Source organism: Mus musculus, chromosome 2, assembly GCF_000001635.26.
Source record: "Mus musculus strain C57BL/6J chromosome 2, GRCm38.p6 C57BL/6J".
NCBI lineage: Eukaryota > Metazoa > Chordata > Mammalia > Rodentia > Muridae > Mus > Mus musculus.
In genome coordinates this window covers 24,068,395-24,140,483 of record NC_000068.7, presented here as the reverse complement: position 1 = coordinate 24,140,483, position 72,089 = coordinate 24,068,395, and the positions used below count along the sequence as shown (strand labels likewise).

The window sequence follows — 72,089 nt, the reverse complement described above, 5'->3', positions numbered from 1 at the left end:
TCCATCTCTTGTATTCTGTTGCTGATCTTGCATCTATAGTTCCAGATTTCTTTCTTAGGTTTTCTATCTCCAGCGTTGCCTCACTTTGGGTTTTCTTTATTGTGTCTACTTCCCTTTTTAGTTCTTGGATGGTTTTATTCAATTCCATCACCTGTTTGGTCGTGTTTTCTTGCAATACTTTAAGGGATTTTTGTGCTTCCTCTTTAAGGTCTTCTACGTTTTTAGCAGTGTTCTCCTGTATTTCTTTAAGTGAGTTATTAAAGTCCTTCTTGATGTCCTCTACCATCATCATGAAATATGCTTTTAAATCTGGGTCTAGTTTTTTGGGTGTGTTGGGGTCCCCAGGACTGGGTAGGGTGGGAGTGCTGCGTTTTGATGATGGTGAGTGGTCTTGGTTTCTGTTAGTAAGATTCTTATGTTTGCCTTTCGCCATCTGGTAATCTCTGGAGTTAGTTGTTATAGTTGTCTCTGGTTAGATCTTGTTCCTCATGTGTTTATGTTAGCGTCTATCAGCAGACCTGGGAGACTAGCTTTCTCCTGAGTTTCAGTGTTCAGGGTACTCTCTGCAGGTAGGCTCTCCTCTTGCAGGGAATGTGCCCACATATCTGGTGTTTGAACCTGCCTCCTGGCAGAAGTTGTGATCCACTCACCAGAGTTCTTAAGATACCGTGGCGAATCTTGTGGGTAGCTGGCAGGTGTCAGCCGACTCTGTGCCCTGGCTACCCCAGTGCTGGCCAGACTGGAAGGGACTTGTACCCCGTTTTCTGCTTCCCTAATTAATGCAGTGTCAGATCCCGCGTGATTGGATTGGAGCAGACGCTGTGTTCCACTCACCAGAGGTCTTAAGATCCCGTGGCGTGTCTTGTGGGTTGCTGGTGGGTGTCAGCTGACTCTGTGTCCTAGCTGCCTCGGTGCTGGCCAGACCGGAAGGGCTTGTTGATTCTTTTGTATAGTTCTTTTTGTTTCTACTTGGGTGACTTCAGCCCAGACTTTGATTATTTCCTGCAGTTTACTCCTCTTGGTGTATTTGCATCTTTTTGTTCTAGAGCTTTTGGGATGAGCTGTAAAACTGCTAGTGTATGATCTCTCCAATGTCTTTATGGAGGCACTCGGAGCTGAGTCTTCCTCTTAGCACTGCTTGCATTGTGTCTCATAAGTTTGGATATGTTATGCTTTCATTTTCATTGAATTCTAATATGTCTTTAATTAATTAATTTATTTCCTGGCCAAGTTATCATTGAGTAGATAGTTGTTCAGCTTCCACTTCGTGTATGTGGGCTTTCTTTTGTTGTTCTTGTTATTTTGATTTTTTTTTTTTTTTTTTTGCTATTGAAGACCAGCCTTAGTCCATGGTGGTCTGATAGAATACATGGGATTAATTCAATGTTCTTATATATGTTGAGATTTGTTTTGTGTCCAAGTATTTGTTTGATTTTTGAGAAGGTACCATGAGGTACTCAGAAAAATGTATATTCTTTTATTTTAGGGTGAATGTTCTATAGATTTCTGTTACATCCATTTGGTTCATAACTTCTTTTTATTTCATTGTGTTTCTGTTTAGTTTCTCTTTCCATGATCAGTACATTTGTGAGAGTGATGTGTTGCAATCTCCTACTATCATTGTATGAGGTTCAATGTGTGGTTTGAGGCTTAGTAATGTTTCTTTTACAAATGTTGATGCCCTTGCATTTGGGGCATAGATGTTCAGAATTGAGAGTTCAACTTGGTGGATTTTTTCCTTTGATGAGTATGTAGCATCGTTTCCATCTTTTTTGATAACTTTTGGTTGAAAGTCTATTTTGTTGAATATTAGAATGGCTACTCCAGCTTGCTTATTGGGACTTTGTGCTTGGAAAAAATTTTCCCATACTTTTACTTTGAGGTAATGTCTGTCTTTGACTCTAAGGTGTGTTTCTTGTATGCAGCAAAATGCTGGATCCTGGATCCAGTCTCTTAGCCTATGTCTTTTTATTGAGGAATTGAGTCCATTGAAGTTGAGAGATATTAGGGACCAACCAATGATTGTCGGCTCCTGTTATTTTTGTTTTTAAATGTGGAATTATGTTTGTGTGTTTCTTTTCTTTTGGGTTTTTTGCTTTTTGTTGGGTGTAGTTTCCTTCCTTGTGTTGGACTTTTCCTTCTATTATCCTCTGTAGGGCTGGATTAGTAGAAATATATTATTTAAATTTTTTCTCTTGGAATACATAGGTTTCTCCATCTATGGTAATGGTAAGTTTTGCTGGGTACAGTAGCTTGGACTGACATTTGTGTTCTCTTAGGGTTTATATGACATGTGCCCAGGATCTTCTGGCTTTTAGAGTCTCTGTTGAAAAGTCTGGTGTAATTCTGATAGGCCTGCCTTTATATGTTACTTGACCTTTCCCCCTTACAGCCTTCAATATTTTTTCTTTGTTATGTGCATTTGGTGTTTTAATGATTATGTGGCAAGAGAAATTTCTTATCTGAACCCACCTGTTTGGTGTTCTATAAGCTTCTTGTATGTTTATGGGCATATCTTTCTTTAGATTAGAGAAGTTTTCTTATAATTTGTTTTCTTATAATTTTGTTGATGATGTTTTCTGTCCCTTTGAGTTGGGATCTTCACTCTCTTCTATACCTATTATTCTTAGGTTCAGTCTTAGGTAGGTTCTAGGGCTAGCCTGTGGCATATTACAGGTTATACCTTTCACATCCCACATACTGGGTAGTCATGTGACCAAAGCCTCCTAACATCTCCATGTTTAGCTGACACTTAGGTTTCTTCCTCCATGAAAATTCCAACCTGGCCTCAGAAAGTCCTTCCACCATCAGACACTGTCATTTGCCTGCGCAGAGTAGATGGTGACACTTTTTAAAAAAATAGTATAGTGTTGTCTCTTTGGTCGATGAGCTCAGGGCCCAAATCTCTGTGTGGAAGTGATTCATAAGGCTATCACCTTATGATATACAGTTGGTACTCATATCAAAACCCCTTTTTCTGTTCTGAACTTCTCTTGTCTAATTCATCACCTGGGGAAGCTCTAAAGCTTGCTAACCATGCCAAGTCTGCAGGGAAGAACTGCAACTAGGCATAGAGATAACAAGTGCCTGCTTTCAGAATTGTGCTTGGGCCCTGATGTGGATCATTCAAAAAGTCTGACCCAAGCAGCACTGGGGTTTATCTTTTTCCCAGCCACTGACCTCCATTTTCATTTCTGAGTTTTCCTCCAAAACCGACGTTCTCAATGTTGATGAAATAGATGAAGTGGAGGCCTTGTGTTGACAGGGAGAAAATCTGTTATAGCCAGTTCTGACCTCAGGATACCTTTCAGGATATCACTAGTACTGAGGAGGAAGCTAGCCTTGATCTCTGTTTGGAAATGCTCACTGCATCCAGGGAAGTCTTTGTAGGCTGGACAACTCTTTTCTGTCTATCATGCTACCAATGCAGTATTTTTCAAGTGATGGTTTGCAGTGTCAACATATGGACCATGACTGACTTTTGTGGGTCTTTTTGAAAAGCACTTAATAAAAATAAAATATTTTTAAAATACAGTGCTTCTAGTCCTAGGGCTGAAAAGCCCATGTGAAAAATCTAGACTGTTGCTTGTTTTGTGTTAAAATTTTAATTAGGAAATAGTTCTGTCCTTATTAACATATTGTCCATGGCTGCTTTAGGGATGCCATAGGGAAGGAGAAAGAGAGAGAGAGAGAGAGAGAGAGAGAGAGAAATAGACCATCTGGTCAGCAAAGTTTAAAATAATATCTGAGCATTTCTGTAGTTTGCTGACTCTCTAGAGTAGCCTAATCTTTGTCTAACAAAACCAAACCAAGTCAAACCAAACACAAACAATACAAAATAATGCATTTACATCCTTTTTTTCCCCTTAAGAAATTAGGTTTCCAAAGATCATAGAACACTCAAATCCTAATATCCAAATCAGATTCTGTGGCTCATACTTGCAATCCCAGCACTTGGAAGGCTGTGGCAAGTCAACCATGAATTAAAGAATAGCTTTGGCAATATAGTGAGTTCCAGGACAGCCTGGACTAGAAAGTATGGCCTTGTCTCATACAAACAAACAGCTTCATTAACGTCTCAGCACTAATCTAGGTCAATAGAGTGAAAGAAGTGGAGCGGGAATTGTTGTCCTGACACACAATGAAGAATATGAAATTAAATAAATGATTTATTAACAAGAATTGTCATGACACATAATGAAAAATCTGAAAATAAATGATTTATTGAGTCTCCAAGTTTGCAAAGATGTTTCTGTATGTTTCTTTTTTCAGTGCTGTGACCAAATACATAACAAGTTATTTAAAGGAGGAAAAGTTTGCTGTTGGCTCTTAATATGAGTATTCAATCCAAAATGGCAGAGACAGCAGAGTAGGATCACCTCTCACTGTGATTCCTCACCTTTTTACATTGTAAAGAGGAAGAAAACTGGTACTCAGCTGGATTTCTATGGTTTCCATCTCAGGACATTGAGTGATACTGCCCATATTTAGAGTGAGGATTTCCTCAGTTTAACCTCTCTGGAACAGTCTAACAAATGTTTCAAAAGTGTAACTCCCGGGTGATTTTAAATCTGGGTAAGTTGACAATATATATGATCCATCTGAAGTTTACTCCTTCTCGACATGATGCTCAAACATGTTATATGAAATTCTAACATTCCACTCTTGGACATAAAATCTTACATTAATTTTACAATGCAAAAGCCCATTTTAAAATACCCCTAAATCTTAAAAGTTCCAACATAGTTCAAAGGTCTAAAGTTTCTATTGACAGTCAAAACAATTCCTAACTGTGTGAAACCCTATTTAAAAACAACAACAACAACAAGAAAACAAAGCTCAGATATTTGTGTATGTTTACATGTACACACACACACACACACACACACACACACACACACACACACACGCATGCACACGTCCCCCAGCTCTCTAAACATCTTTCATTCTGCAGAAAGAATGAGGCCCCTGACTGTTCCAATAAAGCAGTATCTTTCTGCTATTCTGCTTTACTTTTCTCACAAGAGTAAAGGGAGTTTGATATATATATACAGACTGTTACCCAGTGACTTTCAGACTAGCCTGGGCTCCAGGATAAAACCTTTCATCAAAGAAGAAAAGACAAGCTGGGTGTAGTAATGCATGCCTTTAATCTCTTCACCCTAGAGGCAGACCCAGGTGGATCTATGTGAGTTGGGTGACAGCCTGTTCTGCATAGTGTATTCCAGGACAGCCAGGGCTACATTAAAGACTGTCTGAAACATACCAAAAGAGAGAAGGAAAGGAAGGAAAGAAAAGAAGAAAGGAAAGAAAAATTTTGATATTTTTAAACCAATGAGCCAATGAGCAACAACAAAACAATCAATTTGTAAATTTCTACATTTGGTTGTATCTAAAGGGGAGGCACCTTTTCTGAGGTGTTTAAAATGAAACAGAGAGGAAAAAATAAAGAAATCAGTTACTGCAGACATATAAAACCTGATTTCCAAGTCAGGGATGAATAGAGCTGGGTTCTAGAAAAAAAGTAAATTGGATTAAATGCAATGCATGCAGGAAAAATGGCTGCCAGAGGATTTAGGATTATGCCTCTAACAAAACTGCCCACTGTCCTTGTGTAGTGGCAGCAGTTAAATGTGGATCAAGAGGTCAAGGACAGCCTTGTTCCACTTTAATTCTTAAGAAGCTGACAAAGTTCCCTCATGATCAGCTCATTGATTGGAAGGCCACCAAAACAGAATTCAAGTTCATGTCTGTATATATCATATGGAGACAAGAAATTAGAAGTCAATTTTCCAAAATGAAATCAAAAGCTAAACTAAAAAAAAAAAAAAAGACAACAGTGACAAAGATAGACTCCAGGCCATTCTCATCCATTACCAAAGAGGAGGAAGAGGAAGTGGCATTCAGTGGGTGACAATCATGTTTAACAAAAGCTCTGCAACCAACCTGGTGGAAACCGCACACCCAGTGCAGCTCCCCATCATCCAAGTCTGACCCAGCCCACTAGAGCAAGGTTATCTTCTAGGAAAATCAAAGAGAGATTCCTCAAAGAAACAGTGTTGTGAGGACACCTTATATCATCTGAAGGATATGTCAGAGAAGACATTAAAAAAATAGAAGCTAATGTAAATGAGGAAAATACCCAATTTAAAAAAAAAGTGAAAAAAAATAGAAGCTGAGGCAGGAGGAATGGCTCATAGGTTAAGAGAGTTTGCTGCTTTCTTTACCAAACAACCTGAGTTTAGTTCCTAGTATGTAAGTCAGACATCACCCCGATGCCTGTGTTATACCCAGATCACAAGACCTCTAAGAGACCACCAGGAACTACAACTCTGATGCAAGCACACAAGAGTCTTCTTTTTTTAGTTCAGACCTTCCTGATGCAACAGGTTAGGAAAGTGACAACTGGGTCTAGAGGTTTAGAGTTTATAAAGGGAAAAAATTGAAAGCAGGGGCTTTCAAGTTTTGGCATTACATGATTGAGTAAATGGATACCCTGGATACCCTAATATACTTGAAGCACCAAAAATGACCTTAAATCTAACCTTATGAAGATGATGGATCCCCTTAAAGAGGAAACAAATAAATATAAAAACACAGGAAAAAAACAATCAAACAGGTGAAGGAAATGATAAAACTGTCGAAGACCTGAAAATGGAAATAGAAACAATGAAGAAAACACAAACTGAGGCAATCCTAGAGATGGAAAACCTTGGAAAGAGGATAACAGATAAAACATTACCAACAGAGTACAAGAGATAGAAGAGAGAATCTTAGGTATAGAAGATATAATAGAAAAAAAATTGATACATTGGCCAAAGGAAATGTCAAATCTAAAAAGTTTCTATCACAAAACATCTAGAAAAGTTTTGGATAATATGAAAGGACCAAACTTAACAATAGGAATAGAAGAAGGAGAAGATTCCCAACTCAAAGGCCCAGATAGTATCTTCAACATAATCAATAAAAGAAAATTTCCCTAACCCAAAGAAAGAAATGCCTATAAGGGTACAAGAAGTTTATAGAACACTAAATACATTGGACCAAAAAAAAAAAAATCCTTCAGCCACGTAATAATCAAGACATCAAAAGTACAGAACAAAGAATGAATACTAAAAGCCACAAGGAATAAAGGCCAAGGCCAAGTAACATATAAAGGCAGACCTATTAGAATTACCACAGACTTCTCAACAGAGACTTTAAAAGCCAGAAGGGAAGATGTCTTATAGTCTCCAAGAGATCAAAGATGCCAGACAAGACTACTCTACCCAGCAAATTTTTAGTTGCCATGGATGGAGAAAACAAGATATTCCAGGACAAAACCAAATTTAAAGAATATCTTTCCACAAATCCAGCCCTATAGAAAATAATAGAAGGAAACTCCAACCCAGGAGGATAACCATATCCAAGAAAACACAGGAAATGAGTAACTCCATACCAGCAAAAACAATGGAATCTCACACACACACACATACATACACACACACACACACACACACACACACACACACACACACACACACACCACTCACCAGAGAGTACCACTACCAATATCAAAATAACAGAAATTTACAATAATTGGTCATTAATATCATTAAGATCAATGGGCTTAATTCCCCAATAAAAAGACACGGGCTTGGGTGCATAAACAGGATCCATCATTCTGCTGTATACAAGAAAACACACCTCAGCAATAAAGCTAAACACTACCTTGGAGTAAAGGCTGGAACAAAGTTTTCCAAGCAAACAGACCCAAGAAGCTAGCTGGAATAGCCATTCTAATACCCAGTAAAATAGACATTCAACCAAATGTAATCAAAAGAGATACACAAGGATAGTTCATATACATTAAAGAAAAACATTCACAAATTTGTCCATTTCATCCAGGTTTTCCAGTTTTGTTGAGTATAGCCTTTTGTAGAAGGATCTGATGATATTTTAGATTTCCTCAGGATCTGTTGTTATGTTTCCCTTTTCATTTCTGATTTTGTTAATTAGGATGCTGTCCCTGTGCCCTCTAGTGAGTCTGGCTAAGGGTTTGTCTATCTTGTTGATTTTCTCAAAGAACCAGTTCCTGGTTTGAATGATTCTTTGAAAGTTCTTTTTGTTTCCGCTTGGCTGATTTTGTTCCTGAGTTTGATTATTTCCTGACTTCTACTCCTCTTGGATGAATTTGCTTTGTTTTGTTCTAGAGCTTTTAGGTGTGCTGTCAAGCTGCTAGTGTATGCTCTCTCTAGTTTCTTTTGGAGGCACTCAGAGCTATGAGTTTTCCTCTTAGGACTGCTTTCATTGTGTCCCATAAGTTTGGGTATGTTGTGTCTTCATTTTCATTAAACTCTAAAATGTCTTTAATTTCTTTCTTCATTACTTCTATGACGAAGGTATCGTTGACGAGAGTGTTATTCAGTTTCAACTTGAATGTTGGCTTTGTATTATTTATGTTGTTATTGAAGATCAGCCTTAGTCCATGGTGATCTGATAGGATGCATGGGACAATTTCAATATTTTTGTATCTTTTGAGGCCTGTTTTGTGACCAATTATATGGTCAATTTTGGAGAAGGTACCATGAGGTGCTGAGAAGAAGGTATATCCTTTTGTTTTAGGATAAAATGTTCTATAGATTGTAGCCTCCCCTCCCCCAGACTGAAACCTGCCTGCTCAGGTTCCACTGTTTACATCTGGATGGAGCTTGCCTCTCAATAGTTCTGCCACACCCTCTGCTGGAACCTGCCGCTTTTCTGTTCCGGAGCCATACACGTGGTCACCCTGCTACTGGACTCCAGGATTATTTGGCGGGAATCGGGCTCCTCCCCCTCCTTCATAGCTGAGTGTCGGAAATAAAAAATTGAGCTTTAGTCAGAATGACTGTCTTAGCTACATCGTCCTCTCGTGCCGCCTAGCCCCTCTTCTCTTCCAGGTTTCCAAGATGCCTTTCCAGACTAGAACCCAGACATGTGAGCCGCTGGTCGGACACAATAGATATCTGTTAAATCCATTTGTTTCATAACTTCTGTTAGTTTCAATGTGTCTCTGTTTAGTTTCTTTTTCCGGGATCTGTCCATTAATAAGAGTGGGGTGTTGAAGTCTCCCACTATTATTGTGTGAGGTGCAATGTGTGCTTTGAGCTTTTCTATAGTTGCTTTAATGAATGTGGATGCCCTTGCATTTGGAGCATAGATGCTCAAAATTGAGAATACTTCTTGGAAGATTTTACCTTTGATGAGTATTAAGTGCCCCTCATTGTCCTTTTTGATAACTTTGGGTTGAAAGTCGATTTTATTTGATATTAGAATGGCTACTCCAGCTTGTTTTTTCAGACTGTTTGCTTGGAAAATTGTTTTCCAGTCTTTCACTCTGAGGTAGTGTCTGTCTTTTTCCTGAGATGGGTTTCCTGTAAGAAGCAAAATGTTGGGTCCTGTTTGTGTAGCCATTCTATTAGTCTTTTTATTGGAGAATTGAGTCCATTGATATTCAGAGATATTAAGAAAAAGTAATTGTTGCTTCCTATTATTTTTGTTGTTAGAGTTGGCATTCTGTTCTTGTGGCTGTCTTCTTTTGGGTTTGTTGAAGGATTACTTTCTTGTTTTTTCTAGGGTTCAGTTTCTGTCCTTGCGTTGGTGTTTTCCCTTTATTATCCTTTGAAGTGCTGGATTCGTGGAAAGATATTGTGTGAATTTGGTTTTGTCATGGAATACTTTGGTTTCTCCATCTATGGTAATTGAGAGTTTTGCTGGATACAGTAGCATGAGCTGGCATTTGTGTTGTCTTAGGGTCTGTATAACATCTGTCCAGGATCTTCTGGCTTTCATAGTTTCTGTTGAGAAGTCTGGAGTAATTCTAATAGGCCTGCCTTTATATGTTACTTGACCTTTTCCCTTACTGCTTTTTATATTCCATCTTTATTTAGTGCATTTTTTGTTCTGATTATTATGTGTCAGGAGGAATTTCTTTTCTGGTCCAGTCTATTTGGAGTTCTGTAGGCTTCTTGTATGTTCATGGGCATCTCTTTCTTTAGGTATGGAAAGTTTTCTTCTATAATTTTGTTGAAGATATTAGCTGGCCCTTTAAGTTGAAAATCTTCACTCTCATCTACTCGTATTATCCATAGGTTTGGTCTTCTCATTGTGTCCTGGATTTCCTGAATGTTTTGAGTTAGGGTCTTTTTGCATTTTGCATTTTCTTTGAATGTTGTGTCCATGTTCCCTATGGAATCTTCTGCACCTGAGATTTTCTTTTCTATCTCTTGTATTCTGTTGCTCTATGATTCCTGATTTCTTTCCTAGGGTTTCTACCTCCAGAGTTGTCTCCCTTTGGGTTTTGTTGTTGTTGTTGTTTCTACTTCCATTTTGAGATCCTGGATTGTTTTGTTCAATTCTATCACCTGTTTGGTCGTGTCTTCCTATAATTCTCTAAGGGATTTTTGTGTTTCCTCTTTAAAGGCTTCTAGCTATTTACCTGTGTTTTCCTGTATTTCCTTCTTAAAGTCCTCCTTCATCATCATAAGTGACTTTAGATCCATGTCTTGGTTTTCTGGTATGATGGTGTATCCAGGACTTGATATGGTGGGAGAGTTTGTTTCTGATGATGCCAAGTAACCTTGGTTTCTGTTGCTTCTGTTCTTATGCTTGCCTCCTGCCATCTGATTATCTCAAGTGTTTGCTGCCCTCAATATATCTGATTGAAGCCTGTCCTTCCTATAATCCCAGTTGATTCAGGATTCCTCAGAGTCTAATTTTCTCTGTGATCCTTTGATTGTGGTCTCCTGTCTACCTGAGATTCTGGGTGCATCAGAGTTTTTGGCAGTCAAGCTTCCTCTGAGACCCTGAAATATTGGTATGATCCAGGTCCTATTATCCTGGGATCCTATTGTCCTAAGATCCTGGGCGTGTTATAGTGCCTGGAAGTGGTGTCTCCTTTGAGGACCTTGGATCTCTCTGGTCTGTTTGAAACCAAGGTATACCAGAACTAAACAAAAGGAACCCAAGCCTCTGGTTAGGAAGGGTTCTGATGTCCTTGTTCCTGCTGTCACAGGCCTGTCACAATTGGATTGGAACAGATGTTGTGTTCCACTCACCAGTGATCCTAAGATCGTGTGGAGACTCCTCTAGGGACCATGGGGGTATCTGCTGACTCCGCACCCTAGGTGACCTGGTGCTGGGGCCGACCGGAAGGGAAGCTCTCAATATTAATGGACTCAACTCACCTATAAAAAGACATAAGTGAACAGACTGGATATGCAAACAAGATCCAGCATTTTGCTTCATATAAGAAATACACCTCAATAACAAAGACAGAAACTATGCCACAGCAAAAGGAGGGAAAAAGGTCTTCCAAGAAAATGGTCCCAGGAAACAAGCAGGAGTTCCTATTCTAATATCCAATAAAATAGACTTTCAAGTATGATGAAGAAAAAAACTTCATATTTACCAAGGGGAAAATCCACCAAGAGAAAGTATCAATTCTGAACATCTATGCTCCAAATGCAAGAGCATCCAAATTCATAAAAGAAACTTTACTAAAGCTCAAAACACACATTGAACCCCACACAATAATAGTGGAAAATTTCAACACCTCACTCTCACCAATGTACAGGTCATTGGAACAGAAACTAAACAGAAACACAGTAAAACTAAGAGAGGTTATGAAACAAATGGATTTAACAGATATATACAGAACATTTCACCCTAAAACAATAAAATACACCTTCTTCTCAGTACCTCATGGTACCTTCTCCAAAATTGACCGACCACAGAATTGGTTACAAAATTACCTTCAACTGATAGGAGAAGATTGAAATAATACCATGCATCCTATCAGATTACCATGGCCTAAGCCTGGTCTTCAATAACAGCAAAAACTACAGAAAGCCCACATACATGTGGAAAATGAATAATTCTTTACTTAACTGATAACTTGTTCAGGGAAGAAATAAAGAAAGAAATTGAAGACTTTCTGGAATTTAATGAAAATATTGACACATCATACCCAAACTTATGGGGCACAATGAAAGCAGTGCTAAGAGATAAGTTCATAGCACTACATGCCTTGGTAAAGAAACTGGAGAGATCTCACACTAACAACTTAACAGCACACCTGGGAGCTCTAGAACAAAAAGAAACAAACTCACCCAAGAGGAGCAGAAGGCAGGAAATAGTGAAACTCAGGCCTGAAATCAAGCAAATAGAAACAAAGAAAACAATACAAAGAATCAGCAACATCAAAAGCTGGTTGTTTAAGAGAATCAACAAGATAGATTAACCCCTAGCCAAACTAACTAAAGAGCTCAGAGGCAGTATCTAAATTAACAAAATCAGAAATGAAAAGAGAGACATAACAACAGAAATGGAGGAAATTAAAAAAAAAAAAAAAAGATCCTACTATAAAAGCCCATATTCAACAAAACTGGAAAATCTAGATGAAATGGATGGTTTTCTAGACAGGTGCCACATACCAAAATTAAATCAGGGCAGGTAAATTATAGACACAGGCCCATATCACACAATGAAATAGAAGAAGTCATTAAAAACTTCCCAACCAAAAAAAGCCCAGGGCCAGATGGATTTAGTGCAGAATTATACCAGACCTTCAAAGAAGACCTAATAACAATTCTCCTCAAACTATTCCATAAAATAGAGAAGGAACAGTACATGATTCGTTCTACAAAGACACAATTACTCTGATACCTAAACCACACAAGCACTCAACTAAAAAAGAGAACTTCAGACCAATCTCACTTATGAATATTGATGCAAAAATACTCAATAAAATTCTTACAAATCAAATCCAAGAACATATCAAAACCATCATCCACAACAACCAAGTAGGCTTCATCCCAAGGATGCAAGGTTGGTTTAATATACAAAATTCCATTAATGTAATACACTATATAAACAAACTCAAAGAAAAAAAAATCACATGATTATTTTCTTAGATGCATAAAAAGCACTTGACAAAATCCAACACCCGAAGTTTATTAAAAGTTTTGGAGAGATCAGGAATTCAAGGCCTACACCTAAACACAATAAAAGGAATTTACTGCAAACCAACAGCCAATATCAAATTAAATGGAGACATACTTGAAGAAATCCCACTGAAATCAGAGAGAAGACAAGGATGTCCACTTTGCCAACATCTATTCAATATAGTACTCAAAGTGTTAGCTAGAACAATAAGACAACAAAAAGATCAAGGGGATACAAATTGGTAAAGAAGAAATAAAGGTATCACTATTTGCAGATGGTATGTGTTGTGACAAGGAAATGTTAGTGATCCCCCAGAACATACACAGGAGCCAATCTGATGCAACTCACAGCAGGGTCTTTATTCTATTTGAGCTAGCTTGCTCCCCACCCCCCAAATGCACCACCATCATGCAAGGATGGTTTTGGTGGTGGAGGAGCTCTGAATGACTATCGGGGTAAGGCTTTATAGTAAACAGCAAGCAGGGAATATATGTGCAAGCATCAAATTGGAAAGCTGCTGTGGCCTTTAACATAATGGGCTGGTGCTGGGAGTATATCATAAACATAACTTCTGCACCCTTCTGCATTGGTAGTTGTTAGGTAAGCAGTCAGCTTGTAACCTGGGGGTGCAGGTTTGATGGGGGAATAACCTGGAGACATTGGTCTTGTTGGGAGTGTAACCTGGAAACTCTGCTCTTGTTGGGGATTAGCCTGGTGACTAGAGTTAGGCTCAGGTTCTGTTAGGGGTGGGGAGGGTGGGGGGTGGGGGTGGAACTTGGAAACTAATGCTAGATACCAGCCTGTTAGACTACCTAAGTTTAAACTTAGGTCAAGTTCTCTGAAATGGAGTCTGAATTTAAAATCTTTGGCATCTCAATAGTATACATAAGCGACCCAAAAAATTCTACCAGAGAACTTCTCCAGCTGATAAACAACTTCAGCCAAGTGGCCAGATATATAATTAACTCAAATAAATCAGCAGCCTTCCTTTATATAAATGATAAACAGTCTGAGAAAAAAATCAGGGAAACAACTCTCTTCATAATAGCGATAAATGATATAAAATATCTTGGAGGTAACTCTAACCAAACAAGTAAAAGACCTGTACGACAATAACTTCAAGTCTCTCAAGAAAGAAATCAAAGATCTCAGAAAATGGATAGATCTCCCATACTCATGGATTGGCAGAATTAACATAGCAAAAATGGCCATCCTACCAAAGGCAATCTATAGATTCAGTGCACTCCCCATCAAAATCCCAACATAGTTCTTCAAAGAAATGGAAAGAGCAACTCTCAAATTCATCTGGAAAGGCAAAACCAACCAACCAAACAAACAAACAAATCAGAATAGTGAAAACAATTCTTAACAATGAAAGAACAGCGGAGGGAATCACCATCCCTGACCTCAGGGTTTACTACAGAGTAATAGTGATAAAAACTGCATGTTATTGGTACAGACACAGACATATTGATCAATGGAATAGAATTGAAGACCCAGAAATAAAACCACACACTTTCGGCTACTTGATCTTTCACATAGATGTCAAAAAATATACAATGGAAAAAAGAAAGCATCTTCAAGAAATGATGCTGGTCTAGTGAATCAAAGACCACCACATAAAACCAGAGACACTGAAATTTATAGAGGAGAAAGTGGGGAAAGCCTCAAAGATATGGGTACAGGGAAAAAAATTCCTAAACAGAACAGCAGTGGCTTGTGCTGTAAGTTCAAGAATTGACAAATGGGACCTCATAAAATTGCAAAGCTTCTGTAAGGCAAAAGACACTCTCAATAAGACAAAAAGGCCACCAACAGATTGGGAAAGGATCTTTACCAATCCTAAATCTGATAGGGGACTAATATCCAATATATATAAAGAACTCAAGTAGCTGGACTCCAGAAATTCAAATAACCCCATTAAAAATGGGGTACAGAGCTAAACAAAGAATTATCAACTGAGAAATACTGAGGAAGGCTGAGAAGCACCTGACAAAAATATTCAACATCCTTAATCATCAGGGAAATGCAAATCAAAACAACCTTGAAATTCAACCTCACACCAGTCAGAATGGCTAAGATCAAAAATTCATGTGACAGCAGATGTTGGTGAGGATGTGGAGCAAGAGGAACACTCCTCCATTGATTGTGGGATTGCAAGTTTGTACAGCCACTTGTACAGTCAGTCTGGTGGTTTCTTCAAAAATTGGACATAGTACTATTAGAAGATCCAGCAATACCACTCCTGGGCATATACCCAGAAGATGTTCCAACTTGTAATAAGGACACATGCTCCACTATGTTCATAGCAGCCATATTTATAATTGCCAGAAGCTGGAAAGAACCCAGATGTCCCTCAACAGAGAAATGGATACAGAAAATGCAGTACATTTACACAATGGACTACTACTCAACTATTAAAAACAATGAATTTATGAAATTCTTGGGCAAATGGATGTATCTGGAGGATATCATCCTGAGTGAGGTAACCCAATCTCAAGAGAAGTCACTAGATATGCACTCACTGATGAGTGGATATTAGCCCAGAAACTTAGAATACCCAAGATACAATTTGCAAAACACAAGAAAATCAAGAAGGAAGACCAACGTGTACTTCATTCCTCCTTAGAATAGGGAACAAAATACCCATGAAAGGAGTTACAGAGACAAAGTTTGGAGCTAAGACAAAAGGATGGACTATCCAGAGACTACCCCACCCAGGGATCCATCACATAATCAGCCACCAAACCCAGATACTATTGCATATGCCAGTAAAATTTTACTGAAGGGACCCTGATATAACTGTCTCATATGAGGCTATGACAGTGCCTGAAAAATACAGAAGTGGATGCTCACAGTCAGCTATTGGATGGATCACAGGGCCCCCAATGGAGGAGCTAGAGAAAGTACCCAAGGAGCTAAAGGGATCTGCAACACTATTGGTGGAACAACAATATGAACTAACCAGTACCCCCAGAGCTCATGTCTCTAGCTGCATATGTAGCAGAAGATGGCCTATTTGGCCATCATTGGGAAGAGAGGTCCCTAGGTCTTACAAACTTTATATGCCCCAGTATAGGGAAATGCCAGGGCCAAGAAGTGGGAGTGGGTGGGTAGGGGAACAGGGTGTTGGGGGGGGGGAGGGTATAGGGAACTTTCAGGATAGCATTTGAAATGTAAATAAAGAAAATAATAAAATAAGATAATATAAAAAAATGAAATGGTGCTGGTCTAACTGGCTGTCTGTATGTAGAAGAATGAAAATAGACCTATATTTGTCAACTTGTACAAAGCTCAAGTTTAAGTGGATCAAGTATCTCAACATAAAACCAGATACGTTGAATATAATAGAAGAGAAACTGGGATAGAGCCTTCAACTCCTTGGCACAGGGGGAAATTTTCTAAACAGAACTCTATTGGCTCATGCTCTAAGATCAAGAATTGATAAGTGGGATCTCATGATACTGCAAAGCTTTTATAAAACAAAGACATAGTTGATACGACAAATTGGCAAAGTACACATTGTGAAGAAAAATCTTCACTAACCCCCAATCTGATAGAGGGCTAATATCCAAAATATATAAAGAACTCAAGAAGTGGCTTCTGGGCGGCGCCATCTTCAGCTCCAGACAGCCGGCCACCTTCCTGGTGGGAGCACGGGGGTCTGCCCGGCCTGAGAGGTTTGTGGCACAGGCGCCGGCGGGAGCCTTCTTGGCTCCGGGACTCCGCGGAGGGCAGGCTGCACGGGTGACCGTGTGGAATACAGAGTGCCAGCCGTTTCTGGGACGGGCGAGAGTCGCAGAGCTTCTGGGCGGCGCCATCTTCAGCTCCAGATAGCCGGCCACCTTCCTGGTGAGAGCACGGGGGTCTGCCAGGCCTGAGAGGTTTGTGGCACAGGCGCCGGCGGGAGCCTTCTTGGCTCCGGGACTCCGCGGAGGGCAGGCTGCACGGGTGACCGTGTGGAATACAGAGTGCCAGCCGTTTCTGGGACGGGCGAGAGTCGCAGAGCTTCTGGGCGGCGCCATCTTCAGCTCCAGACAACCAGCCACCTTCCCGGCAAGAGCCACAGAGCTTCTGAGGCAGCGCCATCCTCAGCTCCAGACGGCCGGCCTCCTTCCTGACAAGAGCCACAGAGCTTCTCAGGCGGCGACATCTTCGACTCCAGACAACTGGCCACCTTCCTGGCCAAAGCAACACAGCTTCTGGGAAAGATCCTGTTTTGGGCCTTCACCTTCAGCCAGGAGGAGGTCCAAACACCAGATAACTGTACACCTTCCCTGAAAGAGGAGAGCTTGCCTACAGAGACTGCTCTGACCACTGAAACTCAGAGAAGAGAGCTTGTCTCCCACGCCTGCTGATAGAGGGTAACAAAATCAACAGAGGAACAATCTCTTAACAAAGACAACTATAACAACTAACTCCAGAGATTGCCAGATGGCGAAAGGTAAACGTAGGAATCCTACTAACAGAAGCCAGGACCACTCACCATCATCAGAACCCAGAACGCCCACTTCGCCCAATCCAGGACACCCTAACACACCTGAAAAGGTAGACCTGGATTTAAAAGCATATCTCATGATGATGGTAGAGGACATAAAGAAGGAATTCAATAACTCACTTAAAGAAATACAGGAGAACACTGCTAAAGAGTTACAAGTCCTTAAAGAAAAACAGGAAAACACTGCTAAAGAGTTACAAGTCCTTAAAGAAAAACAGGAAAACACAACCAAACAGGTAGAAGTCCTTATAGAAAAACAGGAAAACACATCCAAACAGGTGATGGAAATGAACAAAACCATACTAGACCTAAAAAGGGAAGTAGACACAATAAAGAAAACCCAAAGTGAGGCGACGCTGGAGATAGAAACCCTAGGAAAGAAATCTGGAACCATAGATGCCAGCATCAGCAACAGAATACAAGAGATGGAAGAGAGAATCTCAGGTGCAGAAGACTCCATAGAGAACATCGGCACAACAATCAAAGAAAATGGAAAATGCAAAAAGATCCTAACTCAAAACATCCAGGAAATCCAGGACACAATGAGAAGACCAAACCTACGGATAATAGGAGTGGATGAGAATGAAGATTTTCAACTCAAAGGACCAGCAAACATCTTCAACAAAATTATTGAAGAAAACTTCCCAAATCTAAAGAAAGAGATGCCCATGAACATACAAGAAGCCTACAGAACTCCAAATAGACTGGACCAGAAAAGAAATTCCTCCCGACACATAATAATCAGAACACCAAATGCACTAAATAAAGATAGAATACTAAAAGCAGTAAGGGAAAAAGGTCAAGTAACATATAAAGGCAAGCCTATCAGAATTACACCAGATTTTTCACCAGAGACTATGAAAGCCAGAAGAGCCTGGACAGATGTTATACAGACACTAAGAGAACACAAATGCCAGCCCAGGCTACTATACCCAGCCAAACTCTCAATTACCATAGATGGAGAAACCAAAGTATTCCACGACAAAACTAAATTCACCCATTATCTCTCCACGAATCCAGCCCTTCAAAGGATAATAACAGAAAAAAACCAATACAAGGACGGGAACCACGCCCTAGAAAAAACAAGAAGATAATCCCTCAACAAACCTAAAAGAAGACAGCCACAAGAACAGAATGCCAACTTTAACAACAAAAATAACAGGAAGCAACAATTACCTTTCCTTAATATCTCTTAATATCAATGGACTCAATTCCCCAATAAAAAGACATAGACTAACAGACTGGCTACACAAACAGGACCCAACATTCTGCTGCTTACAGGAAACCCATCTCAGGGAAAAAGACAGACACTACCTCAGAATGAAAGGCTGGAAAACAATTTTCCAAGCAAATGGTCTGAAGAAACAGGCTGGAGTAGCCATTCTAATATCGGATAAAATCGACTTCCAACCCAAAGTTATCAAAAAAGACAAGGAGGGACACTTCATACTCATCAAAGGTAAAATCCTCCAAGAGGAACTCTCAATTCTGAATATCTACGCTCCAAATGCAAGGGCAGCCACATTCATTAAAGACACTTTAGTAAAGCTCAAAGCACACATTGCACCTCACACAATAATAGTGGGAGACCTCAACACACCACTTTCATCAATGGACAGATCGTGGAAACAGAAACTAAACAGGGACACAGTGAAACTAACAGAAGTTATGAAACAAATGGACCTGACAGATATCTACAGAATATTTAATCCTAAAACAAAAGGATATACCTTCTTCTCAGCACCTCACGGGACCTTCTCCAAAATTGACCATATAATTGGTCACAAAATAGGCCTCAACAGATACAAAAATATTGAAATTGTCCCATGTATCCTATCAGACCACCATGGCCTAAGACTGATCTTCAATAACAACATTAAGAATGGAAAGCCAACATTCACGTGGAAACTGAACAACACTCTTCTCAATGATACCTTGGTCAAGGAAGGAATAAAGAAAGAAATTAAAGACTTTTTAGAGTTTAATGAAAATGAAGCCACAATGTACCCAAACCTTTGGGACACAATGAAAGCATTTCTAAGAGGGAAACTCATAGCTCTGAGTACCTCCAAGAAGAAACGGGAGAGAGCACATACTAGCAGCTTGACAACACATCTAAAAGCTCTAGAAAAAAAGGAAGCAAATTCACCCAAGAGGAGTAGACGGCAGGAAATAATCAAACTCAGGGGTGAAATTAACCAAGTGGAAACAAGAAGAACTATTCAAAGAATTAACCAAACGAGGAGTTGGTTCTTTGAGAAAATCAACAAGATAGATAAGCCCTTAGCTAGACTCACTAGAGGGCAAAGGGACAAAATCCTAATCAACAAAATCAGAAATGAAAAGGGAGACATAACAACAGATCCTGAAGAAATCCAAAACACCATCAGATCCTTCTACAAAAGCTTATACTCAACAGAACTGGAAAACCTGGACGAAATGGACAAATTTCTGGACAGATACCAGGTACCAAAGTTGAATCAGGATCAAGTTGACCTTCTAAACAGTCCCATATCCCCTAAAGAAATAGAAGCAGTTATTAATAGTCTCCCAGCCCAAAAAAGCCCAGGACCAGATGGGTTTAGTGCAGAGTTCTATCAGACCTTCAAAGAAGATCTAATTCCAGTTCTGCACAAACTATTTCACAAGATAGAAGTAGAAGGTACTCTACCCAACTCATTTTATGAAGCCACTATTTCTCTGATACCTAAACCACAGAAAGATCCAACAAAGATAGAGAACTTCAGACCAATTTCTCTTATGAATATCGATGCAAAAATCCTTAATAAAATTCTCGCTAACCGAATCCAAGAACACATTAAAGAAATCATCCATCCTAACCAAGTAGGTTTTATTCCAGGGATGCAGGGATGGTTTAATATATGAAAATCCATCAATGTAATCCATTATATAAACAAACTCAAAGACAAAAACCACATGATCATCTCGTTAGATGCAGAAAAAGCATTTGACAAGATCCAACACCCATTCATGATAAAAGTTTTGGAAAGATAAGGAATTCAAGGCCCATACCTAAACATAATAAAAGCAATCTACAGCAAACCAGTAGCCAACATCAAAGTAAATGGAGAGAAGCTGGAAGCAATCCCACTAAAATCAGGGACTAGACAAGGTTGCCCACTTTCTCCCTACCTTTTCAACATAGTACTTGAAGTATTAGCCAGAGCAATTCGACAACAAAAGGAGATCAAGGGGATACAAATTGGAAAAGAGGAAGTCAAAATATCACTTTTTGCAGATGATATGATAGTATATATAAGTGACCCTAAACATTTCACCAGAGAACTCCTAAACCTGATAAACAGCTTTGGTGAAGTAGCTGGATATAAAATTAACTCAAACAAGTCAATGGCCTTTCTCTACACAAAGAATAAACAGGCTGAGAAAGAAATTAGGGAAACAACACCCTTCTCAATAGTCACAAATAATATAAAATATCTCGGCGTGACTCTAACTAAGGAAGTAAAAGATCTGTATGATAAAAACTTCAAGTCTCTGAAGAAAGAAATTAAAGAAGATCTCAGAAGATGGAAAGATCTCCCATGCTCATGGATTGGCAGGATCAACATTGTAAAAATGGCTATCTTGCCAAAAGCAATCTACAGATTCAATGCAATCCCCATCAAAATTCCAACTCAATTCTTCAACGAATTAGAAGGAGCAATTTGCAAATTCATCTGGAATAACAAAAAACCTAGGATAGCAAAAACTCTTCTCAAGGATAAAAGAACCTCTGGTGGAATCACCATGCCTGACCTAAAGCTTTACTACAGGGCAATTGTGATAAAAACTGCATGGTACTGGTATAGAGACAGACAAGTAGACCAATGGAATAGAATTGAAGACCCAGAAATGAACCCACACACCTATGGTCACTTGATCTTCGACAAGGGAGCTAAAACCATCCAGTGGAAGAAAGACAGCATTTTCAACAATTGGTGCTGGCACAACTGGTTGTTATCATGTAGAAGAATGCGAATCGATCCATACTTATCTCTTTGTACTAAGGTCAAATCTAAGTGGATCAAGGAACTTCACATAAAACCAGAGACACTGAAACTTATAGAGGAGAAAGTGGGGAAAAGCCTTGAAGATATGGGTACAGGGGAAAAATTCCTGAACAGAACAGCAATGGCTTGCTCTGTAAGATCGAGAATTGACAAATGGGACCTAATGAAACTCCAAAGTTTCTGCAAGGCAAAAGACACCGTCAATAAGACAAAAAGACCACCAACAGATTGGGAAAGGATCTTTACCTATCCTAAATCAGATAGGGGACTAATATCCAACATATATAAAGAACTCAAGAAGGTGGACTTCAGAAAATCAAATAACCCCATTAAAAAATGGGGCTCAGAACTGAACAAAGAATTCTCACCTGAGGAATACCGAATGGCAGAGAAGCACCTGAAAAAATGCTCAACATCCTTAATCATCAGGGAAATGCAAATCAAAACAACCCTGAGATTCCACCTCACACCAGTCAGAATGGCTAAGATCAAAAATTCAGGTGACAGCAGATGCTGGCGTGGATGTGGAGAAAGAGGAACACTCCTCCATTGTTGGTGGGAGTGCAGGCTTGTACAACCACTATGGAAATCAGTCTGGCGGTTCCTCAGAAAACTGAATATAGTACTACCGGAGGATCCAGCAATACCTCTCCTGGGCATATATCCAGAAGATGCCCCAACTGGTAAGAAGGACACATGCTCCACTATGTTCATAGCAGCCTTATTTATAATAGCCAGAAGCTGGAAGGAACCCAGATGCCCCTCAACAGAGGAATGGATACAGAAAATGTGGTACATCTACACAATGGAGTACTACTCAGCTATTAAAAAGAATGAATTTATGAAATTCCTAGGCAAATGGATGGACCTGGAGGGCATCATCCTGAGTGAGGTAACACATTCACAAAGGAACTCACACAATATGTACTCACTGATAAGTGGATATTAGCCCAAAACCTAAGATACCCAAGATATAAGATACAATTTCCTAAACACATGAAACTCAAGAAAAATGAAGACTGAAGTGTGAACACTATGCCCCTCCTTAGAAGTGGGAACAAAACACCCTTGGAAGGAGTTACAGAGACAAAGTTTGGAGCTGAGATAAAAGGATGGACCATGTAGACACTAGCATATCCGGGGATCCATCCCATAATCAGCTTCCAAATGCTGACACCATTGCATACACTAGCAAGATTATGCTGAAAGGACCCTGATATAGCTGTCTCTTGTCAGAGTATGCCTGGGCCTAGCAAACATAGAAGTGGATGCTCACAGTCGGCTATTGGATGGATCACATGGCCCCCAATGAAGGAGCTAGAGAAAGTACCAAAGAAGCTAAAGGGATCTGCAACCCTATAGGTGGAACAACATTATGAACTAACCAGTACCCCGGAGCTCTTGACTCTAGCTGCATATGCATCAAAAGATGGCCTAGTCGGCCATCACTGGAAAGAGAGGCCCATTGGACACGCAAACTTTATATGCCCCAGTACAGGGGAACGCCAGGGCCATAAAAGGGGAGTGAGTGGGTAGGGGAGAGGGGGTGGGTGGCTATGGGGGACTTTTGGTATAGCATTGCAAATGTAAATGAGCGAAATACCTAATAAAAAATGGAAAAAAAATAATTATACAGCAAAAAAAAAAAAAAAAAAAAAAGATATACAGATATTGTTTTCACAGAATTGGAAAGCCATCACATAAGTTTCAGGATTTTAAGGATTGTAAAGAAAACTGCTATCCCTCTTCATAGATCATACTTTATTTTAAGATAAAAATATTATTTACTATTTTAATTTTTAGACTTGTGTTTATTTGTGGTCCTGATATATTTTCTTGACTAGCTTTAGGTGGCTGATTCACAGATGCATAGTAACTAAGAATGTCTTGCTTATACAGATCTGTGTTACCAACAAGTGGGTCATTTTTGGTACAGCCAACTGATTATGTCTAACATACAGTGAGGTACCTGCTAATTGATTTTGCTAGGAGCCAAGGAATAGTGGGCTGTCTCTTCTGTTTTCCAGTATATGATGGCATCAGCCTCTGGGATCCAGACAACATGGATGCTTATGCCATAGGAAGAAGGAAGACCAAACTTGAGTTGAAAACGAGCAGTTTAGAGTGGTACTTACTGGTTTAATGAAACTAGCCTTATATTTTTAAAATATATGACATTTAGTGTTCTTTGTGACCATCTTCATTAAGATGGGAAGTTTGGGAAATCTGCATTTATGAAACATATGGTAGTGAGGATTAGAAACAAGAATGACAGTAAATTAAGATGTACAAAAGCTGTGAACTGGACACATTATTTGGCACAAATAAAGCTCTTGGTAAAACTGAAAAAAAAAAAAAAAAAAAAGAACTCAAGAAGTTAATCACCAAAAAACCCCCAAACAACCCAATCAGAAATGGGGTATAGAACTAAACTGAGATTTCACAACCGAGGAGTGTCAAATGGCTGAGAAGCACCTAAAATAGTGTTCAAAGTCCTTAGTGATCAGAGAAATGCAAATCAAAACAACCCTGACACTCTCCAAGCTGCAGGCTCCCTAGCACACCCAGGATCTTGAGATCACTGGTGAGTGGAACCCAACATCTATTAAAAAAAAACAAACAAACTCAGAGGGTCTTGTGCTAGCAGGAAAATGGACAAAGGAAACCTGCCTAACCAGTGGCTGGGGTTCTTTCTGGTCAGCACCAACCCTGAGCCATCTTGGGTGTGAACTTGGCAAGTCGTAACACACCCAGGATCTTGGGATCACTGAGACTAGTCTTTGAAGGAGAGCACATGGGAGGCGGAAGCAACAGAGCTTCTTGGACAGGGCCCCTTCGGGCCTTCATTCTCAGCCAGGAGGCAGAGTTGAGACCCAGATTCCTGGGCACCTTCCCAGCCAGAGGAGAGTTGGCCTCCAGGGAGGGCTCTGAACCCAGGACTCAGGAGGTGAATCTGAGCTCCAGACTTCTGTGTACCTTCCCTGCAAGAAGAAAGCTTGCCTGCAGAGAGTGCTTTGACCACTGGGACTCAGGAGAGAGTTGGACTCCCAGGAGTGCTGACAGAGGCTAAAGAATCACAGGAGGAACGAGACAGCTAGAACTTTAATATCAGAGATTACCAGATGGTGAAGGGCAAACATAAGAATCTTACTAACAGAAAACAAGACTACTTGGTACCATCAAAACCCAGTATGCCCAGCATGGTGAGTCCTGGATACCCCAACACACCCAAAAAGCAAGATTTGGATTTAAAATCAAATCTCATGATGCTAGTAGATGATTTTAAGAAGGGCATCAATAACTCAGTTAAAGAAATACAGGAGAACATTGCTAATCAGGTAGAGGTCCTTAAAGAAATACAGGAAAAAACTGCTAAACAGGTAGAAGTCCTTAAAGAGGAGACACAAAAATTCCATAAAGAATTACAGGAAAACACAACCAAACAGGTGAAAGAATTGAACAAAACCATCCAGGATCTAAAAATGGAAGCAGAAACAATGAAGAAAACCCAAAGGGAGACAACTCTAGAGATAGAAATCCTAGGAAAGAAATCAGGAAACATAGATGCATCAGCAACAGAATACAAGAGATGGAAGAGAGAATCTCAGGTACAGAAGATTCCATAGAGAACATGGACACAACAATCAAAGAAAATGCAAATTGCAAAAAGATCCTAACCCAAAACATCTAGGAAATCCAGGACAGAATAAGAAGATCAAATCTAAGGATTATAGGTATAGATGAAAATGAAGATTTTCAACTTAAAGGACCAGTAAATATCAAGGAAACCCACCTCAAGGAAAAAGACAGACACTACCTCAGAGTAAAAGGCTGGAAAACAATTTTCAAAGCAAATGGTCCTAAGAAACAAGCTGGAGTAGCCATTCTAATATTGAATAAAATCAACTTCCAACACAAAGTTATCAAAAAAGATAATGAGTGGTACTTCATACTCAACAAAGGTAAAATCTACCAAGATGAAATCTCAATTCTAGGATAGCAACAGTCAATAATAGTCTCCCAAGCAAAAAAAGCCCAGGAACAGATGGGTTTAGTGCAGAGTTCTATCAGACCTTCAAAGAAGACCTAATTCCAATTCTTCTCAAACTATTCCACAAAATAGAAACAGAAGATACTCTACCCAAATTCATTCTATGAAGCCCCAATTACTCTGATACCTAAACCACATAAAGACCCAACAAAGACAGAGAACTTCAGACCAATTTCCCTTATGAATATCAATGCAAAAATACTCAATAAAATTCTCGCTAACTGAATCTAAGAATACATCAAAAGGATAATCCATCATGATCAAGTAGGTTTCATCCCAGGGATGCAGGGATGGTTTAATATATGGAAATCCATCAAAGTAATCCACTATATAAACAAACTCAAAGACAAAAACCACATGATCATCTTGTTAGATCCCAAGAAAGCATTTGACAAAATCCAACACCCATTCATGATAAAAATCTTGAAAAGATCAGGAATTCAAAGCCCATACCTAAACATAATAAAAGCAATATACAGAAAACCAGTAGTTAACATCAAACTACATGGAGAGAAGCTGGAAACAATCCCACTAAAATCAGGGACTAGACAAGGCTGCCCACATTCTCTCTACCTATTCAATATAGTACTTGAAGTTCTAGTCAGAAAAATTAGACAACAAAAGGAGGTCAAGAGGATACAAATTAGAAAGGAAGAAGTCAAAATATCACTATTTGCAGATGATATGAAAGTATATATATATAAGTGACCCTAAACATTTCACCAGAGAACTCCTAAGCCTGATAAACAGCTTCAGTGAAGTAGCTGAATTTAAAATTAACTGAAACAAATCACTCGCCTTTCTCTACACAAAGGATAAACAGGCTGAGAAAGAAATTAGGGAAACAACACCCTTCACAATAGTCACAAATAATATAAAATACCTTGGCGTGACTCTAACTAAGGAAGTGAAAGATCTGTATGATAAGAATTTCAAGTCTCTGATGAAAGAAATCAAAGAAGATCTCAGAAGATGGAATGATCTCCCATGCTCATGGATTGGCAGGATCAATATAGTAAAAATGGCTATCTTGCTGAAAGCAATCTACAGATTCAATGCAATCCCCATCAAAATTCCAACTCAACTCTTCAACGAATTAGAAAGGGCATTTGCAAATTCATAAGGAATAACAAAAAAAAAAAAAAAAAAAAAAAAACTAGGATAACAAAAAAACTATTCCCAATGATAAAATAACCTCTCGTGGAAACACCATGCCTGATCTCGAGCTGTACTACAGAGCAATTGTGATAAAAAGTGCATTGTACTGGTACAGGGACAGACAGGTAGATCAATGTAATAGAATTAAAAACCCAGAAATAAACTCACACACCTATGGTCACTTGATCTTTGTCAAGGGAGCTAAAACCATCCAGTGGAAAAAAGACAGCATTTTCAACAAATGGTGTTGGTTTAACTGGCGGTTATCATATAGAAAAATGTGAATTGATTCATTCTTATCTCCTTGTACAAAGCTCAAATATAAGTGGATCAAGGAACTCCACATAAAAGCAGAGACTCTGAAACTTATAGAGGATAAAGTGGGGGGAAAGCCTCAAAGATATGGGCACAGGGGAAAAATTCCTGAACAGAACAGCAATGGCTTATGCTGTAAGATCACGAATGGTCAAATGGGACCTCATAAAATTGCAAAGCTTCTGTAAGGCAAAAGACACTGTCAATAAGACAAAGGGGCCATCAACTGATTGGGAAAGGATCTTTACCAATCCTAAATCAGATAGGGGACTAATATCCAATATATATAAAGAACTCAAGTAGCTGGACTTCAGAAAATCAAATATCCCCATTAAAAAGTGGGGTACAGAGGTAAACAAAGAATTCTCAACTGAGGAATACCGAATGGCTGAGAAGCACCTGAAAAAATATTCAACATTCTTAATCATCAGGGAAATGCAAATCAAAACAACCCTGACATTCTACTTCACATCAGTCAGAATGGCTAAGATCAAAAATTCAGGCGAGGATGTGGAGAAAGAGAAATACTCCTCCATTGTTGGTGGGATTGCAAGCTTGTACAACCACTCTGGAAATCAGTCTGGTGATTCCTCAGTAAATTGGACATAGTACTACCAGAAGATCCAGCAATTCCTCTCCTGGGCATATACCCGGAAGATGTCTTAACTTGTAATAAGGACACATGCTCCACTATGCTTATAGTAGCCTTATTTTTAATTGCCAGAAACTGGAAAGAATCTAGAGGTCCCTCAAGAGAGGAATGGATACAGAAAATGTGGTACCTTTACACAATGGGGTACTACTCAGCTATTAAAAGCAATGAATTCATGAAAGTTTTACGCAAATGGATGGATCTGGAGGATATCATCCTGAGTGAGGTAACCCAGTCACAAAAGAAACCACATAATCCTAGCACTTGGGAGGCAGAGGCAGGCAGATTTCTGAGTTCGAAGCCAGCCTGGTCTACAGAGTGGGTTCCAGGACAGCCAGGGCTATACAGAGGAACCCTGTCTGGAAAAGAAAAAAAGAACACACATGATATGCACTCACTGATAAGCGGATATTAGCCCAAAAACTTAGAATATCCAAAATACTATTTGCAAAAAATGTGAAACTCAAGCAGAAGGAAAACCAAAGTGTGGATTCTTTGCTCTTTCTTAGAATAGGGAACAAAATACCCATGGAAGGAGTTACAGAGACAAAGGTCTGAGCTGAGATGGAAGGAAGGACCATCCAGAGTCTGCCCACCTGGTTATCCATACCTTATACAACTACTAAACCCAGACACTATTGCATATGCTGGAAAGATTTTGCTGACAGCACCCTGATATAGCTGTCTCTTGTGAGGCTATGCCAGTGCCTGGAAAATACAGAAGTGGAATTCCAAGGTCATCTATTGGATGCAACACAGGGTTCCTATTGAAGGAGCTAGATAATGTACCCAAGGAACTAAAGGGGTCTGCAACCCTATAGGAGGAACAACAATATGACCTAACCAATACCCCCTGAGCTGTGTCTCTAGTTGCATATGTAGAAAAGGATGGCCTAGTCGACCGTCAATGGGAGGGGAGGCCCTTGGTCTTGTGAAGATAATATGCCCCCGTACAGGGGAATGCCAGGGCCAGGAAGCAGGAGTGGGTGGGTTAGGGAGCAGGGTAGGGAGAGTGTATAGGGAGCTTTGGGGATAGCATTTGAAATGTAAATGAAGAAAATATATAATAAAAAAAAAAGAAAAAACAAAACAAAAAACCCTGAGATTAAACCTTACACCAATCAGAATGGCTAAGATCAAATCCTCAGGTGACAACACATGCTGGAAAGGATATGAAGAAAGAGGAACACTCTTCCATTGCTGGTGGGATTGAAAAGTGGTACAACAGCTCCGGAAATTAATCTGGAGGCTCCTCAGAAAATTAGAAATAGATCTAACTGAAGACTCAGCTATACCACTCTTGGGAATATACCCAAAAGATGCCCTACCATGTCACAGGACATGTGTTCCACTCTGTTCATAGCAGCCTTATTTGTGATAGCCAGAAGCTGGAAACAACCTAGATGTCCTATGACAGAAGTATGTGGTTCATTTACACAATGGAATACGACTCAGGTATTAAGAACAAGGACATCCTGAGTTTTGCATGCAAATGGATGGAACTAGAAAATATCATCCTGAGTGAGGTAACTCAGACCCAAATGGACATACTCAAGTGAGGACACCTCAGTCCCACTTGAGAGAGGGAAGAAAGCAATTGGGGAGGGAGGGAGGAACCAGGGAGGGAAAGTGGACAGGGGGAGAGTGGTGGGAAGAGGGGAACCTGATCTGGTATTAGGTGAGGGAAAAGGCCTGAAGCCCTGAGGGCCAGAAGAAAGAATGGAAACAGGCAACCACAGGAGATAGGAGGTTGGGGGGACCCTCCATAATGCACCAGAGACCTGGGAAGTGAGAGACTCTCAGGACTCAAAGGGGGGACCTTAGATGAAATGCTGACAGTAGGGAGAGGAAACTTATAGAGCCCACCTCCAGCAGGAAGACAGGGTGTCAAATGAAGGAGGGAGTACCATCCCACAGTCACAACTCTGACCCATAATTGTTTCTTTCTGAAAGAATTATAGGGATGGAAATGGAAAGGAGCCTGAGGGAATAAAAGGTCCAGTGGCAGGCCCAGAGGAATCCAGCTCAAGTGGAAGTTCCAAGGCCACAGTTCAGAAGACCCAACAGGCACCTAAAAGAGTCAGAGGCAGATAGTTGCACCCAGCCAATGGACCGAAGCAGCTGACCGCTGTGTTGAATTAGGAAAAGACTGAAAGAAGCTGAGGAGGAGGGCAACCTTGTAGGAGGACCAGCAGTCAATTAATCTGGACCCCTGAGATCTCTCAAACACTGAACCACCAAACAGACAGCATCCACCAGCTGATATAAGGCCACCAACACACATATAGCAGAGGATTACCAGGTCTGTATTCACTTAGAGATGTTGCACCTAACCCTCAGGAGACTGGAGGCCCCAGGGAGTTTAGAGGTCAGGTATCATGGGGGCTGGGGACAGTCACATGGAGACATGGGGTAGGGAGGAGGTATGGGATGTGAAGCAGCAGGAAAGTGGACATGGAGGGAATAAAATATGGAGTGTAAAAAATATATATGTTATATATATATTTATATATATAAGTATATATATTTAACATATATATATTTAATATATATATTTAATATATATATATTTAATATATATATAATAAAGGCAATATACAGAAGCCAATAGCCAACATCAAATTAAATGGAGAGAAACTAAAAGCAAGTGTACAAGACAGGGCTGTTCACTGTCTCCCTATTTCTTCAATATTGTACTTGAAGTACTAGCTAGAGCAATAAGACAAAAAAAAAAAAAAAGAAGATAAAGGTGATACAAATTGGAAAGTAAGAAGTCAAAGTCTGCAGATGAGTTGACAGTGTATATGTGACCCCAAATATTTTACCAAAGAACTTCTATAGCTGATAAACACCTTCAGTGAAGTTTCTGGATAAAAACCACCACCAACAAAACAAACAAAAAACACCAGTTGCCATACTTTATACAAAGGGCCAACAGGCAATAAAAAGCTGAGAAAACAACTAGGAAAATAAACCTTTCACAAAAGCCACAAAATATATACAATATTTTGATGTAACTCTAACCATGTGAGTGAAAGACCTATATTACAAGAGCTTCAAGTCTTGAAGAAAGAAATTGAAGAAGATATCAGAAGTTGGAAATATCTTCCTTACTCATGGATCTGTAGAATTAACATAGTTAAAATGACCATCATGCCAAAAGCCATCTACAGATTCAATACATTTCCCGTCAAAATCACTACACAATTCTTTGCAGATCTTGAAAGAACAATTCTCAGATTCATAAGAAAAAACAAAATCCCAGGATAGCTAAAACAATACTGTATAACACAAAAGGACATCTTGAGGTATCCCTATTCCTGACTTCAAGCTATACTACAGTGCAGTAGTAATAAAAACTGTATGGTATTGGTATAGAAACAGATAGGCTGATCAATGGAATTGAATAAAAAACTCAGAAATAAACCCATACACCTACACACACTTGATTTTTGACAAAGAAGCTAAAATAGTACAGTGGAAAAAGAAAGTGTCTTCAACAGATGGTGCTGTTCTAACTGGATGTCAGCATGCAGAAGAATGCAAATAGATTCATATTTATAGCCCTACACAAAACTGAAGTCCAAGTGGATCAAGTGTACCTGCCATATTTCTCAATTTGAACACTGAAATTTGTGTATACCTCTGTATGCACAAATATGTCTGAGAAGTGACAGTTCCAAAGAGTCCCTAGTTCAAGTATCAAGATCCAGGGAAATGAGGACTTGGTAATAGAAGAAGCAGTTCAGTGAATGAGAACCAGCTCTGAGGCACCATGATGATGCTGGAGAGGAGAAGCAGACCCAGGATTATCCACATTATAATTTTATTGGGGAATTACTGATGGAAGGACTGCTGTGAGTTGAAGTAAGAACAAATGGATCCCTGTAATTTGAATTGGAAGGATGGGTATATAGGAACTGGTGGGGACAAAAGCCACTCATTCCTTGCTGGAATGTGCCTGGTTGATATCAAGCAAATATCAAAGAGCACTTTTCTGGCACCAGGGTCTGGCTATAAAGCATCACCTATCATTCTTCTGGTGTTTTATATTTATGATACTCTAAGGAGCTATGGGGATAACCAGCCAGTGTTACTCAGGGTCAATCCTGGAGCTTATGACTAAAACTGACTGCAGTTCTTGTCAAGTGGAGTGTTCCTGGGAAGACAAGAGTTCTTCACTACAAATTGGCAGTTGTTGCTGAAGGAGAGATTATTCAGCAACAGTAACTCGGACTTTGACTGTTGTTGTTTAAGTTTTTTTTTTTTTTGAGTATCTCATAGACTATATTTACACCATCACACTGCTTTCTTTCTCCTTCCAACTCTCCCCATGTCCCTACCTCTCAAATTCATGGTCCCCTTGTCTTAAAAAGTATGTCTATGTGTCCTGCTAAGTCATCTACTGTTACTTATATGTACATTTGTTTACACTGACCACATTGGATTGTGTAATGTATCAGGGCCTCATTCATGGAGAAAAATGAGTCTCCAATTTTCATCAGATGAAGAGACTGTAGCTCTTGACTGTGAGACCTTGTGAAATCTCCCTCATTCATACTGGAATGTCATCTGGAGTTGTCATCATTCAGGCCTTGTTTAGCTAGCCACATTGTGGAAATTTTGTGAGTGCAGTTGTCCTGTCATGTCTAGAGGTGACATGATTTTCCAGAAGCAGTTTAAGAGTGTTTACTATATAGCCACCAACCTCATGAATGCCAAACACAAAAAAATGGAAGAGCCCCAACCGTCTTTTTTTATTGACATTAGAAATAAACAAATCCTATGAGGTTGGAGAGATAGCTCAGCAATTAAGAGCACTGGCTGTCCTCCAGAGGTCTTGAGTTCAATTCCCAGCAACCATAGGTTGGCTCATGACCACCTATAATGGGATCTGATGCCCTCTTCTGGCATCCAATATGTAAATATACACACAGATAAAGCATTCATATACATAAAATACACACATAAATAAGTTATTTTTTCTGAAAAAGAAAAAAAAACCCAACCCTGGCTGTATGCATTATATCAGAGAAGAAAGGATAAATACAATCTTAAAAAGATATATTACAATCCATCTGAAGAATGCATATTAAAAAAGTTATTTAAGAAATAGCAGGAAGGTTTGTTGTAATGTAGGTAATGAAAAGCAGACCAGCAGAGCTTAGCAAAAGGGCCATAGGGAAGGCTCAACAGGAAAGGCACTTTTTATGCAAGCACTGTGACCCAACTGTGACCCTCAGAATCCTCATAAGAGTGAAGGAGAGACTAACTCCATATAGTTGTCCTCTGAGCTCCTTAACACATGTCTCATGATATCTTTACTCATATACACATATGATACAAATAAATATTTGTAATAAAAGTATTTGTGATACAAATAAGTTGATATGAATAAATATTTTACATTTATTTACATTTAATAAACAAATACCACCTACTAATTTATATTTAACATATGAATAAGTATTTTATATTTATTTATATTCAATTAAAATATTTTAGAAATCATGGAACAGAAATATAAAACATTATAAGAAAATAGAGCAGAGAAAAATAATGGTGAAAAATGTAAACACAGAGGACTGAAGGAACTGAAGGAACTGAAGGGGTTTGCAACCCCAGAGGAAGAACAACAATATCAACCAACCAGACCCCCCAGAACCCTCAGGGACTAAGCCATCAACAAAGGAGTACACATGACACCAGCTGCATGTGTAGCAGAGGATGGCCTTTTCAGGCATAGTTGGGAGGAGAGGTCCTTGGTCCTATGAAGGCTCGATAGATACTCTAGTATAGGGGAATCGAGGGGTGGGTGGGTGGGTGGAGGAACACCCTCATAGAAACAGGAGTGGGAGGATGTGATAGGGTGTTTCCCAGAGGGAGGAAAACTGGGAAAGGGAATAACATTTGAAATGTAAATAAAGAAAATATCCAATAATAAATAAATAAATCAACTAGTTGTATTATGCAGGTATATATATATATATATATATATATATATATATATATATATATATATATGAGAAACTGTCAAAGGTTGTTAAAATTTATTTATATTTTAATGAGTATTTTAAAATTATTTATTTATTTATTTATTTATTTATTTATTTATTTATTTTTTGGTTTTTCGAGACAGGGTTTCTCTGTGCAGCCCTGGCTGTCCTGGAACTCACTTTGTAGACCAGGCTGGCCTCGAACTCAGAAATCCACCTGCCTCTGCCTCCCAAGTGCTGGGATTAAAGGCATGCACCACCACGCCCGGCTAAAATTATTTTAATTTTAACTTAAAAAAAGAGTCTCATTCAGACACAGACAAGGACAGTGAGACATAAAGTACCAGCAGAGATGGTAGTACTAGAAGCAAAAGAGAACTTGTATCCATGTGCTGGGTCTTTCTTAGTAGAATTCCAAAGAATAAGAGAACCAAACTAATGGTTTTGAAGTATGTTTCAGGTAAAGTATTAAAGAAAATTATTTCAAAATAAAGCCTTTAATTTCCAGACAAAAGGCCACAATTTCCCAGGAAATACTAAAGTAGAATGACTAAATACATATATTCTAATGAAAGACAAAGAACCCATCTAGACAGGGACAAAAAATGGGGGGTACATAAAAAGAAAAACATTAAACAAAAATGAATTGTTTAGGAGCCTTTTCACTACAAAATCATCCACGCCAGGAGAGAGTAGAAAGATCTTTGTGTGGAAGTGAATTTACCCCCAGGAAGCTCCTTGTTCCTGTATGTAAGCCCAAAGAAGACACTCTCCAGTCTCATAATCCATCCAGAGTATCCTGTGTTCAGGGCTTCTTAGAAATTTTTAGAAATTCTGTCCCCAACCTAAGTCAGACTTCTTTTACTACTGCTTATAAAACTCAAGGAACTCAAATTGCAATTTTTAACAATAGAATATTAGAACAAAATATAATCCAAAGTCCTACTAATTTCTGCAGCAGAATGATGGTAGGAATATTAAACGTCTTTGTTTTCCATAATTAAGGCATTATATTTCTACAAAGAGAAAGTAAGCTGTACTATAATTCTGAACAGAATGGTCTATTGCTGTGTTGCATGCAGTATTTGCAGGGGCTGCTAGGTCTGACAGTTAAGTCCAATTCAAACGTTGTGTTACCCATGTTTAGAACCAAGGCTGCGGTCAAGACAAGAACATCCTCAGATTCATGATGCTCTGATTTTCAATGATTTTTTTTCCTCATAAATTCAGAAATGTCGGAGGAGGGCAGAAGGTGCAGTGGTGGTGGCTTCTTGCCTCCTAGTGGAGCTGGAACTGAGATGAATAGTACCTAGGGAAGTAATGTGCAGTATGTTGAAGATATAAAGTCACAGAGGAATCAGCAGAGACCCTGCTTCCCATGATCCTTCTCAATCTTTCAGCTATGACCTATGGAAGAGAAGAATCTTGTGGTACTATTTATAATAGCCAGAACCTGGAAAAAACCCTGATATCCCTCAACAGAGGAATATATACAGCAAATGTGGTACATTTACACAATGGAATACTACTTAGCTATTAAAAACAGTGACTTCATGAAATTCACAGGCAACTGGATGGAACTTGAAAATATCATCCTGAGTGAGGTAACTCAGTCACAAAAGAACACACATGGTATGCACTCACTGATAAGTGGATATTAGCTCAAAAGTTTGGAGTACCCAAGGTACAATTCATAGACCATATGAAGCTCAAGAAGAAGGAAGACCAAAATGTGGATGCTTCAGTGCTTCTCAGAAGGGAGAACAATATACTGGAGCAGAGACTGTCCCACCTGAGGATCCATCCCATATATAGTCACTAAACCTGGACGCTATTGTAGATGCCAGGAAGTGCTTGCTGACAGGAGCCTGATAAGGCTGTCTCCTGAGAGGCTCTTCCAGAGCCTGACAAATACAGAGGCAGATGCTCACAGCCAATCATTGGGCTAATCTCGGGGTCCCCGATGGAGGAGTTGGAGAAGGGACTGAAGGAGCTGAGGGAGTTTGCAACCCCATGGAAGGAGCAACAGTGTCAACTGGCCAGACCTCCCAGAGCTCCAAGGGACTAGACCACCAACCAAAGAGTACACATAGAGGGACTCATGGCTCCAGCCACAAATGTAGCATAGGATGGCCGTGTCGGGCATCAGTGGGAGAAGAGGCCCTTGGTCCTGTGAAGGTTGAATGCCCCAGTGTAGGGTAACACCAGGGTGGGGATGCAGGAGTGGGTGGGGAGGTGGGGGAATACACCCATAGAAGCAGGGAGAGAGGGGATGGGATAGGGTGATTCAGAGGGCAGGGGCCAGAAAAGGGAATAATATTTGAAATGTAAATAAAGGAAATAACTAATAAAAGTTATCTTAGTCTGCATTAATATGTCTCATCTTGACCATTAAGCAGTCTTCCATTAAAACTAATTAGTTTTCCAAATTGGAAAAGACATTGAATACCAAAGGTTCTGATGCTATCCAGAGAGAATATTCTTTAATCTTATAATGTACATTCAACCATAGACAGTAAGAAAAAAATCCAACCATTAAAATTGATGAATAGAAAGGTCCCTGTTTTTCTTCACTTCCCATGAATGTAAGAACAACAGCAAAACATAGATACCTGACAGGAAGGGCATTAATGTTGCTGCTGTTCCCTCTGTCCATGATATTGTGGTAGGTGGTGAAATGTGGGTGGAAGTGACTTGGGTCACTTCCTCAAGTTTTAAGGGCCAATTCATGATCCGCCCATGACTCATTTCCTTCTTCAGCAGGCGAATCTGCTGTCAGCTCAAATCTACAAGAGAGCTACCTCAGGGCAGCGCATTAGCCCATTCTGAGAGGACAGGTGTGATGGGCAAGACATATAAATTCTTGTTGACTTGGGGTTGCTTGTCACATCATAACCCAGTCTAGGCTCACTGGCAGATCACACAGTCTCCAGGCTGTGTTTATGTCCAAAGCCTGGTGACTGTTAATGGTCATGTGAAGCAATCCTCTGGAGCATGAAAGTCACTTCACAGACTGACCAGGGCAGTGGGGCAGACTGCTTTCCTCTCTCTTGGCAACTTTAATTGGCTCATAAGGACAGCCTGAATCCAGTCCACGGAGAGGGATACTGAAACCATGCTCTCCCCTGTCAGAAACAAATGCTGTGTTTACAACCACATCTGCCAGGGAAGGGAGGTATGCTGAGCTGTCCCTTTCATTCTGTACAGTAACACTCTTGCTCATGATTATTTTTTGAATTGTATAGGAGGCATTATTTTTTTTTAAACCAGAAATAAAAAAAAGAAATGAGTTCACCAAATATTTTCACCAACAGTTTCTTTTAATTCACTGGCTAGAGGGGAAGTATAACTATGGGATGTGACCACAGGATTCTTCCTCAGTTAGATACTAAGGAAGTGTGTATCTTTGTCAGAGCATCACTAGTAGACTTTTGATGGTCATTCATGCCCCCAGACTAAGCCTGAATGGCTTACAGGAGGAAGAACAAAATCTGAAAATAGATTTGTATAGGATGGCGTGGTAGCTTTTGGAGAGAAGAGAAGAAGCAGAAACAGGTTTGGGAAGAAGGTCAGGGGTCCAACAACTTTGGGGAAGGGTTGAGAGAGGAGAGGAACATGGTCACAGGAAGTTCTTCCAGGAGAAAGAAGCACTGAGGATGTTAGAGAGCTGGGATAGGAAAATGTGATTCAAATATCCCAAACACCTGCTCTGGTTTGAATATGAGATGTCTCCCACATGCCCATGTGTTGAATTTTTGGCACCCATTGAGTAGTGTTATTTTGGGGGATTCTGGGAATTTTGGAAACTGGAAACTTAGGAAATAGAGTGAACCTCTGATCCACTATGATTGTTGTCTTTAGAAGAGGACAAAGACACACGGAGGGAATGACATGTGATGTGTGGATATATGCCACCACAAACAATGAGCTACTCGAAGATAGAGAAAAGACACAGGACAGAGCCTTGAAAGGACCCACAGCTCTGCTGAACTTTTAGATGCTTCCAGAACCATAAGGCAGTACATTTCTCTTAATTGAGCCATTCAGTTTGTGATACTTAATTACTGTAACTAGGAAACTAGCACTGCACCATACACACACCTCATTACAACATACATATACTATATTAACCTCACTGCATATACATACCATATTATATGTAAATGCATCACATAAAACATATCTCCTCCCTTCTCTCTCATACACCTCCCATACCCACAACCCCCACCAAATTGTATAAATTACACACACGCATAAAACACTATATATACATACCACACCATACACAGACCATTGCTCAAATGTTCACTAAAATCAACACAGTCATGGATAGTGACACCCTATGGACTGGATTGGAGTTTGTAGAGGAGTCCAACATGAAGTCAGGTTATACCAGAGAGTGATGGCATGCAGGAGTGGGGAGACTGAGAAAGCAGCAGCAGCAGCAGCAGCAGAGAACTGAGGGACCTGAACTCAAAGTCCTTGGGGAAAGTAGCTCCACTATCTGAAGCAAATGGGATGCCATTTAAGACTATGTTTACTAAATTACCTGCTGCAGAAGCTAGAAACATCTGGAAGCTGACATCTGGCTCCCAATTTCACTGTCAGGCAGTAGTTTAAATAATGAGTAATGGGAGGTAACAGGATCCAATACCTCCTCCCAAAGAAGGCAGCCCCTCAGCCAGTCTGGCTGCCCATTGTCTCACTTTCATGATTTTCTATGCAGAGCTAATGAGTTGCCTGGTTTGTGGGTCTTTGGGATAACTGGTGGCAGCTTGATTTAATACCTGCTGACTCTGAGGAGGAAATGACCTTGGCTGGTCTCTGATGCAGGTAGATTTCTATTTCTCCTTCAGCTTAGAGCTGTCTAAGGGATGATAGCCAGAGATCCAGGAGTCCTACCTCCAGTGCTGCTTGGGTGAAAGGAAGGAATGCAGATATCGCTTTCCAGCCCTCTCCTTTCAGCCTTTCTATAAGCAAAGTAACAGCCAGAAACCATTGGAGCTGTGGATTTCTACCAGATAGGAATTATAGCAGGTGGGAATGGGGGCGTCGAGGAAAGCCTGCCTGGTTTACCACTCCTCAGGCCATTCTCCAAACAGAAGAGAGAATGTGGTCAAATACAGACAAGGTGGAACAAAGCTCAGACTCAACTGAGTGCAAGAGGCTGGCATGTGGCAGGCACCCAGAAGGGGCTTTGAGTTGATTTATGATTCCATGCTTACACATTTGTATTTTCCTTCAATCACAGTGGAGGGAAATGCATGGGGTTGTTTTTCTTTTTCTTTCATGAAACAAGGAAAACAACAGGCTTAGTAAGATGATCTGTTTTCTAGAAATATATCTGCAGCTCCCTGTGCCCTTGGGAATGGCTAGGCAAGAAACTCAAAGTTTCACACATTAATTATTTGGGAAGTTGCTTTGTTCATCTGTCTGTCTGTTTGTTTTATGTAGCCCAGACTGGCTTTCAACTCCTGATCACCCTGCCTCACCCTTCCATGTGCTGGATTACAGGTGTGTGCCACAGTGCCTAGTAGAACTGCTTTAAGTGTTTTCTATTCACAGATGGGGAGTCTGGGGCTCAGAGGGATTGAGCTTCTTGGCCAATGTAGTGTCTGTCCAAGGCTCCTAAAGCCAAAGCCTAGTCCTGATCTGCTTCCTTGAAAGAAATTCAGCTGGAGGGCTTTTCATTAGAAAGGGTTAAACAAAATAGAACAAAACAAACAAGTGAGTTTAAATTCTTCCATAAGGTTTGTTTGTAATTTTTCTGTTTTCCATCATTTTTTTTGCCAAAGTTCAAAATACGATAAATTTCTAAACAAAAATAAGGCAGACTCGCAAGAGATAAGATGCATAATAAGAATCTAAGATGGCACACACAGACTGTTGATAAAGGACCACGTAGAGAACATGGGTCTTGAGCTCTAAACAGGAACTTATAAACTGAGGCAGGGTCAGTGTGCTTACTGACTTGGGGTGTAGCTCAGTGATAGAATGTTTGCCTGCTGTGCACAAGGGGATGGACTGGGCCCACAGCACAGCACTACAGAGGATGGGGAGGGTACTCACTCCAAGCTCTGTTGTGACACTGAAGGGAGTTTAGTGAGTAAGTGAAGCACTTAGCCTAGTGTGAGGGCCCTAGCAATTAGCTCTTGCTCTATGGAACCTCAGCGATCTTTATCCCCAGCACAGAAGAACTTAAGGTTTTAGAGAAACTAATATGCCACCAAAAAACAAACAAACAAAACAAAATAAAACAACAACAACAAAAAAAAAAACCAAAACCTAAAATCACGCCCCAAACACCCCTTTTCTTTTGAAGCTTTTCATTTGAAATAATTTCAAACGGACAAAAGGCTACAAAGATCAAAGTAGAAGGAATATTTGCCTACTGAGTTTTCCCAGCATTTGCTTATCATTAGCATTGCATTCCTCTGCTTGTCACTTGAATGTAAATCACGGAAATCTCTGCCTCTGATTATTACTGATAACTCATTTGCTTGTTTGTTATGGGGTTTGGGGACAAGGTATACTGTAGCCCAGGCTGGCCTTTTAATTCACTAGGTAGCTGAGGCTGGCCTTGAATTTGATCCCTTACCTTTTGCCTAATTCTGGGATCTCAGGCATTCACCACAATGCCTAATTTATTCACACCCATCCTGTACTCATTTATGACACTATCATCTCATAAGCTCACTTTTGTATAGACTCCTAATTTGATGGAAATGTAAGGAGGAAAACTGCTAAAGGTAAAATCAATGATATGCCTTTCTAAGTACAGGAGGAAATGCCCAGCATCCCTTGTATCAGTGAAGCACAAATCTAAACTACACCAAGCTGGGTATGGTATCACAGAGTATTAAGCCCATCAGAGGCAGATGGATTGCTGTGAGTTTCAATCCAGGCTGGTCTATGTACTAATATCCAAGTCAGACAGAGATTTATGGTCTGTTCCTATTCCAAACAAATAAAGTCAGAGATAGACAAACAAAACCCCAACTATCTTGAGCTTTCTTTCACCTTATCTTAGTCAGATTGTCTGTAATTAGGAAAGCAAACAACAAATGCTACAAGAATTCAATGGTGGGATTATATACCATTGGTGAGAATGTAAATTTATCTACCTCCTATGAAAATCAATATGGAGGGTCCTTAGGAAGCTAAAAATATAATTTATATATCAGTAAATTTAAATATAATTTAGTTTTGCATTTCTGTGTTCATCCCTGAAAGAGCAGAAGCACCAAAGGATAGAGATATTTGCATATCTATATAGTATTCAGAGCAGCTAGTTTATAGTATTTGTCTGGGTGCCTATCAATGGTGAATGAAGGAGACAAACACTATAGTGTGTGTGTGTGTGTGTGTGTGTGTGTGTGTGCACGCGTGCATGTGTGTGCATGTGCACATACATGTGCACACAGGCTTAGAGTGGTCATTGGCCACAAAGAAGAACTAAATCATCTTATATATAGAACAAGAGATAACCAGGTTGAGAAAATAATAGCCTAGTTGCAAAATCTCTATTCAAATATAGAGGGTGAATTTATCCCAAAGAGCAGCATACAACCAGCACGAGATTGGGCCCATTAGCATTCCCTCACAGGGAAATGTCTAAATTAGTGAACCAATACATTTGTTGGGGTTACTTACAGAAGTATGCACAACTCAAAGACAGCTACATCTCCAGGAAGTCCCCTGGGTAACTTCCAGGCAGCTTCATTTCTGAAGAGTCCAAACTGCAGCATAGAGGACTTATGAAAAACTGTAAAAAATTGGTTTTAAGTGTTCCATTAAACCCAAAGAAAACAGTCACACAACAAAGCCAGACACAGAAAATTAGGGTGACATGTTTCCTGTCATATGTGGAGCCTAGAGAACATAGAGATGATGTGAAAGCAGAAGGAGCTATCAAGAAAAAGGAAAGCAGATGGGGCAGCAGATCCATGGGAATACTGGCAGAACTGTATAATGGAAGAATGTCGTATGCACATATGAACATGTCATAATGAAACCTAGTATTTTGTACAGTTAATATGGACTAGACAATAGCACAAAGAAATTAGAGATTAGTCTAGCTATATGAAGAGGCTACATCAAAGATCACTCCTTTTTGATGGACAAATTTAATTCCTTATAACTGTAGAGCTGAGATATTCACTTGCTTGTCAGACATTAAATGTATCCCACTCTTAGGGTCTAGAAGTTACCCAGACTTCTTGTACCATGGTCCCATCTATCTTCAAAGTCAGCAGTGACGACTCTGCCTTATGACAAGGTCATCTCCTGCTTTCAAATCCCTCCCAAAGAGTGGCCAATTCCTCCTTGGCTGCTCAGTCAGTAAGGGCAGGCTTGGATCCTTTCCCTTTCCTAACAATGGACTTGGAATTTTAATTACATCTTCAAAACCCAAGAGCATTTGGTTTTTTTTAGATAACTGGGAGATACATTTGGAGATAGGGATTTGGGGAGCCACCGAAACATTCTACCTACCATAGGAAATAGTTATAAATCTATTTTACTGGCTGGAGAGATGGCCAAGCAGTTAAGAATACTTTCTGCTTTTTCAAAGGATAGAAATTCTGTTCCTAGCACCCACACTGGGCTTCTTAGTGATTCCAACTCTACAGGACCTGATGCCTCCTTCTCTCTGGCTTCCTTAGATACCAGTTTGTACTGGCACATGCATATGCACAGGAGAAGGCTCTCTCTCTCTCTCTCCCCCCCCCCCCTCTCTCTCTCTCACACACACACACAAGATGGTGAGATATAATTAATAAAATAAAGTAAAATTTGGATCTGTTTTAGTCAGTTTGGGATGCCATAATAAAACACCACAAACTGGGCAGTTTAAACCACAGAAATTTCCTTCATAGTTCTGAAGGCTGGAGATCTAAGATCAAGGTCCCTGCAGATTTGGTCTCTCCTGTAGCAATCCTCCATCTTTCCTTTTAGGTAGCTGCCTTAATGTTGCTCTTTTTACAGCTTTTTCTTTGTATTTCTATGAAAACATCAGACATATTGGATTGGGGCTTCTACACATGATCTTCATGGGATAAGCAATAACCATAGTTACTGATCTGTGAGGCTGGTTCTGAGTGTGCAGCTCAGTAGGCTGTCTCATTTACAGACACTATGACATTACATCACACATCACTATATAAATCCCAGATTTTTCAAAAGGATCCCCCTATTTTTATTGGAATGTCTGACTCTAGTGCAGGTTATCCAAGCTCCATTCTCAGGTTCGTTTTATCCACCAAGACTGAGCAGATGAGCTGGGCACAGAGACATGATGATGAATAATTTAAATTGTTCCTTTTAAACAGTAGAATCAAGTAAGGAAGATTTAAAAATACATTTTGCAATCTCTTACATCAAAGTGTCTTCTTCTAGAACAGTTCAATACAGTTAAGCTAAGACATTTGAATTAAAGCGTTTAAGAAAGAAAAGCTTCTCTGGATATTTGGTTTTACATTAACTTCTTGAGTTGTCTGAACCCTAACTGTGGAATTTGCACAGCTGTAGGCAAATTCTCTGTAATAGGTGAAAATCTACCTGGGGTGTGAAGGTGAAGAATAATTACAGAAATATCACATCTGAATAGATGAGGGGATTCAGCGGGCAAGGGTGCTTGCCACCAAGCCTGACACTCTGGGTTTGATCCTTGTGTTTCTTCCAGAGCTGGAAGGAGAGAACCTACTCCTGAAAATTGTCTTCTGACCATAACATGAGCTCTGCACTGTGCATGTGTCCATGCACACATGCCAATGAAGATAAATCAATATTAGAAATATCACATCTAAGAATCTGGGTATGGTGATGCTCATGCATGTTGTAACCCCAGAACTTAGGAGCTGGAGGATATACAAGTTTGTGGCTAGCCTGGACTACATGAGAAGAGAAGGGGGAAGGGAAAGAGAAGGAAAAGAAGAAAAGAAAAGGAAAAGGATAAGGATAAAGGCAGAAGAGAAAAGCATTCTTTTCTCACTTGCACAATGAGAAAACCTTATCATGCTACTCTACTGGAAGCACTAGTCTCGGCCCTCCTCTTCTTCTGGGTGCCACCAGCTGTGTCTTGCCTGGCTCATCAACTCCTTCTCTGCTTCTCACCTGACTCCTCAGCTCATTCACAGCATCTGTGCAAGGCAGCAGAGCTGGTCCCGCCTCACTGCGTGCTCCCTGAGGCTGATAAAAGGTATCTGCTCCCACAGCCAGACTGGTACTAACAAAGCTTCTTCCACTTGCCTGGACGCTGATTCCTTTGCTTGTCCTCAGCTCTACATGGTGGGCTCTCTCATCATGGAGGAGGACATATACCTGGACCTCTTCCTGGATCCTTATACCATCCAGGTGAGCCTGGCAGCCACATTGCTGAGAACCAGGGCTGGTGTTGGCCTTGGGGATCTCTTTGAAATGACAAATCCACCCCAAGAGGCAGGCTATTACCCAGACCCTCCAGTTGAACTAGAGCGAGGTGACCAGGGTCGCCAATCAGACACCCTAGCCATGAAGTTAGATGACCTGGTCCTGGTGGTAAAGTGACATGCCAGCAGTTACCTCGGGTTCCAGTGCTCTTGCTTTGCTCAGTCCAGGCCAGGTATAGGACATCTGGCTTCTCAAACTAACAGTGAACAACTAAGTTTACAGATATCTGCCTGCCTCTGCCTCCTGAGTGCTGGGATTAAAGGTATAACCCAGCACTATAGAGGGTGATGCCAGCCTGGGCTACAATGAGAGCCTATCTCCAAAGCAAAACAAATATCAATTTGAAATACTTTTTAACATTTAAATCTCGGCATCTAATTTATCTGTCCTAAATTCATATAATTTTTAAGTCTTTTCTCTGATTAGAAAAAAGCCATGCAGAGTTTTTAATTAGTGTTGACTAGCCAACTAAGATTATGTTCCGATATTTACTTGCTTAGTATAAAATGTGAGTTTCCTGGGGTCATCAGGATAGCTACATAGTTAGGAGCAATTAACAATCTTGCAGACAACCTGAGTTCAGTTCCCAGCACCCATGTCTGGGAACCATGTGGCTCATGACTTTCTGTAATTTCAGGTCCAGTGAAGTCTGATGCCTCCTTCTAGATTCCTTAGGCTGCTACACTAATTGCACATATTCCCTTCACACATATACATAATGACAAAATAATAAAAATAAGTCTTTAAAAACCAAATGTGAATTTAAGACTGAAGGAACATTTCAGTCAACTGGTGCTTATGGTTAACTGATAGAGCGCAGCTGCTCTCTTTAACAGCTGAGGCAGGGGACAGCTTAGTAGGCTATAACTGAAGTAGGAAAAACATCGTATAAGTGCTTTTTCTATGTTTTAAGACCTACAAACAAAAGATTTACTTATCTTTATTTTCTGTGTATGAGTGTTTTGCCTGCATGTATGTATGTGCACCATTTGTATCCCTGATGCCCAGTAGATGAGTCCAAAAGATGATATTAGATCCCCCTGAACTGGAGTTACAGATGCTTGGGAGTAGCCATGTGGAAGCCACAAACCTGGGTCCTCTGGAAGAGCAGTCAGTGCTCTTATGCATCATCTTTCCAGCTCTAAGATACACTTTTAAGCATGCTGTAGTAGAATCTTGGTTGGTACTTTGTAGTAGGAGGCAGGGTATCAATTTAAGCAATCTTGGACCACCTTGTAGACTGAACCCATTGCCTTCCTGCCATAGTGGAATCCCACTGGTGCAAAACACCCATGTTTTGATTTCTTTTGTTTTGCAAACTGCCTAGGATGACTTTCCTCCAGCTATGTCTCAACTGTTCAGCCCAGGAGTGCCTTTAGACATGCACTCACTTCCATCTAATCCAGAGACTGTGTTTCATCCACATCTTGGTGGAGTCAAAAAGGCATCCACTGACTTTTCATCTGTGGATCTAAGCTTCTTACCAGATGAACTTACCCAAGAAAATAGAGACCAAACTGTCACTGGAAACAAGCTGGCAAGTGAGGAAAGCTGTAGGACTCGAGATCGACAAAGTCAGTTGCAGTTGCCCGATGAACATGGCAGTGAGCTGAACTTGAATAGCAACAGTTCACCAGATCCCCAGTCATGCCTGTGCTTTGATGATGCTCACTCCAACCAGCCCTCTCCAGAAACACCAAACTCCAATGCCTTACCTGTGGCATTGATAGCATCCATGATGCCAATGAACCCTGTTCCAGGATTTTCTGGAATTGTGCCTCAATTACAGTAAGTATACTTGTCTTTCAAGTGAGGGATGTGTCTAGATGCATAGTTTATATTTCAGAACATGGTAGCTAATTTCAGGATAATGGTGTAAAGCAGAGAAGTTCAGATTGCTTTATTTTTTTCGGTTATTTTTAATCTTTATTAAATTTATTAATTCACTTTATACCCCAATATCAGTTCCCCCCTCCTCCCAATACTATCTCAAGTAGATCATCTTCCCAGTCCTCCTTCCCCTTCTTCTTGGGTTATAACCAATGGTGGTCTGGTTACTTATAAAAGGAAGCACCAGTTCTTTACACATTCTTGAAAGATTGCATTGTTTCTACCAAAGCATTCAAGTTTTAACAACAGGAGTTAAGGCTGGGTAAACACAACGGAGTTTGATTTGGAAGTTTCTTTGGATTTGTGGTTTCTGTTTTGAGACATTGTTTGCTACTAGTTATAAAATTTAAGTTTTAAACCTTAACTTTAGTTATGAAATGTTATGTTAGCACACTGAGGTTTACTAGGGACCACAGTATTTTAAATTTCAAACTGAGAATTCTCCCCCTAGAAGTTGTATAAAATGTGAGTTTCCTGGGGTCATCAAGATAGCTACATAGTTAGGAGCAATTACCAATCTTGCAGACAGCCTGAGTCTATGAAACAAGTTAAAAAGTTGGTGTTAAAACTATACTTTTATGATTTTCTAACTTGACTTGTTTGTTCAGGAATGTAGTTTCCACTGCAAATCTGGCCTGTAAATTGGATCTGAGAAAAATAGCCCTGAATGCCAAAAACACAGAATATAACCCAAAGGTAAGATTCCTCCATGTCCTTTCAATCATTAATTTTTCCTTAGGTTATTTTCCTTGTACGATTTTGACGTCTCATTTCTTTATTTTCTAAAAATAAATTCTTTATTTATAAAAATAAATAAATTAAAAGTTTTGCTACTCAGAAGTTTAAGTATTTAACTTTTTAATTTTGAAGTCATTATTTTGAAGTCATTCTCCATGCTGAATAAAGCAATAATGAAGCAATCCTAAAACTGGATTTTTTTATTTAAAAAGATTTTTTACTCTGCCTGGTGGGGCACTAGCTTTCTTTAACTGCTGTGACATCTGTAGAATTTTTCTTTTTTTTTTTTTGTTTTCTTTCCTTTTTTATTGGTAATTTTATTTATTTACCTTTCAAATGTTATCTGCCTTCCTAGTTTCCCCTCTGCAAACTCCCTATCCCATCTCCCCTGCTTCTATGAGGTACCCCCACCCACCCACCCACTCCTTCCTCACTGTCCTAACATTATCCCCCATGCTGGAGAATCAAACCTCCAGAGGAATTTTATTTGTATTTTATTTTTTTATAATGTCTTGATAAATAACCAAGGCTTGGCTAGAACTTGGAATCGTCCTGCCTCTTCCCCTAGGAGCTACAGGTCTATGTAACCATGCCTGGTTAGAAATCTTGTTTTTCTAAATGCTGGCACACATAGCTGACACGTTTATGCTTTGCCATTTACAGTTTCATTTATACAAAAGGTAAACTGCTTCTAAGGTTCAAGCTTCTCTTTACTTGAAGATGATCCCATGACTCCCCACCTAAAGTTTTTCTCACTGTGTAACCAAGCCAGTCTCTAACTCATAGGAACCTCCCTGTCTGTGCCCACTGTCTACTGTTTAGTAAAATCTGTTCCTGTGTCTCACCAAGGGTAGGCACTCTGTTTTATTGCCTTGTTTGCATACAGAATTTAGATTTTTTAGCTACAGCAACATTTAATGATTTTTCAGGGCATGTACCTTGTAGAAGAAGACAAGATTTGAAGCCAAGTCCTGCACTAGGAGTATAATAATAAGCAATACCTTGCTCCTATGGAAAATAGCTCCCTGGATTCAGTGGTGGAAGACTTGAAGGGTCAAATGACAAAAGAATTGCACTAGTAGAAGAGATGGCATGCATCAAGTCTATAGATAAGCATTTGCTTTTGCTGACATCTGAGTTTAGGGCTGCTTATAAGGCAGATGCATTATAGCTTTCCCTTTTATATCTCACATCTCTGGCTCAAGTACAGATAGAAATAACTGTTCTGGGCATGGTGGTGCACACCTTATAATACCAGCACTTGGGAGGCTGAGGTAGGTATTATCTGTGAATTCAAGGTCTGTCTTTCTTCCTTCCTTTCTTTCTTTCTTTCTTTCTTTCTTTCTTTCTTTCTTTCTTTCTTTCTTTCTTTCTTGGAAACCACCTCTTTTTTTTAATTAGATATTTTCTTTATTTACATTTCAAATGCTATCCTGAAAGTTCCCTATACCCTCCCCCTGCCCTGCTCCCCTACCCACTCACTCCCACTTCTTGGCCCTAGCATTCCCCTGTACTGGGGCATATAAAGTTTGCAATACCAAGGGGCCTCTCTTCCCAGTGATGGCAGACTAGGCCATTCTTCTGCTACATATGCAGCTAGAGACACGAGCTCTGGGGGTACCAGTTAGTTCATATTGTTGTTCCACCTATAGGGTTGCAGACCCCTTCAGCTCCTTGGGTGCTTTCTCCAGCTTCTCCATTGGGGGCTCTGTGTTCCCCCTTACAGATGACTGTGAGCATCCACTTCTGTATTTGCCAGGTACTGACATAGCCTCATATGAGACAGCTATACCAGGGTCCCTTCAGCAAAATCTTGCTGGCATATGCAATAGTGTCTGGGTTTGGTGACTGATTATGGGATGGATCCCCAGGTGAAGTAGTCTCTGGATAGTCCATAGTTTAGGCTTTTCTTAAACTTGGAATCCTCCTGCCTCAGTCTCCCAAGTGCTGGAATTATAGGCATGTACCACCACATTGAACTCATATATATATTTGTTTATTCAGATGAGATCTCATGTATTTCAAACTTGCCTCAAACTTAATATGCTGCCAAGGATGACCTTGAATTTTCTTTTCCCATAGCTCCATATCCAGGGGGCTGGGATACCAAACCTGGATTATTTCTGTCTGGGCAATGAAACTCAGGGCAGCATGTGTGCTCAACAAGCACTCTGCCAATACAGCCATATCCTCGGCTCTCCATCTGTACTCTTCCTTTAGAAAAGGGATCCTGTAAGAGAAAAAGGAAGTATGTCAATGTAAATTTAACTAGTTGTAGTTTTATATCCTTACCAAGTTCTGATAACATTGGAGGTTTCTTAGTTTCTTGTCTACTAAATAAACTCAAATTAGTCTTGTTATATGTTTAAATGAGAGAAATAGAACTGGCATGGTTACTTTTAAAATGGCTGTAAAATAATCTTATAACTATAATTCTTGTTAATGTGTAGAGAACAGACCTAGACATTGTTTGTTTCTTTTTTTCCATTTAGTTTCAGTTTCCTCAAGATTTTCATATATAAAGCCCAACTCTCCAACTGGGCTAGGGGTAACTTCCAGGAGAGACTAATGCTCACATTGGCTTTGGTTTGCAGAGGTTTGCTGCAGTAATAATGAGGATCCGAGAGCCAAGGACAACAGCTCTCATCTTTAGCTCTGGGAAAGTGGTCTGTACAGGAGCCAAAAGGTATGAGGAAGAAGTTTCCACTCTTACCCTATAGGCAACTCATTATGTAAGAAAAGAAGCATAGCATTTGTGTGAAAGTTCACAGTGGGAGTAATATATTTTTCACTGCCAAACAATTAACATGTTAAAAGTTCTTAGTCTTAGAAATCTAAGCTGTATCACACCTTTATAGTCACATGTTTGGTTAAGATTCTAGGAACTTGACTATAACAACTTGCTTTTAATACAAACACATATATATTATAGATCTAACTATTACATACTCATATTCTTTATAAAATATATATGTTAAAAACAAGTTCATGCACGTTATATATAATGTTATACTATATGCATATCATTATACATGCATATATTGTATACAAAAGATATACATCTTAAGAAGGTAGAACTTTCTAAATGGGAAATTTCTTGAGCATTCACTCAGGAGGCATCTCTGAAAAGATTTCTTTCCTGGCTCTCCTGCAGAGGAAGAAGTTCCAAACTGATGATATATTTTTTTAACAAAGCTGCCAGGAGAGTTGGTGCCCTTCTGTGTCAGGTGACCAGCAAGCGCCCTTCTGAGAGGTGGTACTGATGCTCAGCTACAGGCGAACAGATGATTCACTTCCTTCTATGACCATAGCCTGCCAATGTGCTTATTTATAGCTACTTCATTTATTGAAAAAAAGTACATTGTTTACATCTATATTTCATGATCAGTGAGATTAAATACTTCTTCATAAACATGTAAAATGCTTATTATATCTTTCACCCAGTATTCTAGAGATACTTTTCCTTTGTTAACAAACTTTTATATTTTATGTATTTTATAATTTTATGTTACAAATATTTTTCCAGATTACTATTTACCATGTTTTAGAGGAGGTTTTGAAAACACAGTTGATTCATTTTTTTTTCCCTTTGCTTCATCATTTGGAATCTTGTTTGGAAAGGCATTTCCCCTTGTAGAACATGAAATAAACATTGAGTGTCAATGTTTCTCTAGTCTTTTTCATTTGGGAGAAAGAAGAGTGGAATTTTGATTCATTTTGAGCAGTGGTTCTCAACCTTTCTAATGCTGAGACCCTTTAATACAGTTCCTCATGTTGTGGTGACCCTCAAGCATAAAATTATTTCATTGCTACTTCATAGCTGTAATTTTGCTACTGTTATGAATTGCAATGTAAATATTTTTGGAGATAAAAGTTTGCTAAAGGGGTCGTTACTCACAGATTGAGATTTACTGTTCTAGAATAGGCTTTTTCTGAAGAATACTGCTGCCTGCTGGGGTAACCTGTGGCCGCTATGGCTGCCAAGAACTGGAAATATTTAAATTAATTACATAGGGTAGGTCTAGAATTTTATTTCAGTGTAAAATAATATTTTCAAACCATTATTCAATATCCAAGGGATACTTATTGAAGAGTGTGTTCTGACACCATTCTCATGATCTTTCACATTGAGTTCTTTGCAGGTGTATAGCTAAACCTCTGGGTCTTCCATTCTACTGGTCTATGAATATCTGGTCCCCCAAACCTGCATTCCTAAGTAATTATAGGACATTCATGTAAGATATATCCAGGAATGTTTATTTTAGCAGAGTTTAAAATTTAATAACTCTCTAGTAGGAGGGTATTAACTTAAGTCACAAAGTGAAATTGTATTAGCTATATACACACATTGAGCTAGAAGTAGTACCATAGTGTGTGCTTGGTTGGGGAATAGACAAAATTGTAAGTTCATTATCTAACTTTGTGAAAATGTGCTCATATCACAGACATTGTGAATATCTAGCTGAATTTGGCTTTGAAATTCAGTTGATGGTAGTGTGTTCAGGTAGAGACACTGGTTAATCTGAATCTACTTGATTCTTGAATTTTGCATAAGGAGTCATGAGTGTTTGTTCAAGAGACAGCAGCACAACTGTTCAAACTCTATAGCAATCTATTTTCTGTAATGATAAGGACAAAGGATACATGTTTGCTTAGGGCTATTTGCAGAAGGTAAAATTCAAATAATTCTTGCTACCTGTGATGAGTCTTTAGAGTTTTAAATCCATTTTCTAATGTTTATGCAACGAGTATATGTATAGACTTTGAGGTGTAGTGAAATAGAAACTTGTATGTGAAATTTACAGCAAAGTAAGCCTTCCTTTATGAAATATCTTTATTCCATGGTTAACTTGGGACATTGTTGAAGGTAGGCTCTGCCCCATGCTCCTAGAAATAAGACTCGGACTCATATTTACAAATGGCCACAAAGCTAGGCTCTACTCTGACTAAATCATGACTAAAGATGCCCATTTATTTTAACCTACATTTTGCCACATGACTAGTTACCTATGCTCAGGTACCATAGTCTGTCTCCTCACTTCCTTTAGGGTTCCTCCCTTGCCTCCTTCGCTCCTACAATTATTTCTCCTCCACATGGCTCACCTCTATTTCCTGCCTAAGCTATAGGCTATGAGCTTTTTAATTGACAGGTGAGGTATCCATACAATATACAAGATGATCTCTCTACAGGACATAGTTTTACTCAGTAGTGTCAGGAGTTAGAATTGGGTCGAGAGAAACAGGAATAATTAAAGTGAAGCACATATAACACAGTTCACATAAGAGGACAGTGAGGTACTTAGAGAATCCAACACTTCCCTTTGTCCAGGCAAGCTGAGTCACACTGGCTTTTCTTTTAGGAACTGCCAATTTACAACTTAAAGATGGAGACGCCCCACAAGGAGAGCTATGTTCCCATGATTCACTCACCAGATGTGGCCCCTGTCCAGCAGCTGCTGCTGCTCACTGCTGTTTGGGCAGTTGAACAATGTTAGATGAAAACTACAGGTTCAGTCTTAAGATTTCCATGTTCTCTGACTAGGATCTGACCATTTGAAAGATGTGGCTGTAAGTTTGGATACATTTTTCCCCCCTCATGCTGAGTATGTCTCATAGCAGTTGAGTGAGAAAGCTGAGAAAACTTGCTCAAGTTTTAAGGAATTTAAATTTGTTCTTGACAATTTGTCTGATCAAGATCGAAGTCTATCCCACTCACTTGGCACATATCTTTCTTCTGTATGTTATTTTTTTAAATGTTCTTGGTACTTATTTTTGTTCCTGTATAAATGGCTCCAGACATTTAGTCTAGGGCAGTTCTCAGGCTGTAGTGAGGACTGGAAGCACTTAGGAGGCTGTGGACAGCAGTTTGTTGGGCCCAGACAAGAGTGTCTATGTGACAGAGGGCAAACCTGGGTTATGGCTCCTCTAACAAGAGTTTAGGTCTGTGAACACACTTTGAGAAATGGTGAGTAGTTAGTTTTCCAAATAACATCTAAGACCAATAAAAGTACCCTTTAAATGAGAGATGGCCAAAGTTTTTTTGGTGGGTTAGTTGAGTTCAACTCTTATACACTGTATCAGACCTTTGATATGACATTACAGACAAAAGTATGGGAGGGAGGTCCCTCTCCTGGAACTTCTCTTACTTGTATTTTATTTTTGTAATTCTGGGGATCAAACCCAGAGCCTTGTACACATTAGGCAAGCAAAGTCATGGAGCCATAGCCCAGCTTACAGACTCATAGTTTCACTGGAAGTTGAGCGTAGGCTACAAGTGTAACACAAATAGAGGAGACAGGATGTCTAAGATGCCATTGGTCAAGCAGGTGTGGTGATGTGTGCCAGTAGTTTCTAGCATGAAAGACGGAAGCAGGAAACTTGTTACGAGTTACGCACTAGTGGCTGCAGAGCCAGACCATCTCAGAAACAACAAAAATGCCTTTCTTTAATGATGCTTGCATTTCCTCAGTGAAGAGGAGTCTCGGCTGGCAGCGAGAAAGTATGCTCGTGTGGTGCAGAAGCTCGGGTTCCCTGTCAGATTCTTCAATTTTAAAATTCAGAACATGGTTGGAAGCTGTGATGTGAAATTTCCCATCAGGCTGGAGATTTTGGCACTAACCCATCGGCAGTTCAGTAGGTATGATGGTATCAAGCTTAATCTTGTACTTACTGAGCTAAAGCAGTTAGAAAATTTAGATAAAAAAATAAGATAGCTTTCAGAGAAAATGAGCATTTACCAAAAAAAAAAAAAAAAAAAAAAAAAAAATAGAGGCTGAAGGCAGAGCGTCTGAATGGATCAAGATGCTGTGCCCAACTTCCCAAAAGTTACTGGGAAGCCAGTGTCTTGAAATAGTGATTTTCATGGAAAAGCTGCATAGTGATCACTTAAACAACTTTAGCCCACGTCTCTGATTGGGCAGCTCCACCAGGGGAGGGTCGGCTTGCAGTCCCACAAAGTTCATACCCAACTCTGGTGCTTCTTGGCTGGAGCTTTCTGTGTTCAGGTGCACTAATTTATAAAATAAGCCAAAGTGGCTTTGGAGATGGTGGTGGGAGAACTGAAGGGCTGAGGCTGTTAGATGGAGGGTAGGGAGAGAAGTGGGGAGGGGGAGAGAGGGAGAGAGAGAGAGAGAAAGAGAGAGAGAGAGAGAGAGAGAGAGAGTGAGTGTGTGTGTGTGTGTGTGTGTGTGTGTGTGTGTGTGTTAGAGAGGAGGAAAGACAGCTATGGCATAGCCTCTGAGTGTGATCATATCTAGTTGTGTTTATTTGAGAGGAGCATCTTTGTGTATGTATTTATTTAAATAATGCTGTATTTACAGTATTCCTGTCCTAAGGGAGCCTTGTAAACTCCTGGCTTCTTTAATCCTAATCTCCACAGCCAGAGTGGCTCCCTGTCCTCAGCTCAGCCCTCAGAGAGGGCAGCTCAGGCTTCAGGGGTCACAGTACCTCTTGAATACACACTGGGGCCAAACTCCTAACCTATTGTAGGATAGCAGATGCTTTTCCATTTTCTTGATTACTTCAGGCTCATTCCATCCTTCTCCCTCCTTTGGGAGTGAAAAGTGAGTCTGGTCAACTATGTGGGTAAGGACAGTGGGAGGGGTCTTTGATAGCTTTCCTTGTAGACCGAACCCCAACAGAAGTTTAAAGTATCTGGACTTTTCTTAACTGTCAAACTATAGTTCATTCCTAGATCTAGCTTGGACAATTCCTTCTCCTTCCTCCTAATTATTTTCATTTCCTCTTCCATACAACTTGCTTATTGAGTAACTATGCTATCTCTTATTATTATTACTTTTTTATTTTTCAAAAGTCTGAGCTTTGTGAATAGCTTTGTCCCTTCCTTACACAATATACATTGCCTCTAGGTGTGTTTTCTTCTTCAACCCAGGGATAATTTATAAACTTAGTACATACTCAATTTTTTATACTTCATTTTAAAATATGCAAACACTGCCATTTTATTGTTGAGAATCTTGAGCCACAGGTCTCCAGCTCCCTTCTTAGAACACACGAATGAGCTCCATCTCAACTCAAAGCATGGCTGAGGTAGACTCCTGGTTCTCCTTTCAGGCCACTTGGGGCTTGACATGCTGTGTGCAATTCATCTTCCTTCTTCCCTTCCTTTCTCAATGGCATGCAGAGGGATCACAGTAGACAGTGACAGTCACCTGTCACCATTTTCACTTTTTAAAAACAAAACTGCCGGAAGAATAAGAGTAGAGTCAGTTGCTTGGCTTATATCTTCCAAAAGCAGTCCATCCCAGTCTTGTGTTCCCAACCAGCCAGATTTATGGGCCCAGTCACTTTTGCTGTGTCTGTCTGGAAGGTATCCTTTGTCTTCCTGAAACTGTTTGTTTCCAGTTTCACTCTGGCCTCCCTCAGAAGCACTCTGTCAGGCTTTCATCCACAGAATACAGATGTCAATACCAGAGTGTGTATATTCTTAACATTGGGAGCCTTAAGGGACTTTTCTAAGCAGAGAAAGAGATTTCTTCTTAGCTCTTTTTCTCAATGCCCAGAGCTTTCGGGAAACATGACACCCATCACTCATGATCAGGTCAAGAGTAATTTAAGGTCTGAAAATTTGCATTTCAACATATAATTCAGTCCTGGTTTTAAAATAAGGTCTGGCTATGTAACACAGGCTGGTCTCACAATATAGCGATCCTCTTGTCTCAGCCTCCTGAGTGTTAGGATTATAAGCATGCACAACCGGGTTCAGGGGGTGGGGGAGGCTGTTAAAGCCAGTGCCTTCTGTCTCTTAGGCAAGGGCTCTACCACCTACCTACATTACTAACATAGTTTCCCCCTTGCTACCTTCTCTATCAATCTATATTACAATCCTCTTTATAGCTTTTTGTGAGCATTTCCACTTTAGTTTTAAACTAAGAAAATATGCTAATAAGTACTTGTTAAGGGTCTAAAATCCAGGTGAGTATTGTGTAGTAGCTGATAAGGTACTACTGGCCACCTATGCAGCCTTAGTCCCTTGACCATCTGGAGTTGGCTGACTAAAATAAAGACAAATTGTCAATGTTAGTCATGAACTGTGGTAGGCACTATGGAGCTGAGACAGCTCTATGTGCTATGGGACTATGAACAGCTCTATGTGCTATGGGACTATGAACAGCTCTATGTGCTATGGGACTATGAACAGGGCGTGTTGTGTTACTGTGGATCTAGAGAGTCGGAAAAGTGCTTCTGGAGAGGTGTTACTGCAAGGTGATTCAAGGGTAAACTGGCCAAGAAATTGTCATGTATTTGAAGATCAGCTTCTCTTGGGTGGTCTGTGCCCTTTGTCCTTTCTGTTTCAGTTCTTATTTACACTGATACGTGAGTAAGAAATGCATCTCTAATCAGGAGTTCATTGTGCTTGTCACTTTAAAAACATAGTTTGGGAAGCGACCTTCACACTCTTCAGGACAATTCCTTTTCTGTCTCCAGCAAGGGCTTCTACAGTTTTATTGGTTGAAGAACTGTGGGCATTGTCAGTGTGGCCTGGTTCATCCTCTTTGTAAACATGGAGATTCAGGCAGATCCTAATGTGCTTACTTTCTTTATACCTATTCTCCATGAGCCATTACTTGGAGAACAGTTGTATTTTTGTACACTCTCTGGGGGTGACATCTCAACTATTTCCATGGCTCTGTGCCCTGGAATGTGAAGACTTAGTTCTTAAGACCTATCCTTTGTTCCATGACGATCCAGCATATTTTTCTAGTAAATCTTTGTGATTTACTACTTACAGGAATAAATTGTTAACTTTACATGTTTGGTATAGTGTAACTGGTTCCTTTGTATAGCAGCTGTCCAAAGACAAGTACATGCGATCTTAAACTATTTTTTTTTTTTGGTTTTATTTGTTAAAAATGTTCACCAGTTTATAAATGCATACAAAATGTGCATATTATTGGGAACTCAGAAATTTCAGAAAAACATTTACATACTGTTACTGGCAAGCTTTAGCTCACTGTAACAATCAGAGAGTATTTAACTAACAAGATCTTCAAGTATCAAACCTGATGCTGAAAGTTAACCTCAATTTCTAATCATCTAGGGTGGCTAACAAATGTGAGAAACATTAATCAAAAATTAGCTCTTTTTTTCAAAATCTCATAAAAATATTTTTATTGGATATTCTCTTTATTTACATTTCAAATGTTATCTCCTTTCTCAATTCTGCCCCCCTTCTTGGAGCCCCCCTATCCCATCCCTCCTCCCCCTGCTTCTATGAGGGTGCTCCTCCACACATCCACCCACTCTTGCCTCTCCCCTCTCCATTCCCCTACATAGGGCATTTATCAAGCCTTCATGGACCATGGTCCTCACTTTCCATTGATACCCGATGAGGCCATCTTCTACTACATATGCGGCTGGAGCCATGTGTTCTCCTTGGTTGGTGGCTTAGTCCATGGGAGCTCTGGGGGGGGGGGGTCTGGTTGATTGATACTGTTGTTCTTCCTTTAGGGTTGCAAACCCCTTCAGCTCCTTCAATCCTTTCTTTAACTCCTCCATTGGGGACCCTGCACTCAGTTCAAATGTTTGGCTGCTAGCATCTGCCTCTGTATTGGTAAGGCTCTGGCAGAGCCTTTCAGGAGACAGTTATATTAGGCTCCCTTCAGCAAGCATTTCTTGGCATCCACAATAGTGTCTGGGTTTGGTGAAAGTCTACGGGATGAATCCCCAGGTGGGACAGTCTCTGGATGGCCTTTCCTTCAGTCTCTGCTCTAGACTTTGTCTTCATAATTATTCCCATGAGTATTTTGTTCCCCTTTCTAAGAAGGACAAAAGAACCCACACTTTGGTCTTCCATCTTCTTGAAGTGTCATGTGGTCTGTGAATTGTATCTTCCGAAATTTTGTACTAATATCCACTTATCAGTGAATACATACTATGTGTATTCTTTTGTGATTGTGTTTCCTTACTCAGGATGATATTTTCTAGTTATATCAATTTGCCTAAGAATTTCATGAAGTCAATGTTTTTAAGAGCTATGCTGTTGTGTATATGTACCACATTTTCAGTATCCATTTCTCTGTTGAAGGACATCTGGGTTCTTTCTAGATTCTGGCTACTATAAATAAGGCTGCTATGAACATAGTGGAGCATGCGACCTTGTTATATGTTGGAGAATCTTTTGGGTATATGCCCAGGAGTGGGACAGCTGGGTCCTCAGATAATACTGTGTCCAATTTTCTGAGGAACTGCCAGACTGATTTCCAGAATGGATGTACCAGCTTGCAATCCCACCAACAATGGAGGAGTGTTCCTCTTTTTCCTGATCCCAGCCAACATCTACTATTACCTGAGTTTTTGATCTTAGCCATTCTAATTGGTGTGAGGTAGAATCTCAAAGTTGTTGTGATTTGCATTTCCCTAATGACCAAGGATGTTTAACATTTCTTAAGTGCTTCTCAGCCATTCCATATCCCTCAGTTGAAAATTGTTTTTGTTTAGCTCTGTACCCCAATTTTAATAGGGTTATTTGACTCTCTGAAGTCTTAACTTCTCGAGTTCTTTGTATATATTGGATATTAGCACTCTATCTGATGTAGGATTGGTAAAGATCTTTCCCCAATTTGTTTGTTGGCATTTTGTCCTATTGACAAGTTTCCTTTGCCTTACAGAAGCTTTGCAATTTTATGAGGTCCCATTTGTCAGTTCTTGATCTTAGAGCATAAGTAATTGGTGTTCTGTTCAGGAAATTCCCCCCTTTACCTATGTGTTTATGGCTCTTCCCCACTATATATATATGAATATAAAAGTTTCAGTGTCTCTGGTGTCTCTGGTTCATTGATCCACTTAGACTTGAGCTTTGTACAAGGAGATAAGAATGGATCAATTCACATTCTTCTAAAGGCTAACTGCCAGTTGAGCCAGCACCATTTGTTGAAAATGCTGTCTTCTTTCCACTGGATGGTTTTAGCTCCATTGTCAAAGATCAAGTGAGCATAGGTGTGTGGGTTCTTTTCTGGGTCTTCCATTCTATTCCATTGATCTACCTGTCTGTCACTGTACCAGTCCCATGCAGTTTTTATCATAATTTCTCTGTAGTACAGCTTGAGGTTGGGGATGATCATTCCACCAGAGGTTCTTCTATTTTTTGAGAAGAGTTTTTGCTATCCTTGGTTTTTTGTTATTCCAGATGAATTTGCAAATTGCCCTTTCTAATTCTGTGAAGAATTGAGTTGGAATTTTGGTGGGAATTGCATTGAACCTGTAGATTGCTTTAGGGAAGATAGCCATTTTTGACTATATTAATCCTGCCAATCCATGAGCGTGGTAGATTTTTCCATCTTCTGAGATCTTCTTCGATTTCTTTCTTCAGAGAGTTGAAGTTCTTGTCATACAGCTCTTTCACTTGCTTGGTTAGAATTACACCAAGGTATGTAATATTATTTGTGATTATTGTGAAGGGCATCATTTCCATAATTTCTTTCTCAGCCTGTTTATTCTTTGAGTAGAGGAAGGCTACTGATTTGTTTGAGTTAATGTTATATCCAGCCACTTAGCTGAAGTTGTTTATCAGGTTTAGGAGTTCTCTGGTGGAATTTTTAGGGTCACTTAAGTATTCTATCATATCATCTGCAAATAGTGATATTTTGACTTCTTCCTTTCCAATTTGTATCCCTTTGACCTCCTTGTGTTGTCTAATTGCTCTGGCTGGGACTTTGAGTACTGCATTAAATAGGTAGGGAAAGAGTGGACAGCTTTGTCTAGACCCTGATTTTAGTGGGATTGTTTCAAGTTTCTCTCCATTTAGTTTGATGTTAGGTACTGGTTTGCTGTATATTGCTTTTATTTTTATTTTTATGTTTAGGTATGAACCTTGATTTCCTGATCTTTCCAAGACTTTTAACATGAAGGGATGTTGAATTTTGTCAAATGCTATTTCAGCATCTAATGAAATGATCATGTGTTTTTTTTCTTTGAATTTGTTTATGCAGTGGATTACATTGATGGATTTCCATATATTGAACCATTCCTGCATCCCTGGGATGAAGCCTACTTGATCATGATCGATGATCGTTTTGATGTGTTCTTAGATTAAGTTTGCGAGTATTTTATTGAGTAATTTTTCGTTGATATTCATACGGGAATTTGGTCTGCAGTTCTCTTTCTTTGGTCTTTGTGTGGTATAGGGATAAGCATAATTGTGGCATCATAGAATGAATAGGGTAGTGTTCCTTTTGTTTCTGATTTGTGGAATAGTTTGAAGAGTATTGGTATTAGGTCTTCTTTGAAAGTCTGATAGAATTCTGCACTAAACCCATGATCCTGGGCTTTTTTTTTTTTTTTGGTTGGGAGACTATTAATGACTGCTTCTATTTCTTTAGTGGTTATAGGACTGTTTAGATGTTTTATCTAATCCTGATTTAACTTTGGCACCTGGTACCTGTCTAGAATATTGTCCATTTCTTCCAGATTTTCCATTTGTGTTAAATATAGGCTTTTGTAATAGGATCTGATGATTATTTGAATTTCCTCAGTTTCTGTTGTTATATCTAACTTTTCATTTCTGATTTGTTAATTTTGATACTGTCTCTGTGCCCTCTAGTTTGTCTGGCTCATGGCTTATCTATCTTGTTGATTTTTCTCAAAGTTTTGTTGATTCTTTGTATAATTCTTTTTGTTTCTATTTGGTTGATTTCAGCTCTGATTTTGACTATTTCCTGCTGTCTATTCTTCTTGGGTGTATTTGCTTCATTTTGTTCTAGAGCTTTCAGGTGTTCTGTCAAGCTGCTATTGCAAGCTCTCTCTAGTTTCTTTTAGATGGCACTTAGAGGTATGAGTTTTCCTCTTAGGACTGCTTTCTTTGTGTCCCTTAAGTTTTAGTACGATGTGTTCTAAAAAGTCTTTATTTCTTTATTTCTTCCTTGATCATGTTATCATTGGGTAGCATGTTGTTCAGTTTCAATGTATATGTGAGCTTTCTGTTGTTTATGTTGTTATTGAATACCAGCCTTAGTCTGTGGTGATCTAATCGGGCACATTGGATTATTTCAGTCTTCTTTTATCTGTTGAGGCCGTTTTGTGACCAATTATATGGTCAATTTTGGAGAAGGTCCCATGAGGTGCTGAGAAGAAGGTACATTCTTTTGCTTTAGGATGAAATGTTCTAATATGTCAGATCCATTTGGTTCAGAACTTCTGTTAGTTTCACTCTGTCTCTGTTTAGTTTCTGTTTCCAGGATCTGTCCATTGGTGAGAGTTTGGTGTTGAAATCTTCCACTATTACTGTGTGGGATGTGATGTGTGCTATGAGCTTTAACAAAGTTTCTTTTATGAATGTGGGTGCCCTTGCATTTGATACATAGGTGTTCAGAACTGAAAGTTCATCTTGGTAGATTTTTCCTTTGACCATTATGAAATGTACTTTCTTATCTTTTTTGATAACTTTGGTTGAATGTTGATTTTATTCCATATCGGAATGGCTATTCTAGTTTGTTTCTTGGGACCATTTGCTTGGAAAATTGTTTTCCAACCTTTTACTCTGAGACAGTGTCTGTCTTTGTCACTGTTTTTGTTTCCTGTATGCAGCAAAATGCTGGGTCCTGTTTACATGTCCAGTCTATTAGTCTATATCTTTTTATGGGGAAATTGAATCCATTTTCTAAAAAGATATTAAGGAACAGTTATTGTTACTTCCTCTTATTTTTGTTGTTTTGTGTGGCTATCTTCTTTTGGGTTTATTGGAAGATTATTTTCTTGGATTTTCTACAGTGTAGTTTCCCTCCTTGTGAGGTGTTTTTCATCTCTTATCCTTTGTAGGGCTGTGTGGAGCTGAGGGGTGTAGGGGAAGAGGGGGGTGAGGGAGAGAGCACACATCTGGCCAGAGTTCCTGTGCTCTGAGCAGGCAGACACAGCAGGACTGCTGGACCCTTTCCACTCAGCCCTGGATGGGCATCTGGCTGTGTTAAGCCACTGACCCAACTCGGCGGGGGTTGGACAAGGAGCAGCCCCTGTACCAGGTTCTCAGTCTCAGTCATTCCCTGCTGGATACTGCAGAGGAGATGAGAACAGAATAGGGTCCCTGGAGCAGCACCAGGCCCTGGAGATATGGAAAGAGAGGGGAGTGAGAGGTTTCCATGCAGGTGAGAGTTCTTAGTCTGGTCCTTGATGAACAGAAACAGGCTATGATTTTAGAGCTTTATTGTAGAAAGGCAGGAGTAAAGAGAGAAGGTAAAAGAGAGAGAGAGACCGGCAATGGCCAAAAGGAGAAAAGGGGGAAAGAGAGAAACTGAAGAAAGGATAGAGAGTAAGAAGTTAGAGAGAGTAAGAAGTTAGAGAGTAAGAGAGAGAGGAGAGAAAGAGTAAGAGGGAGAGTAAGGAAAGTAAAAGCTTAAGATAGCGAGGAGGGGCCAAGCAGCCCCTCATATAGTGGGCTTTGTTATCTTGCTGTTGCTATGTAATTGGGGAGGAGTCTATCCTGAAGGCCAGAAGCTTGGGACATTGTGTATGTGACTAAAAGACACATTTCTCCTGTGGGGGCTGTGGGGGCGCTAACTTTGACAGGAGCCAGGGGTCCAGGAGACATGAAGGAACAGTTACCATCCCATGTAGATGAATTATCACCACCAGGTTCTACCAGGGTTCAGACCTCAGCTCGACTGGAGACCAAGCTGTCTGGGGCTGGATTTGTGGAAAGATATTGTGTAAATTTGGTTTTGTCATGGAATATCTTGTTTTCCCCATCTATGGTAATTGAGAATTTTGCTGGGTATAGTAGCCTGGGCTGGCATTTGTGTTCTCTTAGGGTCTGTACAATATCTGCCCAGGATCTTCTAGCTTTCATAGTCTCTCGTGAGAAGTCTGATATAATTCTGATTGGTCTGCCTGTATATGTTACTTGACCTTTTCCTCTTACTACTTTTAATATTCTTTCTTTGTTTAGTGCATTTTGTGTTTTGATTATTATGTGACAAGAGAAATTTCTTTTCTGGTCCAGTCTATTTGGAGTTCTGTAGGGTTCTTGTATGTTCATGGGCATCTCTCTCTTTAGGTTAGGGAAATTTTATTCTAAAATTTTGTTGAAGGTATTTACTGGCCCTTTAATTTGGGAATCTTGGCTCTCTTATCTTTAGGTTTGGTCTTCTCGTTGTGTCCTGGATTTCCTAGATGTTTGGGGTTAGGAACTTTTTGCTCTTTGCATTTTCTTTGAGTGTTGTGTCAAAGTTTTCTATAGTATCTTCTGCACCTGAGATTCTCTCTTCTATCTTTTGTATTCTGTTGGTGTTGCTTGCATCTATGACTTCTGATCTCTTTTCTAGGTTTTTCTAACTCCAGGGTTGTCTCCCTTGTGGTTTCTTTATTGTTTCTATTTCCATTTTTAGATCTTGGATGGTTTTGTTCATTTTCCTTTCCCTGTTTGATTGTTTTCTTCTATAATTCTTTAAGGGATCTTTTTGTTTCCTATTTAAGGTCTTCTAGCTGTTTACTTCTATTTTCTTATATTTCTTTAAAGGAGTTAGCTATATCCTTCTTAAAGTCCTCTATCATCATCATGAGAAGTGATTTTAGATCTGAATTTTGATTTTCCAGTGTGATGGTGTATCCAGGACTTGGTATGGTTGGAGAGTTGGGTTCTGATGATGCCGAGTAACCTTAGTATCTGTTGCTTATGTTCTTTAGTTCCCCCCCCCCCCCACACACACACACCATCTGATTACCTCTAGTGCTACCTGCCCTTCTGACTGGAGCCTATCCTTTCTGCGATCCTTATTGTGTCAGAACTCTTCTAGTCCAGTTGTCTCTGTGATCCTGTGACTCTGTGATCCCATGATCCTGGGTATGTTAAAGTGCCTGGGAGTGGAGCTTTCTCTTTGTATTGTGGGACTGGCTGTGGAGTTCAAGCCCAAGGTCTGCTCAGGGTGCCTGCTCAGACCGGAAGGAATCCATGCCACTGGTCAGGTGGGGTTCCTGGGTCCCTGGATCCTACTGGTCCCAGTTACTCCCAGTGTTGGGACAGATGTTGAGTCCTCACCTCTGGTTCTATGACCCTGGGCTTGTTAAGAGAACCTGGGAGTGGAGCTTCCTCTGGGTGTTGTGGGGCTGGCTGTGGAGTTCAAGTCCAAGGTCTGCTCAGGGCACCAGCCCAGAACTGGAAGCCAAAAGTTAGCTGGTCATGATGGCCTGAAATCCTAGAACTCAGGAAGCTGAGGCAGGAAGACCACAAGATCAAGGTCAGCCTGAGCTATGCATAGCAAGTACTGGATCAATCTTAGAAACATACAAGGAGGCCTTACTTAAGAAACCAATAAAATGTAATCGTTCTAGAGACAGTCTTACTATGTAGCCCAGACTTGTCTTAAACTCTCAATTCTCCCTTGGTCTCATGAGTGCTGGGATTTACAGGCATTAGCAGTCAATCCCCACTCACTAAAAGCTCTTGTTTTTTAATGTCTTAAGTGTTACAGTTAGGGCCAGGATTGTAGCCCAGTGTCATGGCACTTCCCTAAAATGTGTAGGGCTCTGGGTTTAGTCCTAGTATAAAAACAAAATTTACACTCAAAACACTATTCTTGCTGAGAGAACTAAGAAGAGGCTTTTACTAAAATGGTACTTTCTACAACTGTGAGGTGAGATTTAACATGTGGGATCTTGAATGTTCTGGAAAACCAGTGAATGGCAATCCTATTTATCATTTTCTCTGTCTCAGCAGTTATGAACCTGAACTTTTCCCCGGCCTTATTTATAAGATGGTAAAACCACAGGTTGTGTTGCTAATCTTTGCATCTGGAAAAGTTGTGTTAACAGGTAAGTTCTAAGGCTACTATCCCACTGCATAAAATGCAAAGCTGTGTGCATGCTTCACTACTCCTTCATGGAATTGTATGCATTCCATTTATAATGGGTAATTTTTGCTATACTGGAGAGAAAAATTATATATCTCTCAGATCTCAATTCCTAAAATTCATATTACTTGATGTGTTTTTATATCTTGCCATATTGCTTTATATCAACCATCATCACACATGCAGCTTAACTTGTTACTTGATCTCTTCAAGGAGGATTTTAATAAAGTTGTACAATGTTCTAAGGCAGGGACTGACACATCTTCTCTGTAAAGAGCCAAACACTAAACATTTACTCTGATAGACCTGGTATCATAAAGAGGCTTTGGACTGTGAATTATGTGACTACGATTTAAAAGTGCCACATAATGGTAGTGTTATATTTTCTCCTAATCACTTAAAGATGTAGAAGTCATTCTTGTCCATTAGCTGACAAAATATAGTCAGTACACTGTTTTTGCCAGCTGTATTGCTTTTTCTTACTCCTGTTTTAACAGGTTAGTGAATCAAATGTGTCTTCCCATTGCCAGATATGTCTATGCTCCCTTGTGTTTGTGATGTATAAATGGGAAAAGCACTTGACTACTTGGTTTGAGAATTATTGGTATAAGTGATCAGAAGTTAAACTTTCATTTATTACTGTTTTAAATTCTTTGAGCATAAATTTCCAAGTTCCTTTAAAGGCATCTACAGTATATTCTCCTATAATCAAACCTTCCTTCTAAATAGTTTATCAAGACTTCCAGTAGTATTTTAAAAATTGTACAGAAGGCTGGGTATTGTGGCACTATCTTTTAATCCATGTACTTGGGTAGCAGAGGCAGGAAAATCTATACAAATAAGAGGTCATTCTAGTCTACATAGTTCCAGGCCACCAACCAGGGTTACATAGCAAGATCCCATCCCCAATACTGCCACACACAGCTTGGCTAGTTCAGGTAATTGTATTGCTGGTTGGTAGGGCAGGAGATGAATTCACAAATCTGATATCCAAATGACAGACTCTTAATTTTGGGTACCTACCATGTACCTGTCCTGTGTTAGAATGCAAATACCCATCTGGCAGCAACACAGCCCTTTGGAGATGGAGTTATGATGCAGTGAATCTCATTAAAACAGAAGTTAAGCCAGGTGTACTTAAACTGACCACCCAGTGTCCCTAATCCTGCCATATGCTCTTCAAGGATAATAAAGTGGCCTGTGGTTTTGAAAAGTTTTGGTTTTGAAAAGCCTTCACACAAACATTAGTGCACATAACTCTCTCACTAACCTATCAGAAAGGATGCTGTCTTTCTGGTAAGGAAACTGAAACTTGGAGGTCAGGTGAGATGCTTACGTTTGCAAAGTTTAGTGAGTAATAGAGCTGGCATTTGAGCTCTTACTCAACCATTTTCAAAGCCAGCCCTTTCTCAGTACAGCAGGCCACATCTTGCTATCTTAGTGGCCAGGATTAGAGATAATGTGGATCCCAAAAGGGGCTCTCATCATAGAAAACAGAAAAGGGATAGTAAACTCTACTTAAAATAGCAGGGTCACCTAGTTGGGGCTGTTGCTATAAGGTAGTGGTTTTCAATATTGGTTGTTAATTAGACTATGAGACTATGATGGTTTGTATATCCTTGGACCAGGGAGTGGCACCATCTGAAGGTGTGGCCTTGTTGGAATAGGTGTGACCTGGTTGGAATGGGTGTGTCACTGTGGGTATAAGATCCTCACCCTAGTTGCCTGGAAGTCAGTCTTCCACTAGCAGCCTTTGGATGAAGACATAGAATTCTCAGCTCCTAACTAAGACAGAAGTTGGTACTCTTAACCACTGAGCCATCTCTCCAGTCCAACTTCTGCAATAAATGCAATTAATCCAAGTCTCTTCACCTTAGCCTCAGGCAGACTTTTCAGACAAGGGTAAAAAGTAGCCACATTCTTCACCAAAATACCACAAAACCAGTCTTTATACCACATCCTGAAGTTCTTCTCTTTTGAAATCTCTTGGGCCAGGTCAACACAGTTCAAACCACTCCCAGCAACAAAGTCTTCCATATTCCTACTAGGATGACCCATTAAGCCCCATTTAAAGAATTCCACTGCTTTCCAAATACAAAGTCCCAAAATCCACATTCTTTCAAATAAAAGCATGGTCAGGCCTATCACAGCAATACCCCACTCCCAGTACCAACTTCTTTATTAGTTAGGGTTTTACTGCTGTGAACAGACACCATGACCAAGGCAAGTCTTATAAAAAACAACATTTAATTGGGGCTGGCTTACAGGTTCAGAAGTTCAGTCCATTATCATCAAGGTGGGAGCATGGCAGTATCCAGGCAGGCATGGCACAGGAGGAGCTGAGAGTTCTATGTCTTCATCCAAAGGCTGCTAGTGGAAGACTGATTTCCAAGCAACTAGGGTAAGGATCTTATACCCACACCCACAGTGACACACCCATTCCAACCAGGTCACACCTATTCCAACAAGGCCACACCTTCAGATGGTGCCACTCCTTGGTCCAAGGATATATAAACCATCACAGAGACTAAGGTTTCCTTTGATGTCCATACCTTACTTAGTAAGGAAATATTGAATTAAGTCTGAGGCACAGTTGGAAGGAGAAGATTCTACTTAGAATGTAAAGGGCCCTGGGTCTGATCCTCATCACTAGAACTAGCACTAACTTGATAAAATCTTGTTTGAACATGTGAGAATGAGTAAAGATGGCACTTGGTTGATGGCTTCTAGTGTAAAGGAAGGAATACTGGCTGCATGTCTCCCTCATAGCTGCTGTTTTATGATTTTTTTTTGCCTTGTTTTTGAAATAGGATTGGCTGTGTTGCTCAGGATGGCTTTGATCTTATGATCCTCCTGCTCCGGCCTTCCAAGTGATAGATATAACATACATTTAGGTGTTTTTACTGTTTCTTCCATTAACCCCCTTTCTTCTTAGCTTTCTGCTCACAAATATACCAGATACTTATTCCTGTTTAGCTGAAGCTCCATACTCACATAAAATCTAGTTCCTAACATTCACTGGGTTGTCCTCTAATATTCACTGGGTTGTCCTCTAACATTCACTGGGTTGTCCTCTAACATTCACTGTGTTGTCCTCTATCTACTTTCAATGGTGGAGAGTGTGATGATTGATGATTGATACTTGGTGAGAGGTGAATAGGAGCTGATTGACACTTCTCAAGAGAGTGTCTAATCTGATTTTAGTTCTATAAGTCCATATCAGTCATGTCATGTCATATCATATCAAGTTGTGTCATGTGTAGTGACATGCCATGCCTTATATCATATAATCATAGTTAACAACTGATGACACCTAAGACTCTAAGAATAAAAATGGTATAAAATTTTTCCTCTAATTACTTCCTAGCATTAAAACTGGAAACTCTTAAGATGACTCTACCTAGCTTAGTACATTGAAAACAAGACACTAGCCAGAAGTTAGTGGATCCACAGTAGTTATTTCTGCTGGTAGTTGGTTTGGATACAGGAGATGAGGGTGTCAGTTGCATCCATATCTCTACTAATCCCTGTATGACTAAAGACAAGATTCACAGAGAGGGAAAATTAAGGGAACTCCTGCCCTAGGACATGTGTTTTAGAGAGACTATAGCTATAGTGCCCTTTTTCCAATTCTTTTCTGTATTACAAAGAAATGCTACTCACTGTAAACAACTAAGGAGGTGTCATCTTGAAACCAATCACAAAATTGGGCATCCTTATAATCCCAGAACTGGGAAGGCAGACACAGATGGGTCTGTTCTGAGGCCACCCTGGGATATTTAACTAGAGCATTTCCCAAAATAAAAGAGGCAGCAATTGAACATGGCAAAATGAAATTTTAGCATGAAAAATTTGTGGTGTTCTTATATTAAAGATTATATACACTTGGATTTTTTTTATAGGTGCCAAAGAGCGTTCTGAGATCTATGAAGCATTTGAAAACATGTATCCTATTCTAGAAAGTTTTAAGAAAGTCTGAGTGCATCTCTGGGCTTCAAGCAATAATTTGGATATGTGATTAAGCACAGCAGAGAGAGCTGATTTCTTCTACACATGGCTCTAGAAGCATCCTTTGTTTTCTAGCAGCCATGGGTCTCTATTATTATGATAATTGATTATGCCTTTTTGTTTGATTTTGCCTTGTTTTGGAAACAGGGTCTGCTACGTAACCTAAAATGTAGTTTGATTTATTACAAAATGATTCTGTGTGAATAGCCATGATTAAGAAATGAAAATTTCTTACTCAAAATGAGTATTGTATGTTATTTAATTATAAAAAATAAGAACAAGTAAACCTATTTCAGAATTTGAAATATGTCAGGCCTTGCTAGTGTGAGGCATTAAGACCATGCTTTATTTTTTTAAGTATGTAATATATTAGTACATAGAAATTTCAAGTGAATGCATATCTTGATATTACCTGTAATGTAACAGCTATCAATAAAAACTCATGTTTAATTTCTTTTCATTTCAAGTATAGAAGAGACAGCATCCAGACCTTTTGGTAATGGATACTGGGAAATCACTGGGGTGAACCAATGAAATATCCCAAACCTTAAAATCCATTGTTTGAAATAAAACTGCTTTCCAGCAGCCACCAGCCTGTTACTCTGATATTATGCTGATGACTTTGTGGGTTTTGGTTGGTTGTTTTTGACATGTTTTACAAATACTCTACTATGTAGTCCAGAGTACTCTTTGACTCATTACGTTTTAAAATCTTAAACTTTCAGGACTCATTCTTGTTTGGGAAAGCTATTTGGAAAGTGTCATGGGAAGCTTCAGCTTTTTTCATCATTAATTAATTAACTTATTAAGTTTATATCCTGGTTGTAGCCCATTTGTCCTTTCCTCCCAGTCTCTCCCTTACAAGCCCTTATCCCTGCCAGATGTGGTGGTGCACGCCTTTAATCCCAGCACTCGGGAGGCAGAGGCAGTCGGATTTCTGAGTTCGAGGCCAGCCTGGTCTACAAAGTGAGTTCCAGGACAGCCAGGGCTATACAGAGAAACTCTGTCTCGGGGGGTGGGGGTGGGGGGGGGGGAAGAAAGAAAGAAAACAAACAAGTCCTTATCCCCATTACCTCCTCCCCTTTTTTTCTTAGAGAAGGGGAAGCCCTGGCAGAAACTAGACTTCTGCCCGGCCCGTTATACATTTGTAGCAAATATGCAGCTTGGTCTTCATGTGGGTCCCCTAACAGTTGGAGTGGGGAGTGGTCATTGCCTGCTGTTGTATCCTCTTTCTCTAGCTGGATTGCCTGGTTGGGAATTTGGGCTTTTACATTACTTTTCTAATACTACCTGATTGTATTTAATTAAACCCTGGAGAAGAAACAATGAGTTCAGGCCAAAGACCTAGACTACATTGTAGTCACCAAGATTTGACAGTGGTCATGGGAAGGTTGATATGCAACCTGCTCCTGTGGTCCAGGCTCTAGTCCTGACATGGCTACTGATATTGTCCTTTCTAAGGTAGACTTGAGTCTTCGGGTGAAATATATGGAAAACATCACTTGATATCTAGGGGGCAGTTTGAGTGCTGGGATGTGTGACATAGGGCAGAAATCCCCACTGGAGAGTATTCAGAGCTTTTATCAGTGAGCAGCCTACCAAAGCCATCCTCGAAAATCATTTGTCCACCTGGGCACACAGCCCCTTCTCTGTTCTCCACTATGATTTAGAGCCATATCGAACAAATCTGATACCCCAGCCCCCTAAAGAAACTTAGAGGAAGTTCCAATGAGTCCAGCTTCTCTTAAAGCATGGCCCAGGGATAGGGAAGAACAAGAGCCATTAGAATTCAGTTTTCTGGATTTGCTGGTGATACACTAGTAATCCCTTCACTCAGAAGGCCATCATAGTAGGTTTGGGACTCTAGGGCAGCAGACTGCATAGAAGGCACTGTCCATTAAAACCAGATTTTAAAAATATATATATACACCTTTGATTTTCAAGCTCAGTATGTTTTTCAGTGATGTGTTATCAAAAATTGTTAGGCTGGGCACTATGGAGATACTGCAGTTATATCCATAGCCAGACTAAAATCAGGCAGATGTTAAGGGATTTTCTTCAGATCCCACAGCTACTAAGAAGGAAAGTGAGCCAGACTTCAAACTAGGTCCCAGATTCAACTCTTTCCCGACTTTGCTTCCTACAGTTTTGGCCAAACCTAAAAGTATCCATAGTAAATGTAATGAATTCCCTTGTTTCATTCCACACATTTTGCAGAGAATGCTTGGGATCCTATTACTATGCTTTAAAAAAAAATGCAGAAGCACCCCACTGTGTGGCTCAGCAGGTGTTACAGCCCTGCCTCTGGGGGCCACTGAGTAGGACCCTAGTCAGCCTCTGTGTACTGCTCCTACCTCCACTTGCCAGTGAGCCTGACCATCTAAGTTGCATGGGTCCTACATGTTAGAATGGACACCTGTTGTATTTGTCCTCTGACCTTCACATACACACTGTGGGACACCCTCCCCACCCCTCACCAGAAGGTCAATTAATTAAATTCATCCAGAACAGAAATGGGCTGACTACAGCCCTGTGCCACGTGTAAAGGTTCAACTCAATGGATGAAAAACTAACTGTGGTGTTTGGGTGACCTCTTCTGTTACGTGGGTCTTCATGCATTAAGTGCATGCAGGCTGTGCAGGGCACCGTCAAATGTCATTTGTCACTGTAAAAGGCAATATTAGAACCCACAAGATAGCCTCACTGCTTCCATTTTCTGTAATTAGAAGCAAGAAGATCATAATAAAACAAAAGGATATTCACAATCATAATTATATTTGAGAGCAACCAGGGGATTTTACAAGAATGTTCCATATTTTAAATGGGTGGTGTTAATCCTAGGAATCACTGTTTTAGGCTTTCTGGCTCTCATGTACATTACATATTCTTCTGCATAGAAAACACCAACAGTAACCAGTAAAGAGGCTATTGCAAGACCCAAATGTATAGGAAGAACTGAGGTTTTATAAGACCACACAGGGTAGGAGTTGGCACAGAGCCTGGAAGATGTTTCAGCAGTTAAGTTCACTGATTGTTCTTCCAGAAAACCAGGGTTTTGTTCCTTGGACCTATAGAGAAACTAACAGCCACGTGTAACTTCCATTCCAGGATATGCAGCACTGTCTTCTAGTCTCCACTGACACCTGGCACTCATGGAGTGCAGCCACTGATACAAGCTGGCAGAACACCCGTAGACATACTAAAATAAAATTGAGGGGTGTGGCACAGATGCAGTACAGGTCCTAGATTCAACCAAGGTTTAAAAAACATTCCCTGGTCAGAAAACCTCAGATTCACTTTTACACAAGCAGAGCCACAGAACACGGTAATTCTGAAGCCAATCAGAATAACATGCAATCTGATACCACATAAGCTTGCTGGGAAAATGCACTACAAAGTCATAGAACTTAACCTAAAGAGGACTTCTCCTCTTAGAGCTCCTCCTCTTTCTCCTTCCTCTCTGCTACTTCTTCCCCCTCCTACATTATTGCTGAAAATAGATTTTTTTTCTCAAATAATATAGTATGATTATGGTTCTCCTCCTACTCCTATTTACTCCCCAC

At 39.9% G+C, this 72,089-nt stretch overlaps 1 protein-coding gene across 3 annotated transcripts; it reads left to right on the top strand.

Annotated features, from left to right (window-relative positions):
- The first annotated feature begins 43,888 nt into the window (after nucleotides 1–43,888).
- On the top strand, nucleotides 43,889–69,118 carry Tbpl2 (TATA box binding protein like 2). 3 transcript variants are annotated; one of them, NR_110359.1, is made up of 7 exons: nucleotides 43,889–44,017; nucleotides 45,420–45,880; nucleotides 46,591–46,678; nucleotides 49,315–49,406; nucleotides 53,190–53,353; nucleotides 64,386–64,480; nucleotides 68,421–69,118. NR_110359.1 is itself a non-coding variant. In NM_001289689.1 (7 exons), the coding sequence occupies exons 1-7, from the start codon at nucleotides 43,949–43,951 to the stop codon at nucleotides 68,495–68,497; spliced, it is 1,050 nt and encodes a 349-aa protein (NP_001276618.1). In that variant the 5' UTR covers nucleotides 43,889–43,948; the 3' UTR covers nucleotides 68,498–69,118. The 3 variants fall into 3 exon arrangements, 2 of the variants coding, with proteins under 2 accessions (NP_001276618.1, NP_951014.1); NM_001289689.1 differs by having other exon boundaries at nucleotides 53,190–53,357; NM_199059.2 differs by having other exon boundaries at nucleotides 53,190–53,357; nucleotides 64,383–64,480.
- Nucleotides 69,119–72,089: the final 2,971 nt, after the last annotated feature.

Bases quoted from the DNA above. Each gene is read 5' to 3' on its own strand.
- Tbpl2 (NM_199059.2), top strand. From the start codon at position 43,949: ATGGTGGGCTCTCTCATCATGGAGGAGGACATATACCTGGACCTCTTC. The intron at 45,881-46,590 runs GTAAGTATACTT...TTGTTTGTTCAG, and splicing joins GGAATTGTGCCTCAATTACA to GAATGTAGTTTCCACTGCAA. The intron at 49,407-53,189 runs GTATGAGGAAGA...GCATTTCCTCAG, and splicing joins GTCTGTACAGGAGCCAAAAG to TGAAGAGGAGTCTCGGCTGG.